The following is a 72089-nucleotide window of genomic DNA, read 5'->3' as shown; positions in this document are numbered from 1 at the left end:
GTATGAAAAGCAATAGTTTGAGTTTGGTTAAACTTACATGATTTGAAATCCTTCCTCTCAGCAAACAGACAGGGTGTGTCTGTTAGTGCAAACAGAGCCAGAGATGGGCGTTTCCTCTTAAAGAGAAGGTGGGTGTGTCTACTGTCCATCAAGCTAAGGCTGGGGGAGGAGTATCAGGTATATAAGCTTGTTTGTATAATTTGTGCACTGAGACCAACGCTGGGGAAGCTGGCTGGTCTTGAGAGAGAGCTGGTCTGTGTATAGCTAGCATTTAGGGTCTCCATAATTGCTGTGAAAGTATACGGTGTCAAAACATTTACCATCCTGACAATAAAACTGTCACGGTCGTCTGAATGTCTTGATCCGATTCGGGACCCTTGGGACTAGCTGGAGCATGAGTGAAACAGAACTTAGCAGGCTGGATGATCTTTTTGCTCATTGTAGAATATAACAGAGGAATGAGCAGTCTAGAAATGTTGACAGGAACACTGCACTTGTAATGCAGTCAGGAACAGTGCACTTTGTAATTCTGACAGGAACACTGCACTTGTAATGCAGTCAGGAACACTGCACTTGTAATGCAGTCAGGAACACTGCACTTGTAATGCAGTCAGGAACACTGAAGCCAAGAACTATCCTCTGGAGAGAAGTGTGTTGTTCTGGCAATGAACAGATCACAGCAGCAGGTTTAAATAGGATGTCCCAAACAACTATTGGCTGATCAGTTCATGTGATCACAGCTTCTGAATCTGGTTGGTTTGGAATGATCACCTGACTGCATCCAAGATGGCCGCGCCCATGCAGCAGGACAAACAGTATGTGTTTGTTTACAAATGAAGGTGTGGAGAATGGGAATGCTGCAGATGACCAGAAGGGACCCAGGTAGCTGTGATATGACAGCGGCGGATGAGGTAAGTGTGGCTAAGATCCCGATTTGTGACAGTACCCCCTCCCTTACGAGTGGCCACTGGACACTTAGATTGGGGCTTAGTTGGAAACTTGCGGTGAAATTTTTTGATGAGAGATGGAGCGTGAACATCAGAAGCTTTCATCCAGGCCCTCTCTTCTGGACCATAGCCTTTCCAGTCGACTAGATATTGTAAGGTTTTATGTCGAAACCGAGAGTCCAAGATCTCTTTAATTTCATATTCGTCACCATGTTCAGTCTGCACTTCAGGAGAAACCAGTTTGGGTGTATAAAACCGATTTAGCACCAGTGGTTTCAAGAGAGAGATATGGAAGGTGTTGGGTACCCTGAGGTAAGATGGTAGATGTAATTTGTAGGACACTGGATTGATGACTCGGGAGATGTTAAACGTTCCAATAAAGCGAGGAGCGAATTTCATAGATGGAACTCTGAGGCGTAGATTGCGAGTAGACAGCCAGACTCTGTCTCCGGGTTTCAAGCTTGGAATGGCTCGTCGCTTTTTGTCGGCCTGAATTTTGTAGCGTTGGGACGCTTTAAGTAGAGATTCCCGTACCTGGCGCCAGTGGCCTGAAAAATTCTTTAGGAAAACTTCAGAGGCAGGTACTGAGGCTGTAGGAAGTGGAGTAAACAAGGGTACCCTGGGGTGTAGGCCATAGACCGTATGAAATGGAGTGGAAGCAGAGGATTCGTGATAATGATTATTATGAGCAAATTCTGCCCAAGGAAGCAGATCTACCCAGTCGTCTTGAGGAGAGGATATGTACAAACGGAGAAATGTTTCTAGGTCTTGATTAACTCTTTCCGTTTGCCCGTTGGATTGGGGATGATAGGCCGAAGAGAAGTTTAGTTTGATCTGTAGTGCTTGGCACAAGGATCTCCAGAATTTCGCCACAAACTGAACTCCTCTATCTGAGACGATTTCTTCAGGACACCCATGCAAACGGAAGATCTCCTTTATAAATTGTTGAGCCAGGATAGGTGCTGATGGGAGTCCACGGAGAGGAACAAAATGCGCCATTTTAGAGAATCGGTCAACGATGACCCAGATGGTATTGAAATTATTAGAATTGGGCAAATCGGAAACAAAGTCCATAGAAATATGGGTCCAGGGTTTGGTGGGAATAGGCAGAGGCAAAAGTTGACCAGCTGAAGATTGTCTTAAACTTTTATGTTGGGCACAGCTGCCACATGCGGAAACAAATTGCTGAACATCCTGATGAAGCGTAGGCCACCAGTAGCTTCTCAATATGAAAGATTGAGTTTTGCGGATGCCAGCATGACCGGCAAATCTGGAACAATGTGCCCATTGGAGCAATTTTTTACGCAGATTCTCAGGAACAAAAGTTTTCCCCTGGGGAGGTGTATTGTCGGGTCTACTGACTGCGATGCTGAGTGGGCTGATAATAGGCCGTGGATCCACAATGATGGAATCTTCATCTTTTACCATAGAACGTGACAGAGCATCGGCCTTGCGATTTTTGGAACCGGGACGGAAGGTGACATGGATATCAAATCGAGAAAAGAATAGTGCCCATCGGGCCTGACGTGGATTCATGCACTGTGCAGTTTTAAGGTAGAGCAGATTCTTGTGATCCGTGTATATTGTGACAGGATAACGAGCTCCCTCAAGTAAATGTCTCCACTCTTCAAGCGCCAATTTGATGGCAAGCAGCTCTTTGTCCCCTATGGCATAATTTCGTTCAGCTGGTAAAAATTTTCGGGAGAAGAACCCGCAGGGATGCCATTGCTCATCAGCTGGTTTTTGGGAGAGAACTGCCCCTACTCCGACAGATGAGGCATCAACTTCCAAGTAGAATGGACAGGTTAAATCTGGTTGCCTCAGTATGGGAGCAGAAATAAATGCTTGTTTCAGAAGTTGAAAAGCAGATTGGGCTTCTTCAGACCACTTGGCAGGATTAGCTCCTTTTTTGGTGAGGGCGGTGAGTGGTGCTACTACAGTAGAGTAGCCCCGAATAAATTTTCGATAGTAGTTAGCAAATCCCAGAAATCGCTGTACTGCCTTTAGTGTAGATGGTTGAGGCCAGTTAAGAATAGCTTGCACCTTCTCTGGGTCCATACGGAGACCAGTACCTGAGATGATATACCCCAAGAATGGAATGGATTCAACTTCGAAGGTGCATTTTTCAAGCTTGCAATACAGTTTATTCCTTCTGAGACGGCTGAGGACCTCTTTAACATGTCTGCGATGGGACTGGATATCAGAGGAGAAAACGAGGATATCGTCCAAATATACCACAATAGTATGGTACAGTAAGTCCCGAAAGATTTCGTTTATGAAATTCTGAAAAACCGCTGGGGCATTGCTCAGACCGAATGGCATGACAAGATATTCGTAGTGCCCATCCCTGGTGTTAAAGGCGGTTTTCCATTCATCGCCACGCCTGATACGGATCAAATTGTAGGCCCCGCGGAGATCCAACTTCGTAAATATTTGCGCACCTTTGACTCTGTCAAATAACTCTGTGATGAGGGGCAGATGATACCGGTTCTTGATGGTAATGTCGTTGAGACCTCGGTAATCGATGCAGGGACGTAATCCACCATCTTTTTTTTTTACAAAAAAGAACCCGGCTCCTGCCGGTGAAGAGGATGGGCGAATAAAGCCCCTTTCCAAGTTCTCTTTTACATATTCAGACATAGATTTTGTCTCAGGGATAGAAAGAGGGTAGACTCTGCCACGCGGTGGGGTGTTACCCGGAACAAGATCAATGGGACAGTCCCAATCCCGATGAGGTGGTAGAGTTTCAGCGGCCTGCTTACTGAAAACGTCTGTGAACTCTTGGTAGGCAGAAGGAACTGGCAAAACTTCCTTATCAGAGGTGGAGCAATGTGGAAGAACACGTTGTAAACAGGACCCGAAACAAGTTGGAGCCCACGCCAGGATTTGTGGAGTCGACCAGTCAATATGGGGGTTATGCGTTTGAAGCCATGGAAACCCGAGAACCACAGGGCTAGTGGCTTCTGGGATGACCAAAAAGGTAAGAGACTCGGAATGCAGAACTCCTATTTGGAGCGTCACTGGAGAAGTCTGATGCGTAATGGTACCCCCTGGAATACGGCTACCGTCAACCGCAGAGAGAAAGATGGTCACTGGAATTTTCTCTAGTGGAATGGCTAGTTCAGCAGCTAATCTGGCAGACATGAAATTCCCAGCTGCTCCAGAATCCAGCAGGGCTGAAATGTATTGGGAGCCTTGAGCGTGTTTCAGAGTGACTGGGATAAGACAGTCCTTGTCTTGTGGGGAGCGAAGAGCCACTCCTAGGCTCACTTCCTCATCGTCAGCTAGGAGGTTGTGTTTACCCGGCTTACGAGGACAATGATGTAACAGATGTCCGGAACTGGCACAGTATAAGCAAAGTTTCTCTCTAACTCGCCGTTCTCGCTCGGTGGGTAAAAGACGTGCTTTGCCTAATTGCATGGGTCCTTCAGGGAAAGGAGACGGTACACGGACCCGTTGAATAGGGTGCAACTTGGGGTGTTTCAGCTTCCTCTTTTCTAGAGCTCTTTCTCTGAACCGAAGATCAACCCGATTGCAGGTGGTAATCAATTGGTCTAGCATTGTAGGTAAGTCCCGAGACGCTAACACATCCTTAATGTGGTCAGACAGGCCCTGCCAGAAAACCGCAACAAGAGCATTGTTATTCCAAGATAGTTCAGAGGAAAGTGTTTGAAATTGAACGGCATATTGGCCCACAGACTGCTGCCCTTGCTGAAGGCGCAGAATATCTAAAGCGGCTGACGTTGTTCTTCCAGGCTCGTCGAATATTCTGCGGAAGGTAGACAGGAAGCTATCAATATCAAATAAAATTGGGTCAGATTTTTCCCAGAGCGGTGATGCCCATGCCAGAGCTTGCCCTGATAGTAGCGAAACAATATAAGCAGTTTTGGTACGTGCAGTGGGGAAATTTCCGGGTTGTAATTCAAAGTGTATACTACACTGGTTGAGAAACCCGCGGCAATTCTTCGGATCGCCATTGTATTTAGCTGGCGTGGGAAGATGGAGTCTGGATGAAGTAAGTAGTGAAGCAGGTATTACTGGCTCAGGCGGAGTATGGGATGGTTGACTGCGGAATAACTGCAAGGTATCCATACGTGTAGAAACATCCTGCAGCAATCTCAAAATTTGCCCCTGGTTAGTTTCTTGTCTCTCAATGCGTTCAGCTAATATTTGGACAGAGTCCTCCCTCGGGGTATGTTCCCCTAGCGGATCCATTAGGCCAGAACAAACTGTCATGGTCGTCTGAATGTCTTGATCCGATTCGGGACCCTTGGGACTAGCTGGAGCATGAGTGAAACAGAACTTAGCAGCCTGGATGATCTTTTTGCTCATTGTAGAATATAACAGAGGAATGAGCAGTCTAGAAATGTTGACAGGAACACTGCACTTGTAATGCAGTCAGGAACACTGCACTTGTAATGCAGTCAGGAACACTGCACTTGTAATGCAGTCAGGAACACTGAAGCCAAGAACTATCCTCTGGAGAGAAGTGTGTTGTTCTGGCAATGAACAGATCACAGCAGCAGGTTTAAATAGGATGTCCCAAACAACTATTGGCTGATCAGTTCATGTGATCACAGCTTCTGAATCTGGTTGGTTTGGAATGATCACCTGACTGCATCCAAGATGGCCGCGCCCATGCAGCAGGACAAACAGTATGTGTTTGTTTACAAATGAAGGTGTGGAGAACGGGAATGCTGCAGATGACCAGAAGGGACCCAGGTAGCCGTGATATGACAGCGGCGGATGAGGTAAGTGCGGCTAAGATCCCGATTTGTGACAAAAACTACATAAAAAGGAAGAAGTTGTTCGCGTGTGCCTCAGCAGTATCGGGCTCTTGCCACATTATATATATATATATATATATATATATATATGTATGTATATTTGTGTATATATTCATTCAAATTTTTCTACATTATAGCACCCCCAGTCCATATCTTTTTTGCTCTTTAATTTTATTTTTTTTCCCCGTTTTGGGGCTGTTTCTTTTATTCATTCTTTTTTTGTTAATTTTTTTTATTCTTACAGTTAATGTGCTGCCCTTTGAAGACTGGATGCATGCATTATATACTGCGTGATCTGTGTTATGTACTGTGATCACTTATTAATCTGCTTATTCATATTTCATTTACCATACATTTCATTTTCCAAACAGACCCCAACATTCCAGGGTCCAGACAAGAAACCAGCAGCAGACTGTGAAAGTTGTAAGAACAGGTAGGATAGAGCAACATAGACCACCAACAGTCTTGCTCTTTTGCCCTGATAATTTTGTTTACTAACCTCTCTTACTCCCTACTTCTTTTATTACCCCTCTAACTGTCCTCTTACCTTCCTTAATACCGTTTCCATCCACTGCTGTGTTTCTATCTTCCATCTTACTCACCTCCTTCCTGCCACCTTCACTCCTGCTCATCCTCTCCAATCTTACCCTCTCATCACACTTTTCATTTTTGACTTTGTGCATCCGACCAGTTTGCCTTCAAGATTCTTGACAAGCTATGCCCCAGAGGGTGCCCTCACCCTCTGTGCCATAGCTAAAGGCTGAATTGCTGCTTTCATAAAAAATGATTGAGTTTGAGCAGTCTCCTTTCTTAACAAAATAAATTTTATGTAAAAAACGTTTTCAGTCTTCTATGGGACCATTATGAATATAGACATGAACATGGGCTCCTATATTCTCTAAAACTGTAGAGTTTGATCTGATTACATATACCCGGCCTGATTCATCTTCAAACTCAATTTTATTGCACATAACTTGTGCAAACGTGCCCCCATATTCAAGTAGAAACAGATCACAGGATATGTTTCCATTTCAATCTGGTTATAAGCTGTGCCTATGCATTACTTGCTGTATGCAGACACACACAACACAGTACAGGATACGTAAATGCATATGTGCAATATAAAGTTCAAACCGAATGGATGCAATTTTTTTTTATCAATGTTACAACTGTTAATAATATTGCACTAATTAATAAAAGTATATTTTTCAAACTTTTTTTTATATGAAATACATAAATCTGGACGTTCTCAGTGTGTTCTGTACATAAATTGCATTTTTATTGTTTGTCTTACATGAAAATACAAGCACCCATGTAGTTATCACTATTAGTCGGGACTTACCTGCCTTATAGCTTGAGCAAATCATACTGTTAAAATACATGTGCCTACAATATGCCCTGAAATTGAATTTACCGCATCTGCATAGGCATGCCCCTGGTATGCTCTTACTGTACATTTCCTACCTCTGTACATCCCTTCCGCTCTTCAAGTTGCAGGTAGTTATATTAGTTGCATTCAAGCATGAATTGCATGCAATTGCATTCATTGGTGTAAGTTCAGTTCTGGTGCATGCACAGACCTTTTTTAACGCAAGATACAGCATGCAGATGAATCAGGCCCAACTGTGTCTCTGTGTATGTATGTGCTTATATATGCAAAAAATGCTATTTCTTTCTGTCCGGGTAGAATTGAGATCCACCACCACAACGAAGAGCACAGCTCAGTGACTTCAGGGGGAACTGGTGAAACCTGGAGCGGCTTGATCTCAAAGACAAACAAGGTAAGCTGTTTTGTTATAAAGGATAAGGTATTTGTTTTGCATAGAGGTTCTCATAGAGATCCGATCCAAACCCATGACTGCTTCTTCCATTATCATGTGTTTACTGCAATTAGTTAAGATGCCATTGAGCTTCCAGGTAGCTAGCGAGGTGCATGCAAGTCTTGATGAGACAGACAGAAACTAAGCAGCAATCCCTCCTACAAACCCAATAATATATATATTCTACATATTCATTTTAGGGGAAGTTTTTCCATGGATATCTATCATCATAAATCTTTCACACAAAAACGTAAAGAAAAAAAAGCATAGAGAAAAGGACAGCTGAAAGTGTAAGAACTCTTGAAAGTGTAAGATTTACGGTTTCCTCTGATTTGTCTGAGCATGAAGGTCAGAAGGAGGGAGCTGGATCTTCAACAATAACAAGTGGACTTGAAATTGATAAAGTTAATGAAAATCTAACTCTTCTTGTTCTTGATGATGATGATGATGATGTTAGTGGTTCAAGTAGTATGCTAACATGAGCTTCTGGCACAGACACTACACTGATTTCAGAACCAATACAAGTTCTGCACACTTACCTTCTGCATGTAAAGTTGATGCCACTAAGGTTTGTTCCACATCTTACTCAAAAGGGAAATCTGATATTAAATTAGAAAGCAACAAGCAGCTACTGAAGTTTGATATAGGCCTTCCTCAACCAGGTTTCTCAGTGACCCAAGTAGAAGATTCCATTTGACAAGGACCAGAACCATATCCAACATTTTTCCCACCTGATAAAGATGGCAGCCAATTTCCTAGTTATATATTAAATTGTCACTTAATAAAACAAAGAAACAGTTCCTTGTGACTGGTTAGTTTGGAGTAAGAGTACGCAATGTCACGGGCACTAGGAGTCTTTGTCTAGGATTACACCAGATGATGGACTTACCAGAGTAATATAGCTGGTACTATGGTTCTCCGGTAGCAGGGTGACAACGGAACAGGAGACTCAGCAGATGGTGAGAGAATGCTCAAGGAAAGTCTATGACTAGCAGCAACTGGTAATGAGTAGATGTATATACACGAGGAACCAGATGGACAAGTAAACGTGAAGAAAGTCAGTGGTCTGCGTATAGCAAGTTGTACCACTGCTATAGTGAGGAGGGATGTCCAGGAGTAGCGAGGAGGTAGTGAGAGTCAGCGGTCTGCGTATAGCAAGTTGTACTGCTGTCTATAGTGAAGGAATGGAATCCAGGTGAAAGTAGGTAACGGGGAAGTCAGTGGTCTGCGTATAGCAAGTTGTACCACTGCTTATGTGAGAGGATACTTGAAAGCTGGTGTCACAGGGAACAGGAGTCAGTGGTTTGCGTGAGCAAGTTGTACCACTGCTATATATATGTGAGGAGGGGCACGAGGAGATGAATGTAAAGCAGAGTATACACGGGGCACACAGAACTTGATCCCACGATGATATCCACAATACAACAATAACTGACAAGCGCTGCTTGAAGTATACAAAGTCACAATAGCTATCCAGGCAATAGGAAACAAAGTCAATGGTAACAATAGCTTCAGTGGATAAGAGGCTCCGGAGAAGAACACAACTCAGTCCAGATGGATATGCAATACCAAAGCAAAGTCAATGGAAAGTATGCATACCGCGGTTTAGGAGAGCAGGATGTCAGAGAGACGTGCAGGGATACCTGAACGGCTGAAGGCCGGCAGGAGGTGAGACCACTGGAGGGAGGAAGCGGTAATCAGGTTGGTGCAGCGCATGACAGGTAATCCAGAATCAACGAAGCAATACTCAGGAAGCAGTAGTAAGTGAAACTGGAAACATGATGAACACGGGAGAGTTGAGGCTGTCTGGTATCCAGTAGTAGTGGTGGAGGCAGCGGAGAGCTGACACGATAAACACTGGAGAGTTGAGACGATCTGGAACTCTGTAGTAGTAACGGAGGCAGCGGAGAGATGACACGATAAACACTGGAGAGTTGAGACGATCCGGAACTCTGTAGTAGTAACGGAGGCAGTGGTGAGCAGACACGCTGAACACAGGAGAGTTGAGACGAACTGGAGTCCGGTCGTAGTAGCAGAGGAATCAGCTAAGTGTAGGCACGATGAACACAGGAGAGTTGAAATGAACTGGAGTCCGGTAGTAGTAGCAGATAGGAATCAGCTGAGTGCAGGCACGATGAACACAGGAGAGTTGAAGTTGTCTGGAAACCACAATAGCAGTAAACAGGAATCAGCAGGAGCTGAATACATGAGGAAACCCAGGAACACCTTCAGAGGCTCATGGGGAATGAGACTCCAAGATCAGGCAACCAGGTAATGATCACAGGTGGTTTAAATAGGGAGGGTTGCCTGATCATCCAATCAATTAAAAGCAACAGGTACTGAAGGTTTGATAAGGGCTGCACATGCGCAGACCCTCAGGAAGGCGGACGGCCACGGTTCCTGAACACACGGGAAATGGCACTCACAGTCCGGTGAGTGACAGTACCCCCCCTTTTAAAGGTGGGCACAGAACACCTGAAACCGGGTTTGTCCGGAAACTTGGTAAAAAACTTCTTAAGAAGAGCTGGAGCATTGAGATCTTCTGCTTTGATCCATGACCGCTCTTCAGGACCAAAGCCCTTCCAATGAACGAGGAAACGAAGAACTCCTCGCGAAATGTTTGCATCCAATATGTGAGTAATCTCAAAGTCCTCCTCTTGATGAATTTGAACTGGCCGAGGTGCTGAAGGAGGGACCAAGAAACGGTTGATGATAAGAGGTTTGAGCAAAGACACATGGAAGGCATTGGAAATACAAAGGTTCTTAGGTAGTAGAAGTTTGAAACAAACTGGATTTATCACTTGAATGATCCTATACGGACCAATAAAACGAGGAGCGAACTTCATAGATGGGACCTTCAAACGAATATTTTTGGTTGATAACCATACACGATCTCCGATTTTCAGTGGTGGAATAGCCCATCTCTTTTTATCTGCAAAAGACTTATATCTGGCAGATGTTTTCTTTAAACAGGTTTTGACCTTAGACCAAATATTTTTGAAGATCTGACAAACAGTCTCTACAGCAGGAACTTGGGTGGGAGGGAGGGCAGGAAATTCCGGAAAAGACGGATGGTGACCGTAAACCACAAAGAATGGAGTTTTGGAAGATGACTCATGATACATGTTGTTATGAGCGAATTCAGCCCATGGAAGCAAATCTACCCAGTTGTCTTGGTTGGCTGAAGAGAACATCCTTATAAAAGTCTCAAGATCTTGATTGACCCTTTTGGTTTGTCCGATTGATTGAGGATGGTAGGAGGATGAGAGTGATAATCGGATACCCAAGGTCTTACAGAGGGCCCGCCAGAATCTGAAAACGAATTGTACTCCTCTATCTGAAACAATCTCGGAAGGACATCCATGAATACGGAAGATTTCTTTGATGAAATAATCAGCCAGAGTAGATGAAGAAGGTAAACCGGTCAAAGGAACGAAATGTGCCATCTTCGAAAATCTGTCCACCACTACCCAAATAGTATTGCAGTTTTTACTAGGAGGAAGATCAGTAACAAAGTCCATACTAATATGGGTCCACGGCTTGGAAGGAATGGGTAGTGGTTGAAGCAAACCCGCTGGAGTTCTGCGGGGAGTCTTAAACTGGGAACACAATTGACACGCAGCCACAAAATCTTTGACATATTTCCTCATAGAAGGCCACCAATAACTTCGAGAAAGAATTTCAAAGGTCTTGCGTTCACCAGAGTGTCCAGAAAAACGAGAAGAGTGAAACCGCGAAAGGATTTTCTTCCTAAGAGCAGGAGGCACGAGGGTTCTCCCAAATGGTAGCACCTTAGTGGAAGAAGCAGCCAGAGAAACACATTTGGGGTCTAATATAGAGTGGTTGGGACCATCTTCAACGTCTGAGGACGTCAGAAAAGCTCGAGATAGGGCGTTTGCTTTTTTATTTTTTGCAGCTGGTTTAAGGGTTATGATTAGTTCAAAACGAGAAAAGAAAAGAGACCATCTTGCTTGACGAGGATTCAAACATTGAGCAGACTGTAAATATGACAAATTTTTATGATCAGTAAAAATTGTCACAGGATGACGAGCTCCCTCCAACAAATATCTCCATTCCTCTAATGCTACTTTTATAGGCAGCAACTCCTTGTCCCCGATGGTATAATTCTTCTCCGCAGGCAGAAGACCCCGAGAGTAAAAGGCACAAGGAGGGAATTTTTGTTGCTCCGATCTTTGGGAGAGAATGGCTCCTAAACCAACATTAGAGGCATCTACCTCTAGGAAGAAGGGAAGCGTCACATCAGGCTGTCGAAGAACAGGAGCAGAGGAGAAGGACTCTTTGAGAAACTGGAAGGCTTGAAGAGCCTCAGAGGACCATTGTTTAGTATTGGCCCCTTTACGAGTTAGGGCCACAATAGAAGATGCAATCGAGGAAAAATCTTGAATGAAGCGTCTATAGTAATTGGCAAAACCTAAAAAATGCTGAATTGCACGAAGAGTAGTTGGCTGAGGCCAATGTAACACAGCATTCACCTTTTCTGGATCCATCTGAAGACCAACTCCGGAGACAATATATCCCAGAAATGGAATCTGGGGCAACTCGAATGAACATTTTTCTAACTTGCAGAATAATAATTTTTTCCAGAGTCTGGAAAGGACCTCTGCCACATGTTGATGATGAGAAGGCAGGTCCTGCGAAAAGATCAATATGTCGTCCAGATAGACGACGACACAAACATATAACAAGTCCCGGAAGATCTCATTAATAAAACCCTGGAAAACAGCGAAGGCGTTACATAACCTGAAGGGCATTACTAAATATTCATAATGCCCGTCTCTTGTGTTGAAAGCTGTCTTCCATTCGTCACCGGACCTGATTCGAATTAAATTGTAGGCACCACGAAGATCCAACTTGGTAAAGATCCGGGCTCCCTTGATACGATCAAATAACTCAGTAATTAATGCAATGGGATACCGATTTTTGATAGTTATGGCGTTAAGTCCACGGAAATCTATGCAGGGGCGTAATGACCCATCCTTCTTTTTTACGAAGAAAAACCCTGCTCCAGCGGGGGAGGTAGAAGGTCGAATAAATCCTCGCTGGAGATTCTCTTGGATGTACTCAGATGTAGCTTGAGTTTCAGGTAACGAAAGTGGATACACACGTCCCCTGGGAGGAGTCTTGCCAGGTTGAAGATCAATCGGACAGTCCCACGAACGATGAGGAGGAAGACGTTCAGACTGAGTTTTATCAAATACATCGGCAAAAGAAGCATACTGCGGAGGAAGTCCCGGTGAACAAGGTGAAATGGAGGATTGCTGTATTTTGAGAGGAACGACTTGAGAGAGGCAACGATGATGACATTCAGGCCCGCAAGACGTAACTTAAGGAGTGTGCCAGTCAATCTGGGGAGAGTGACGTTGAAGCCATGGAAGGCCTAATACAATCGGACTGGTAGTAACAGGAAGAATTAAAAATGAAATTTCTTCCTGGTGTAATACACCAATTTGAAGGGTTACTGGAGACGTACTCTGGGTGATGAGACCATTAATAATGCGTGATTCATCGATAGCAGTCACAGTAATAGGTATTTTAAAAGTAATCACTGGTAGGGACCATTGATTCACGAGGGATTTAGAAATAAAATTTCCTGCAGCTCCAGAGTCAATAAGTGCTTGGGACTTAAACGATTTGGTAGCAAAGGAAACTGTAACATCAAAAGCACAAACTTTTAATTTCGTAGAACATGGAGAGGACTCCAGGGACCCTAACTTCACCTCTCCAGAACTGGTTAGGGCCTGGCATTTCCCAATTTTTTAGGACATGAATTGAGCATATGAGTAGAATCAGCACAATAGATACAAAGTCTATTTTTTACTCTTCGGTCCCTCTCCTCTGAAGTTAATTTGTAGCGACCTATCTCCATGGGTATCACCGGAGATGAAACTGGGTGAACTTGAGGGCTTGAGCGAAGAGGTGCTTTAAATGAAGTTGTTTTTTCAGACTCTCTTTCACGAAATCTCATGTCTACACGGTGGCAAAGAGAAATCAAATCTTCTAGAGAAGTAGGTAATTCTTGAGTAGTCAGTGCATCTTTAATTTTATCAGAAAGCCCCTGCCTGAAGGCGGCAATTAACGCTTCAGTGTTCCACTGAAGTTCAGAGGCTAATATCCGAAATTGAATGATGTACTGGCCTACAGTACGAGAACCCTGACGTAGACGGAGGATGCTGGATGCAGCGGAAATAACACGACCAGGTTCATCAAATACACTTCGAAACGTGGAAATAAATTTGGCACTATCCTGTAATAATGGATCATTTCTTTCCCACAGAGGGGAAGCCCATGCGAGAGCTTGTCCGGAAAACAAGGAAATGAGATAGGCCACTCTGGAACGATGGGTAGAGAAATTGTGAGGTTGAAGCTCAAAATGAACTGAGCATTGATTTAAAAAAACCCTGCATGTTTTGGGGTCTCCATCATATTTTGAGGGAGTAGGCAGGTGTAGCGTGGAAGCAGTAGACACCTGGGATGGCACTGGGGAAATGGAAGAAGGCACAGAAGCATCAACAGTAGCTGTGATATTTTGCACAGATGTTCTTTGGGAGGCTAACGCCTGGCAACATTGCAGAAAATGTTGTTGGCGAACATCCTGTTGTTCAATACAGGTAACCAGATACTGCAGCATCTCTTTAGCTGTAGGTTCCGCATCTGGGTCTGTCATGGCCTGATCTTACTGTCACGGGCACTAGGAGTCTTTGCCCAGGATATCACCAGATGATGGACTTACCAGAGTAATATAGCTGGTACTATGGTTCTCTGGTAGCAGGGTGACAACGGAACAGGAGACTCAGCAGATGGTGAGAGAATGCTCAAGGAAAGTCTATGTCTAGCAGCAACTGGTAATGAGTAGATGTATTATTCACGAGGAACCAGATGGACAAGTAAACGTGAAGAAAGTCAGTGGTCTGCGTATAGCAAGTTGTACCACTGCTATAGTGAGGAGGGATGTCCAGGAGTAGCGAGGAGGTAGTGAGAATCAGCGGTCTGCGTATAGCAAGTTGTACCGCTGTCTATAGTGAAGGAATGGAATCCAGGTGAAAGTAGGTAATGGGGAAGTCAGTGGCCTGCGTATAGCAAGTTGTACCATTGCTTATGTGAGAGGATACTTGAAAGCTGGTGTCACAGGGAACAGGAGTCAGTGGTCTGCATCAGCAAGTTGTACCACTGCTATATATATGTGAGGAGGGGCACGAGGAGATGAATGTAAAGCAGAGTATACACGGGGCACACAGAACTTGATCCCACGATGATATCCACAATACAACAATAACTGACAAGCGCTGCTTGAAGTATACAAAGTCACAATAGCTATCCAGGCAATAGGAAACAAAGTCAATGGTAACAATAGCTTCAGTGGATAGGAGGCTCCGGAGAAGAACACAACTCATTCCAGATGGATATGCAATACCAAAGCAAAGTCAATGGAAAGTATGCATACCGCGGTTCAGGAGAGCAGGATGTCAGAGAGACGTGCAGGGATACCTGAACGGCTGAAGGCCGGCAGGAGGTGAGACCACTGGAGGGAGGAAGCGGTAATCAGGTTGGTGCAGCGCATGACAGGTAATCCAGAATCAACGAAGCAATACTCAGGAAGCAGTAGTAAGTGAAACTGGAAACATGATGAACACGGGAGAGTTGAGGCTGTCTGGTATCCAGTAGTAGTGGTGGAGGCAGCGGAGAGCTGACACGATAAACACTGGAGAGTTGAGACGATCTGGAACTCTGTAGTAGTAATGGAGGCAGCGGAGAGATGACACGATAAACACTGGAGAGTTGAGACGATCTGGAACTCTGTAGTAGTAGTAACGGAGGCAGCGGTGAGCAGACACGCTGAACACAGGAGAGTTGAGACGAACTGGAGTCCGGTCGTAGTAGCAGAGGAATCAGCTGAGTGCAGGCACGATGAACACAGGAGAGTTGAAACGAACTGGAGTCCGGTAGTAGTAGCAGATAGGAATCAGCTGAGTGCAGGCACAATGAACACAGGAGAATTGAAGTGGTCTGGAAACCACAATAGCAGTAAACAGGAATCAGCAGGAGCTGAATACATGAGGAAACACAGGAACACCTTCAGAGGCTCATGGGGAATGAGACTCCAAGATCAGGCAACCAGGTAATGATCACAGGTGGTTTAAATAGGGAGGGTTGCCTAATCATCCAATCAATTAAAAGCAACAGGTACTGAAGGTTTGCTAAGGGCTGCACATGCGCAGACCCTCAGGAAGGTGAACGGCCACGGTTCCTGAACACACGGGAAATGGCACTCACAGTCCGGTGAGTGACACGCAACCTTTGTTCTCCTTTACATGTTTTTTTTCCGGCAAACTCCCTGTAAGACATCGTTCATTTTTGACAACAGAAATCAGTTGGGGACCTTCTAAAGGTTATAAAAAACTGTACAATAAAATACCTGACCATGAAAATAATAAAAACCATCGGACATGTTATGTAGAGTGGTGGAATTTGGAAAACGATCTTAAAAAAAACATTACAGTTCATGGTTTATTATGGGAAAAAATCAATCCAGAATAAAACAGAAGTTTGGAAAGCCTTATTGCAAAGCTTTCTGGATGTAGTTCTGTATTTTGCAGAACATGGACTGGCTTTTAGAGGATCAAGCAACCTAATCGGACATCCAAATAATGGCAATTTTTGAGGAATGTTAGAAGTTGTAAGCCACTACGACCCTTTGCTTGCAGAGCATTGAAAAAATGTAAAACAGGCGCAAATGGAGAAAAAAAGATTACAAGTACATTACTTGTCGGCCGAAATTCAAAATTAATTTATATTGTGTTGTTTAACTGCATTTTAAAGGAAAGAGAAACTGCAAATTATTTTTCTATCATTGTAGATGCAACACCAGACTCAGCACACATGGAGCAAACTACATTCATTTTGCGTTATGTTATTGTCGTAAACAATGAATATCAAGTTTTAGAACAATTTTTGGAATTTGTCATCTGCAAAACAAATCAGGGGAAACTATTGCAGATTTCTTTCTAGAAACACTTCGTAAACTTAATATTCCAATAAATGATTGTCGTGGACAAGGCTATGACAATGGTTTTAACATGAGTGGAGCTTACAAGAGTGTCCAAGGTCGAATTTTACAAGTTAATCCGCTTGCAATTTTTTTCCTTGTGCCTGTCACAGTTTGAATCTGTGTGGTGTCCATGCAGCAGAATGTTGTCTTAAGGTTGTGACAATTTTCAGCATTCTACAAAAGCTGTATAATATATTTAGTGGCAGTCCTCATAGATGGGAAATTTTGAAACAAATTATCGGTGCTTTACTCCACTCCATGTCAAATACACATTGGTCTACAAGGGTAGAGAGTGTCAAACCCTTTGCTGAAAGACTTCCAGGGATCCAAAACGCAATTAAGTCAGTGTTGGAACTGAACCTAACATCAGAAATCCGAACCGATCTAGATTCTGTAAGCTTCTTTTTGGAGTCATTTGATTGTGTCTTGATGGCATCTATTTGGCTAAAAGTCCTTACAGCTATAAATTACAGGAGCACAGTTTTGCAAGCACAAAAGACCACAATTGATAAAGAAGTTGAAAATCTTTCCATTCTGGTAGATGAATTAAAAGCAATCAGAAATAATTGGCAAGCTATCTTAAATGAATCCATACTGGTTCCTGAAAATGTAAGCATACCAACTGAGTTCAGATCTTCTCAGAAAAGTTGTCAAAGAAAAAGGAGAAGATTTTTTAATGAATCATCAACTGAAGAAGCTTTCTCTAATTCAACCCCAGAAGAGATGTTCAAGTGCAAAGTATTTCACATTCTTTTGGACAGCGTCATAGCCAATATGACAACACGTTTTGATGCAGCAAAAGCCATAAATTCTTTATTCAGTATTTTATGGCTCTTCCCTGAGGTAGAGGATGAAGAAGTTCGAGAAAAAGCAAACCAGCTTCAATAAAGATATGAAGATGATATTACCAAGCTATGTGTAATGAGCTAATACACCTTAAATCTATATATAATTTGAATTTAGAAGAAGATTCTCTTTCACCTATCAAACTCCTAAACAAATTGAAGCACCTGAAGCTTGAACCCCTGTTTCCGAATATTGTTATTGCCTTAAGGTTGTTCTGCACCATACCCGTAACAGTGGCTCAAGCTGAACGCTCTTTCAGTTGTCTCTCAAGAATAAAAGATGCTTTAAGATCAACAATGACTCAGAATCTTTTAAATGATTTAGGTTTGCTATCAATAGAGGCTAACTTGGCCAGAAGTTGCGTTTTCTTAAGTATTATCGACTTATTTGCAAGTCGTAAAGCTCCACTGTAATGGATGCAGATAGTATAATTCAGTGCTGGAAAAAGTCTGGGCACCTAGATATTAAGGGTTAAAAGGGTATTTTAGACTGTCAGCGCTCTCTCCTGGTGTGGTGTGTACTAGACAGCCCATAGGGATAGGTGGTGATTCCCACTACCTATATAATTGTAAACCCTTATACTTTTCCCTGGCACTCAAAAGTGGTGGTTATTAAATCAAAAGGTAGTATATGTAAAGTTTAATAAAGATAGAAATTAAAGTACAATTTCATTTACATATTTATTACTTTCAATTAGATCTTTATTAAACTTTACATATACTTTATACTTTTTGATGTAATAACCACCGCCTTTGAGCGCAGGTGAACAACAGCATAAACATCCAGATTTTGCTGTAGTGTGAGCCTTTTAAGCTGCAGTAATGTAAGGTATTTTTTTATGATGACTTATAACTTATTCAGAGTCTTGTTCACCTTTTGTTATTAGTATAGTTTATTGGTCATGCCCTGGGCCGATTAACCTGAGGTCTAACTGGGCTACAGCCCAGGGGCCTCGGGTATACGGGGTGCCCTTGACAGTGCTCAGCGGCATTATTGATTGGTGCGGGGGCGCTCCCCCGAACATTGCTGTTGTTTATTGTATTTATTTGTTCTTTACATTAGAAATGTATAAAATAAAGTTGTTTGGTTTATATTTGTCTGTTTCATTATAACATCTACAATTCTTACACTGATGATGTTTTTAGGTCACAGTCCCACTGTCCTGAAAGTCAGGACTGCTGGAACATATGTCATGCTCCGGCTAGCGGGCGCTGCACACTTCTGCCAATGGTGTACGCAGCAATGCAGGGTTTTATCGGTAGGAGGGTGGACTAGCTATTTTAACCTGCTAGGCACACCCCCAATGATGCACTGCCACCCAAATGATGCACAACCACGCCCCCAAATTGTATGACCACTCCTATTTGTACGGCGGCGCAATTTTTTTTACCATGCTCCACTACAAGGGGGCCACATGAAGTTGCTGTACCGGGGCCCTAAATTCCTTTTGGCAGCCCTGGTGCTTAGTCAGATATGCTGCTATCCAACCACGATAGGTGAGTGTGTAATAGCTTTACCGGATTGTGCGGATCCTGGTCTGCTTCTGAAGAGTCAACACTGTATTATCATGACCCGTTGTGTGTTGTGTACAGAAAATGCACTGTGTGCCTCATACTCACCAGAGACATATGTCATCTGTCCCTCGTTCAGAGGGTCCCCTAGCTCCCATACATCATGCTGAAAGGTGTTAGTCCTCAGCTACTACTCCATTTGATCCATTGTGAAACTTTGGTGCACTGCCTGAAATTTATCCTCACCCAGTTGAATCTGTGGTATTAAAGTGGAAAAATTGTTAGTAGCTGGCAATGCGTGCTCCTTTAAGCTGTGGTTGTCCGGTAGTAGGGGCAGGCCTTACTGTCAGAAACCAGGGATGACTGCAGATAAATGGGGGAAATTGAGAAGGGGGGCCACACCCCCAATCATGGCAGCAAATTGGAGACAAGCTTGGGGAAACCCACCCAGGTATTTCTAAATGGGGCATGTTAGGGAAGGGAAGCAGGGGAGGGGCGCCTAGCAACAGCCAAGTCACTCACATTGACAGACAAGGGGAGATTTGTGGCAGAAACCAGAGTCTGGGGAAATGAAGTGATGAGGAACTGGTCGGGTGGGGAAGGAAGCAAAGGCAAGATGAGGTGACCGGAGGATGGAGGGGAGTAGAAACAGAAGGGGAAGACATGGCAATGGCGCAAGGTATGGGGAAAAGAGACAGGGAGCATAAAAAATAAAGGGGGATTGTAAAGATGAGAATTACAGAAAGGTGAATGATGAAGAATGTTAAAGACGTGAGAAGGCAAAGAGCTGAGCAGGATGGAGACAAAGGAGGAGAGTGAAAGGTAAGAATAAGAGAAGACAAATTAAACAGTGAAGAAATAAAAGTTCGATATTGATCCTTCTTTGTGTTCCAAGTCCCCGAAATTTTGTGTAGCAAAAAGAGGCCCAGCAACCACTAGGGGAAGAATATATAGGAAAGCTCAAAGTCCTCCCCATGAATTCTATTGGCTGGAGGATGCAAGAAACTGAACCATAAATGGATAAGTGAATGACACTCGCACAAACACATGTGTTTAAGTGTGATCAGCTTTATGGCCTCTCTTAATAATATATATAGAAAAATCTATAGTCTAAGCATATGGACAGTAGATTGATAGGTCCTAGATCATGTGAAATCTGGAAGTAAATCCCCAATCTAAAGCAGAAATTATTAACTAAAGTATGACACTTTACTAGATATTTATTACTGTTGGGCATCTTTCTGGGCATTTTTGCTATTGATGATCTTTTTCGTGGACAAGCTATTCGCTTCTGTTTAGAAACTATACTATACACAGGGTAGCATAGTATTTGAGTTGATAAGCAGGTATAATGACTGAAGCACAAACTGGCATATTATATACCAATACAGGCTGTCATAGAGTATCTAGGGGCAGAGATTGACAATATTTGTTGGCATAGCCTATCATATCAGATTGCCACAATAAATCATGGCATAGGCAGAAACAGTATATGCTGCATAGACTGACATAATATGTGGTACACTGTTTGCTATATTATTTGGTCCCTTTAGGAATAATATGATGCTGCATTAAGCGCATAGATATATGTGAATGCGGAGGATTGTTGAGGTAGGGGCCCTTTTATAACGTCTGCCCTGGGGCCTTTTACTATCTTCATTCACCATTAGACATCACACTCTCTGTATATTTGATTATATTTACAAGATTTTTAGTTTAAATAAAATGTACGCAATGCATATATAATGCTGTACAATTTAATAATTACAACACATTTTCAAGCCTTTTCAAAGCCAAAACATATTTATTTAGATTGATTTGTCTGCAATGCCTGTTTTGAAAAATAGTATTCTCACTTATCTCATAAGCAGGGCATTTAATGTTTGTAACACAGCTGCAGGTTATAATCAAGAAAATGTGCTAATTTATTTAGAAAGATTTCCCATTTATAAAATGTGCTTACTGTACACTAATAGAAAGTGTCAAATAATGTTCTGCTTAATGCAGTTTTCTTTAGTAATAACACTATATAACAGTATTCAATGTAACTGAAATTTCAAACAAGTTTCCCAAGAGACACAGTCACAAACTCATTAGGAACTTGATGGTAGACTGCCTGCCAGCAGTTGGCGTGTCACAAACTCACTAGGCATTTTATGGGAGACTGCTCGCCTACAGTTGGCGGTAATCAGCAAGGAGGCGCGGAATCTAACATGCCTACAGTATTCACAAAGGAAACAGCAAAGAGGTTTGGGCTTAGCTGTGTGGGATGTGCAGGTCACAGCCCTCGATGTCAGTCCCTGGTGAGGCAGCAGGTGAAGAACAAGAGTAGTAAACAAAGCTCAGGGCAGAACCAACAAATCCAACTGAGCCAAATTAGGTGCCAAAAGGATAGTTAGAAACAGCAGAGGTCAAAGCAGGATATCAGCAGTACTAAGCAGGAGTAGGAGTAAGCAGGAACCTGTGTTATATAGGCAGCTCAATACATGGGGCAATCAGTGACACCATCAGTCACTGACTGCCGACAGTGGAAATGAATAGCGCATCTCGTTGCCCGGCAATGGGCATGCACAAACTGGCATAAAGAGATGCCAGGGTCCTTTTGGCAAATATTATCATTATCTAATAGCATTACACATAAACTTTCATGATTTGAATTTTATAATATTGATAGTTTAACAGTCAGATATTCATTGGCTACTTTGTGACAGTAAAAGCTAAACAATTTGAAACAGTTAAAAATTAAAGATAAAAAGCAGATTAGTTGTATTTCTTATACATGTCAACAATGCAGAGCACTCCAATGATGTTGACCTATCAGAGCATGGATTTTAAAGACTTTCAGGACTACTAGTATTGTTTATTTTTAGACCAAAGTTTCAGAAGTTGTTCCAGAGTACAATACACTAATAAACTAAATATACAGTTGCAAAGTGGCACAACTGTGAGCATTTCATGCCTCACAGTGCTGGTATCATGAGTTCTGTTCCCTGTTGGTGGAGTCTGTATGTTCCTCCCGTGTTTGCTTGGGTTTCCAGTCACAGTAAAAAAACATACTGGTGGGTTAATTGGCTTCTGACAAAAATGGTGTGTGTGTGTTAGAGAAATTAAATTGTAAACTTTTAAGGAGCAGGGATTGATGTCAATGACTACATATTATCTAAGAAGCATTGCATAATATGACTGGCACTATATAAATAAACAATAATAAATCAATAGACAAACTAGATGGGACTGTTCATCTTTGTCTTTCATTATCTTTAAATTGCCATTTGTGCATGCTGAACCCACAATAACAAGTTTATTTTTCTTTCCGTATGTAAGAGTAATGTACAACACAAACGAATATCTGAGTTAAGCTATATGGGCATGTGGTTGGGTAATTCTGTCTCCCCCCTTTCTGTTACACGATACACAAACTAGACAAGTCATACATTTGGTGCAGAAAAGCTTACCTTTATAAGGATGTTGGCTGTTATACTAGAGTCTGAACCTATACCTAAAAAGGTATTGTCAGAGGAGACTAATTAATGTTTACTTTGTTTTATACCCAATGGCTGACTGAGTTTGCTTTGAAGTAAAGACCTACATTATGATATATCAATATGGAGATCTACTCACTATTTAACTCATTAATGTGTTAATTAGACTTCAGTAATCTAATTAGGGTTGTTTAAAATTATCTGTGAAATTTTGGTTACTTGGTTATTTCTAGATGCAATGGCTCAAAAATGAAGAATGCCACACAGTTTAATAGTAACAAGGCATGCTGGGCCAAAAGGGATATGTGGATGTAAGCCAATCACTTCACACTCCCATCTAATTTTGGGATGCTTTCTTTGACCTGGTACAATCTACTTCTACTAAACTACAGGTATTTTGCTGTCCTAATTGTTTGCTCAGATGTACCCATTCAGCTTAGACAGCAAATAAGCAGCAATCTGGTGGCAAAAGGAGAGAAAGCTATTTTTCATCGAATTACTTTCCAGCTACATGTGATATAAAAAGATCATTCTCCTTTCACTTCATTCATGGCCACCCTTTGTTGATTTTTTCATTGTCACAGCTGCAAGCTCTTCATCTATAGACTTTCTTCAGAAACCAAACAATAATCAATGTTCCTTGAAAAGAGCAGTGAAGCAACATTGATCATGCTGTGACACAATGTAGAAGATGATATCATTTTATCCACTGGAAAAATTCTAACACACTCTCCAAAACTCAAATACTTGAAAAATATACTAGAAAAAAATCCCAGTCCTAGAGGACAATATTATAGTACGGTAACCTATGGGCTTCATTTAGACTTGCACATATAAACATTGTCATTTTTTCATGCATTGAGCATCACACAACTTTTGTCTTTATCTTAAGCTGTACTTGCGGCACCTTGCGCTTTGAGAGGCAGCAATCAAGTGCAGTATAGTAAGGATATGCAGGAGACAGTTACCCACATCCATTTGGGATATGCTTTTCAGGAGACGTATCTTGGCACATGTGTAAGCCATGTGCATGTTTAAAAATTGATACTGATGACTACTATTCCTTTGCTCCAGACACACTCTGTTAAACTGCATATTGTTATATCTCCCTTTGATTACACCCAAACCTCATTGACATGTTCAGTTTAAGCTAAATTAATAAATAACACATGGACACCAAATGTAAATTTGTCAAAAGGTCACAATTTTATTGAACAAAAATGATGGCGGAGAGAGCAATGTGAGTCAGCCAACAACTAAAAGCAAAATCAAACAGTGGAAGGTCAGATTGTCAATATACCACTGGTCCCAGGATATAATCCTTTACGATTGGCCGGTGCTAAATCTGGTGTCAGAGTGACTACACCTCTTCTGGACTCACAAAGATGTGCCCATACAAAGCAGGTCAAGGGGTCCTCCACACAAAAGGAACTAAAGTCAGGTTACTTTGAAGGGGGCAGTGACCTGCGGACAATCAGTGGTAGCACCGTATGACTTACTCACTGACTGCAATGCTCTCCTGCCTACTGTGCCTCATCTGTAAGAGGGAGAAAAACACTGACATGAATGCAATAAAACAGTTACACTTGAAGGGCTGGAGGGAGGTATTCAGTGCAGCAAACAAAGAGACCCAGCATCCACTGGGGGAAGAATATATAGAGAAGCCTAAGACTCTCTCTGTGGATATTATTGGCTGAGGAATGCAGGAGACTTAACCCCGAATGTATAAGTGAATGATACTCCCACATCACATGAGTTAAGTGTGTTCGACTTTATGGCCTCTCTTGTCATTTAGATTGTTCAAAATTAAAACATATGTCTTACTATTTAATTTGTGGGAGGCAGCTATGTACAACAATGTATACAAATTATACCTGTTATGCTTCTGCTCCAGCAGAATTTTAGCTACTGTTTGTCATGATGCTCCTTCAATGGTGGAGAGATGCCATGTTCATAATGCAGCAGCGTCTGCATTTTAGCTGACAAAAATCAAACTCATCTACTGTCCTAGTATTCTATTCATGGTGGCTGTGCATTTGTGTCTGCATAGTTATCATGGCATCTGTCAGTCAACAAAGGATCATTGTGGCAAAGAGGAGCCTGACATGAGTGTGGGAGTGCTTCTAACCATGCCTACCCTAACTGTAATATGTCCAATAGCCAGTTTAAGTGTAATGGGGTCGCCATATTTGTTAGCAAATCTTGTTGGTTTAAACTGGACAAGAAAGTCTCTGACAAAAATGGTCATTATTTGATACTAGTGGGAGCAATCTGGTTCAGAAAAGTTACACTAGTCTCTCTTTATGTCCCTAGCTCCAATCAATTTCCCTGTCTTGATATTCAAAAAGTCAAAGTTGGCGGCCTGTTTTTAATGAGTGATTTCAATTTTGCCCCTGAGTCGAAACTGGATGGAACTCAGGGTGGCTGGGCCAGGGGGCAGGGGGGTATGGTAAATGGTATCAGACATGACACATTTCCTATAACCTGAACCTTAAATAACACTGAAGTGTACATATAATCATATTATATAAACTAATAATAAACTAAATACTATCTGCTGATAAATCACTGTAGATTGGAATCAATATAAATATGAAATATATAAACAACTAAAAGTTATTAGTGCAAGTGTGTGCGTGCGTATTTTACCGCGTGATCGCTCTATGCCACGTGTAGCGTGGCATACTGAGTGCAATCGCACGATAAAACAATATTAACCAATATACTTTCGTTCATCCAATTATACGACTTCGACACATCCTACTGATTGTTTATATAGTGGTGCAGAATTAGTGGTGCTATATAAATAGCTGCTGCTAATAATGTTCAATATAACTATTTTTCCCATGTCCATAGCTCCTTTTCCTGCATTGATTTGCTACTGACAGACAAATGACACTTATGATATCTAACCTCTACTGATATCCTTCCAATTACCTGGTGTGACCACACTCCTCTTCTGTAGTGAAGGGGGGTCTTATCTAAATTGTCACCCCTGCCCTTGGAGACTGGAGGCTTCTGTATTGTTAGACCCTGAAGGTTTTCAGATTTGTCTGATGGATCGACTTCTTACATGCAAACTAAAAAACTGGAGGACATGTCTGTAGAAATAACTTATTGTAGAAATTTGTTTCAAATAGTAGCGCAGGCACCGATTTATATGATTGCAAATGTAGTGATTTTTTGATACAGTGTTATATTTCTGTATTAGAAATGTACCGATTTCTGACACAATAGACAAAAGTGGGAGGATATTTGTTTTGTAATTTCTGAAACAGGAAATCCCTAACTAGACCTTTTTCATCTGGGAGTGACCAGCAATTGAATACACAGCAGGGGGCAGCTACCTGTATCCTGTCTTGTTAAAAGATAGATGAACTACATGAATAATGTAACCGCAAGGGATTTGGGAACTCACGTAATGATATGACATTTGTAAGTTAAATTGCATTAAATTCAAGATTAGAGAATATATTGCATCCTGTTTGCTAATTATTGAATTTAATATATCAGACATTGTGGTGCCAACTAGGACAGTGGATGGCTTACCTCCTGCCAGGCTAGGGCTCCAAAACTCTATAAAAAGAGCTATGTTTTACCATGTGATGCATCATTCCATCTGAACTTCTGGATGAACACCAATACCACTAACTGGTGTGTAAAAGTTCTTGTCAAGACTCTTGAGCAGTAAACCACTGCTTAAAGATTCTGTCTGAGACTCTTACCTGTTGTGTTCTGTGCCCAACAGATAAGAGTTTATACTCTAATCAGTTCCCCAGCTGTTTTGTTTTGATCCCAACATCTCTGTGTCAATACTCTGCCTGCTACCCAGCAGTCCTGATCCATAGTAAGCACGCCCAACCCCAACTATAAATCTGCCATTATATTTTAAATTTACATCCCCCTCCAATACAACATGGTTTTGCCAAGGGGCAAAGTTATTGGTTTTTCTTGCTTTACTTTCCTTAATGAATCAGGGTTCGGTGTGTTTCCAATCTCTTAAATATTACAAATAGATTTGCCAGCTACTATGAGAAATTATATAAACTTCAAACTAATAGCTCTATTCCACAACTCACACCGAAAACCATCTGATGTTTTTTGAAATCCATAACTTCTTTTTCCCTAATCCCATACTTAGCAGATGCCTTGTCTTCCTTGTGGACTGTAGATGAGATTAAGAGGCTTATTAAATCTTTCTTGCCCGGGCCAGATGGTTTCACTAATAATGTTTTCCTCACATTACAGATAGAGTTAACTCCTTCTTTCACTGCATTGTCACTATCACTTCCTCGTTCCCCAAAGAAATGTTGTAAGCTCAAATTATCACTATTCTTAAACCAGGTGAAGACCCTATCTCCTTCCAAAATTATTGGCCTATTGCATTGTTAAACACTGATATTAAAATATTCATGAAACTCATTGCTACATGGTTAAATCTGGTCCTTCCTCAGCTACTCAAATTTGATCATGTAACCACAGATAAGGTTCAATGGGTATTTATTATAGTAGAAAAATATTCTGTTCTCCAAAAGCCCTTGTTATTATGCTCTCTGCACGCCGAGAAGAAGTTTCACTGGCTCCACTGGGGATATATGTCTAAAGTCTTATCCTAATTTTGATTGACTGGCTCATTTCTAAATGCTATATCCACACATTAGATTGAGCCCCAAGTTGAGAAAATACATCAATCTCCATCGGTGATGCGCGCAATAATTGTGTCTTTTGTCTTTCAAACTGAGTGCTTAAGCTTTTATTGACCACATTGATTTTATTGACTATACAATCTAATAGATGTCAGGAACGTATAATCTTATTATTATCTGCTCTGTCACATGACGTCAGACCCGGAAGCATAGTCATAGATGAAATGCAAGTTTCGCCTATGACTAAACCGTCATTGGCGAAACATACGTTGGGCCAGGCGGCACATCATCTAACATCAGACCCGGAAGTGGTAGGGACTGATCGCGGTGGATGCCCGCTAGCTAGCATTGTGATTACCTCCTTAGAGATACCCAAGGTAGATTACAAACCTCTTTTATTTTATTAACCAAACATAGAGTAGTGAATGTGTTTAGCCATGGGTGTGTGCTCAGTGTTACTGCTTAGAATTTCAGCAGGCAATCTGCATATTATAGTCCTCTCAGTATAAAGGGCTGGCAAGTGACATAGATTTATGACATAGAGTGATACGTAGATTTATGTCTGCTGTTTCTAATCTCTGATGGAGGAACTGTGGTGCGGTTGTGAGCTTATTACATACCTTTTGGAGCTGTCTGACCATACAAACTTTCTGGTCTGAAATGTTTGACCTAATTAATGGGGTGGTGAATATAACTGTGACCCTTTCCCCAGAAATGGCCCTTCTACATATATAATTCCCACCCCCTCCCCCTGCAAATCCCTATCACAAGCGGTATGTCGTGGACCACATCCTTATTGCTACAGGAACTGCAATTTCCCAATTTTAGAAATTTCCTCCCCCCTGCCTATTTTGGTAGTCACAGGCAAACTTCAAAAAAAGCCATTTCATAGAGATCTTCGGGTTCCCGTACTCATCATCTGCTTCACCTCCACTTATCAAATGGCTTGATTGAATCACTTAATAATTTGAGCTTCTAGCCCCTCCACCTTCCTCCTCCTCTCTCTGAAACATTTTTTTGTACTATTTACTTGTACTATGTACTTGATTAGCTATGAGTTATCTATTCACCCTTTTTTGTCATCCCCCTATTTATTTTCTTGGTTCCATTTTTGTAGTGTGTTTCTGTTTTTCGCCTGTGCGAAAAAGCAATTGCTCATGAACACAAAGCCACCACTGTGAAGGAGCACTCGCTCCAGAATGTGCCCCCCCCATGCACAAAGATGTCATCACTGGGCGGCGTCAGTTGGCAATGGTAATCCCGGAGAGTGTTAATTATGCCCACCTTCATGCACATGCATCGATCAGCACATGTGCAATATTAATGGCACAGCAATAGCACACACCTGGGGCAGGGTATCACAGTTTTACAGGGGGCCAGCAAAGCTGATGGTTCCTATGTACTCTCTGCCTATCTCCCCCACTTAACAACCAGTTTTTCTGGTTAGAAATATGATTTGCTTAGGCCATTGCTTATTTAACATTTCTTAAGATAGAATAGGCCTGGTTCATTCTGTACTGGGACTCCACCTACTTTTGGGGGTGAACTATAAAAACACTGAGAAACTAATGCATCTCTCTCTCTCTGGGCTAGATTTACTAAGCTGCGGGTTTGAAAAAGTGGGGTTGTTGCCTATAACAACCAATCACATTCTAGCTGTCATTTTGTAGAATGAAAGCTAGAATCTGATTGGTTGCTATAGGCAACATCCCCCCTTTTTCAAACCCGCAGCTTAGTAAATCTAGCCCTCTCTCTCTCTCTTGCCTGAGGATGGCTTCACTAAATAACATCTCTCTATCCTTCCTGCTGCAACACATGGAATTGCACAAACAATCCTGGCTTAAATATAAGGCTGAGCATGAGCTAATCTAACTGTTTAACATGGAATACATAGGTAATTGTGTTGTGCAAGTATGTTTTGTATGTTGTATTGTTAAGTGTTAGAAAATGGCTGTTTAGCATTGTTTGTAAGTGACTTGAGAACATAGAAAATGGTTGTATGGAAAGTGACTTGTAAGGGACTGAAAAAATAAGTAATGAGATTGTTTGGATTAGAAAGTGAAATAGACTGTTATAAGTGACATTGGGTTTTACAAAAGAAAAAAAGGAGGGGCAAACATACACATTAAAGCATCAATTAAAATGTAAATATCTGTGTAAAGCATACAATGTAAAACAAAACAGTACAACAATGGGGAAATTAAAAAGGTTGAGTAGAGTTAGAGAGAGGACAAGGAGAGAGAAATTCACTGGTTGTAGAAAAGAAAGAGTGGGTAGACTGAAGAATCAGAGCATACAGCATATGGGAATGACAGGTGAAGGCCTTAGAACGCCAAGGCGGCAGCGGACCCGTAGTTCTCAGTCCAAGGCACTCCAAACGATGTTAAATTGGCAGGGGTGTGGTAAAGGATGCTCATGATGTATTTCATGTAGTACAATGAGAACAATGTAGACAATGAGAATAATGAAGTGGCTTTCTGAACTTCGTCAATGATACCACGTCAATGGTATAAAAAAAATAAAAAATAAAAGGGTTCACATATAACACTTTAATAACACATTTGAAGTAGGCAACACATTGTATTTGATGTAAACTATGTTATGCTTTCTATACCTTGTTATTATATGTGTGAAGACTGTTACTGAAAATAGCAATAGTTAATAAGACATATTATCTTAAATAAGACATTGTGGAAAATCTGTATTGCTATAATAAGCATTATTCCCTGTATTATACTGTGTATATCAGAGTAAATTGAGCAGATATCAAAATAGTAATGGGTTTAAACTGGAGCCTACCCTTTGTTAGTAATATATTAAGATAGGTATTAAAGAGATTAGCATACAGTATATTGGCCTTGGATCTTATGTGCTAAAGGGAGCAATAAGGTACTCTAAAGAAAATAGCACTGGTTTGTTTGCATACTTTTACACCCTGCAATTTCACAAATTCAAGAAAAAACTTTATAGTCATAAAAATGCATTATACAAATACACTCAATGGGATTTTTTAATCTAAAAATTCATAAAAACCTGCTATGGTATTTTGATATTTGAACTGCAGTAATTGCTCTATTCAGTAAGAGACATCCACCTCATTATGTATTGTTTTGTATTTGTATGTATTAATCAAGTGCACTCACCTCGTTACTTAGGAAACTAAAATGTGACACCAAGGATAATTTTTGTAGCATACCTAAATAACTTTTAAAGGCTGGTCATATAACAGCCAGAACAAGTTTAGGGGGTATACTTACTAAACTGCGGGTTTAAAAAAGTGGAGATGTTGTCTATAGCAACCAATTAGATTCTAGTTATCATTTATTTAGTATATTCTACAAAATGACAGCTAGAATCTGATTGATTGCTATAGACGACATCTCCACTTTTTCAAACTCGCAGTTTAGTAAATATATTCCTAGGAATTATTAAGCAAAATAGAAAAGAAATGTGCCCTCGCTCTGTTACTTGAAATATAAACAAATAATTGTTGTGGAATGGCGTAAATCTGTTTTCACATTGAATACTGGATATTTCACTTCCTAAGCTCACAGAGCACAAGCCTCTACTAATCTCCGTTCCCTGAAACTATGTAGGGCTCAGTGTTAAACCTTGCATGATGGCACAGAAAATACTTTCATTCCAGATAGATTTTTGTCCATTGTCATATAAATCTCAAAGGATAATATGAAGACAACTTTGTGCTTTCCAGTTACGTAGGTCACTGCACGTGTAATGATTGTACAAGATGCTTTACTGAGAAGCTTTTGTATAGTTTATATATGTATAATGTTGCCATTGCTGCTTCTTGCAAGTCTCCGCATGTCAAGGTTGCTGTGAACAGTGTTGCTCTTTATAAATTCAATGGAAAAAACACTGGACTGTTTCAAAAATACCTACAGTGTAATACTTAGTACCCCAAATGCATTAAAAAATAAATGGCAGAATATAAAATACGCCAGTAAACACATGTTGGTTTCTAACCTAAAATCAAACAATAAAAAAAGGTGTCCCATCTGTTTAACCACTTGCCGATCAGCCCCTGCACTTGTACATCAACACTGGCTGCATGTTATTCTGAGACGATGTAGAAATAAAAATTTCCTAATGTGCCAACTCTTTGATATTTTTCTCCCACACACAGCTGTATCCTCATTTACTTTCCTCTAAAGTGTTAGTGTCTAGAGCATAGGTGCCAGTTCAGTGGGTGCTTAAGCTTGTGGCCATGTGCAGTTAATACATATGTAAACTTTGTCTTTGCCTAGGGGGATAACCTGTTGAGAAAAATATATATAAAAAAAAGGTTCCTGTAAAATTTGTAACATTAGTTCACTTGCTTTTAGAACAGATGGAAGACATTCATTGGATATATTGCCGGAAACAAATTGCCATCATAAAGAGGGGCACAATTTTCTAAAGTGAAATATTCACTCAGTTCTGCATTTGGATGTGAAAGTTCATGCATTTTGCCTACTCATTGACAATAAAGTCTGTAAAATGCTTATTTCAAAATACATTATGAAATGCCATTGTTGGGTATGGCAAAGTAAAAGGGCAATTGAAAGTTATATAGCCTGCATTGTGTATTACTTTTAAACTGCGTATTCCATTGAAAAATTTAATTTGCACAAACTTTCACAGTGACTTCATTCAACCCTAGTCCTGGGTAACATTGTTATCTCTTTTGTTTACATAATTTAAAAAATGAATAAATTTAAATAAGTTTATGACAAAAATATAACACTTGTTTATCTTGTGGCTGAGGGAACTTTGCTGCCATTAACAGCTCTGTTAATGATTTATTAATCAGCTATTTTGGCTTTGAGGCATGTTAAAGGGACAAGCTGTGCATCTGTTTTTTTTCTGCTTTGAAAGACCTTTGTTATAAATATGTGAAAAAATAAGCTGTGTGCCTACTATCTAGATTGTCATTTATGGCTCCAGACAGCCATAGGACCCCTCACCAGATAATGAATAAAAAGTCAAAACTTTAGGGACATAAATACCATTTATCTAATAAACTGTGAAACTATAAAGTGCAAAGAAAATGATGGCAATAAAGCAAAACTGACAAAACAACACGAATGCTGTTCCACACTGGGAATCGTGTATACAGAAAGAAGTGTTCATTAACGAAGTAAAGAAAATTGGTAGCATAAATAACCAAAATGTGTCATTTACTAAAAGTGATGACACCTGTTGTATTAATATTAAAGTAACTAAAAGATGCTTCCAAATGCAAAATGAAATATTAATATTTTTATGTTTGTTATATCATTTTTTAGGCTCCGCGCATGAAGTCACTGGAAAGAACCAATATAAACCAACTCCAACATCAGTGTTATTACTCATTGTGTAAGCTTAAACTTTACCTTTAGAGTTGAAATTAAATTTATGTATTTGTTGTTTGATACTTGCATTTCCAAACACCTAATTTTCCTAATAATGATAATAATAATAATAATTATTATTATTATTATTATCCTTTATTTAAATAACACTGATATATTATAAAGTGGTATATATACAGGGGAACTTGATACAAATAAATTACATACATGGCATTAAACAGATGGTCAAGATAACCCTGCCCAAATGAGATTACTAGCTAAGAGGTGTGGAAAACAATTGATACCTAAGGAGCGGAGAAACAATTGTAGCTATTGGTTGGGAAAGCAAGTGTGGTTACTTTAAGGCAAAAGTATTATTAGCCACCAATGTTAAATCAGCCATTGGCGACTGACGTTTTGTGCAGCTACCAGTGGTGTGGTTCGGATGGAATAAGGAGAGACAATGGAAGGTGGATACATAAAAGATGAAGTAGTCATTGTACAAATGTTAAGACAATTAGCTGCTGGCAACCATGACTGTCCTTCACCATTTATATTAATCGAACCTCCTTCCTGCTGTATATGCTTTCAAATGAAGTACCAGTAAAATGCTGTCAAAACCAAAAGCGCTCCCGTCGCCCAGATTATTCTTGAACTCAGGTCACAGTCTTGGGTTTGCAGACATATTTTTCCACCCACTCCTTGTGGTTTTCCGCCAGCTCTGAGTAACTATCAAGTTGTATTTTAATTCACATTTGCTCACAGTGCCTAGGGCAGCATCCAGTCCAACAAACAATCTAACCACATTCTATCACCATATGTTTGCCAAAAATAAAATTAAAGTCAAGAAAGATGGTATACAGAGAAAGGATCATTTAGAAAGGGGAAAGTGGCTGCTTGGCCAAGTAATTACCGCTTTGGAGTTGCTCTGTACCTTGATTTGTGCAAAAAAACAGATTTCCACCAAAATGCTTAGGTTTGCCAAGTAAAATAGGCTCATTTGTGGAGGAGCAGAAGTTTGCACAGGCAGAGGTGGCGACAGCATTGCCACTGAAGTGTGGAAGTGGTGCACATTTTGTAGCAGTAGATTATTGTAATGAGATATAGGTAGAGAGGACAATTTTTCAGGCATTGTTTGCTGTGCCCATCCTCTCCTCCTCTATAATTAGATTTGAATTCTGCACCAGCTCAAAACTGACAGATGCCATGGATGATCCTATACTTTGAATGAGACAAAACATTTTCTATGAATAGAGCCCTGTGTAATTAAAAAAACAATAATTTTAGAAAGCAGACAGCATGCATTACAAGGCAGACTCCGGGCAATGTAAAAATATGCTTCACATTACACAAAAGTAACACATGTCCAGAAGGCACCCCACACTCATGATTTATTTAAGCCAGAAATGGCACTATTATTTTAGGAAATAAATGTACTATTCAATTTAAAGGGTTTGTACTAAAGTGGTAGGAAGCTAGACTTTCATATGATATTTACAATGCAGGTCCCTACTCTCTGCAGATTTAGTTGCACTTTCAGTTAGAAGAGGGAAGCAGTGAACCTTAACCAAGATGCTTTAACTGTGGTTTGTAAATAAGACTCAGTTCATATTTAACCCACATACAATACTAATGTCAATGGAAAATAACCATACAAGATTTATGCATTACAAGTGTCAGTGATATTCCTTACGTTGGAAACCAGTACGGCAGTATATTTAGCTGTGAACAGGTGCAGACTCATAAACATATTCTATCTCTTATTTATTTTATAGCGAGCATATTTACTTTTATTGTTTTAAACTATTTTGAGGGTACAATTAACATAATTCAGACTGCCAATTAACTGCAGAACTTTTCTATTTGGTTTATATATTCAGTATGCAGATGAGAATAGTGTAGGCATGTTTGTTTGAGAGAGTGGTAAAGTGAACTTCTAACCAGGATACACTTACAGTTATTGCTTTATTCCTGTTTCAATTAAAATGACTTTCTGAACATTTCAAAAAACAGTACTAATATTCCTGATTTCACGTGACTTAGAGGTAAGGATTAGCAAAGGAGGTTTGTTTCTGCAGTGGTACAACCAAGCAGGGCCATCTTAACAACATTATGGGCCCCCGGGCAAAGCAGTGCACCGGGGCCCCTACATATATATATAATATACGTTTTTTTTTTGCAGGATTATTTATTCTAATAAAGAGCCCTGCCTATGGGGCCCCCTTGCCCGTGGGGCCCCCGGGCACCTGCCCATTGTGCCCAATGGAAAAGATGGCCCTGCAACCAAGGCGCAACAAGCAGGAATGTAACAATGTATTTGTAGGCAATAGTCTACACACAGATGGAGGGGTCTCTTTCTGTTAAACAGTGCGACAGGAACAACTGTTACCTGGCATGTTAATCCCGACACCTGCCTTAAGCCACACCATACCACATCATATATGTGAGTGGATACGGCCAGTGCAGTGCAAATATGAGTGTCACAGTGTGCCACATGTATAGACATTTTCACAGTTTATTAATGCAACAGACAAAGGTATATCTACAGAAGTAAGAATACAATTAAAATGTATTCAATATACAGGTTCAAACTTTTCAGCAAAACTCCAAGGGCTAGATTTATTAAGCTGCGGGTTTGAAAAATTAGGGATTTTGCCTATAGCAACCAATCAGATTCTAGCTTTCATTTATTTAGTACCTTCTACAAAATGACAGCTAGAATCTGATTGGCTGCTATAGGCAACATCCCCACTTTTTCAAACCCGCAGCTTAGTAAATCTAGCCCCAAGTGTATTGATAGTGTTAGCACCAAATTACATAGTATTCCTATTCTCAGGAGGAGATTAGACATGCACCATGTACACTTAAGTGGTGCCCAGCTATTTTGCAAGTTAAGATCTTTATCTAATGTTCCCTGTTACAGAAAGAGTTTGATGTATACCACCATTTCAGATCAGTTTTACAGCATGTACTGGGGTTAAACAGGACCTTTAGGGAAAATAGCACAACATAACAAATAATTCTATACAATATACAATTCACCTATACTGACATTTTGCCAGATTACTGTTCTTTATTTTCCTAATCATTATCTCCCATACATGGTTATTAAAATTTATTTTTTATTTACTTTCACTGCAATTTCATCCTTTCTTTGAAATGTGATGTGTGTGAAACATAATATTCACTTCTAAAGTCATAACAGACACCTGCTGGATAAGTGAAGTCACTCGCTCAAACAATCCAGCAACCAGAGAGGATTACAGTAGCTCGCAACCGCTGCCACTATCAGTGAAACAGCAAGTAGCAGACAGTTAATTTTACAAAAACTTAATGGAGCGCACGACTCTAGCTGTTTAATACAAGCACTGTCAAGGCATGTAAGCAAAAAGTCTCAGCTGTCACCAATGACAAGCTGAGCAGAATTATTTGTCATGCTAGAACAGATAAGACATTGGTAATATAATGCATTATCCTGCTTCCATAAGGCTCCATGATATTGCCTTAGGTATGGAACAATGCATAGTATACTTTATATTTTACTAGCTCCTGTGGCTATGATTTATACAGAATATACATACATATATTATGTAATTTTTTTTACTCCATGCTGCATTTAGGCATCTGTGCTACATTCCCTATTATAATTTGAAGCCTGTTATTAGAGACTCTTGTGGATGCAGATGGAAGGCATAGGATGGATTGCCCTCTAGTGTCTATTTCCTTTTGGTCTTTTAGGGACACTTGTCTCAAAGAAATAGAACACTGCACTGCATTGGGAAGCAGTATAGAAGAAAGGAAATTAGTTGTACTATCTAACATCTGAATTCTATTTTATGTACAATACATGTCAGTACTTAAGATATTGTATCTGGGATGTAACCTCTGTTTTCAAGTACTCCCAAAAGTCCGTGTTTTAATTATTTACCTAATTGAAAAAAAGTGGCATAATTTCTGACGCTGTCAAGCAGATAAATTCACCTCTACAACTAAGGAAATGTTCATAACGTGGGCCATTGAGTTAACTGATTTCAGAGTTGAGAACTTGCCCTAGGAGATGCTTGCTGCAAATATTTGTTTACATTTACTTTCTTCATAAACTTCTCAACATCTTAAACTTGTTTTATTTGACAAGAACATCCTGCCCATATACTTTTATTACCTCTTTTACTTACTATATTAATTTTTAATGAGTGCATCAGTATACCTTTTGATGTCAATACTGATCTCCTGCAAGTCAGTATATCACCAGCTATTAAAAAGGCAGGGATAGAATATCCAATCAGATCATCAGAATGTTCATAGCAGTACGGATTATTAAATAACATGAATACGTTAATTTAAATGGTGATCAGTCCACTTGTTTTAAGGTAGAGAAGACAGTCACAAGGGTAGTATCATGATATGAGGAAGAGATGAAGGCAACAGGAATCCACAGACTGAGAGTTATGTATTTAAAGGAGCAAGGTTTTCCAATAGTAAAGAGATGTATTCCAAGGTTCTTGTAAAAATTGCTCCTGGGAGATTGTGGGGTCAAATGACGCTCCGTATGCAACATAGTTTATAAATCTAATTTGATTTATTCTTTTTGTTTTAACCTGAATCTTGTATTAAATATCCAGGAAGATAGTAGGGCAAAAGGGATGTATTTTGTTCATATAGATACATTGTACATTGTACATACTTACATAAGTACAATGAGTGTGACTAGTTGTAAAACGTATTTTCTATGGTACACTGATATGTGCAGTATGTTCTGCATTGTGTTTTTCCCTAAGCACTGTATACCTTTGCAGTGGTAATCATCATAATGATAGTGATGCCACTGACGACGACAACACAGACAACAAAAATCCGATTTGAAAAATGACTATAACAACCGAATGCAGGCTTACCATAAAAATGACAATTTACATCGCCGACCTGCTTCTGTTACATCCCGAACCCTGGCAAAGATGGCAGTTTCTGTTCACGTCACTTTGCATAGTGACTTCCAGTTTTCTGTATTTAAAGCGGCAATGCCAGCAGCCGTGTCTAATGTAAAACTGTATAGCCTGTTAAATGACCTAGTAAAGTCTTTGGCTGTTGGCATTGCCGCTTTGAATAGAGAAAAGTGGAAATCGCTATGCAAAGTGGCGTGAATAAAAAATGCCGTCTTGGCCATGGTTCAGGATGTAACAGAAGCAGGTCGGCGATGTAGATTGTAATTTTTCACCAGACACTCTTATCCTACTGCTAAAAAAGCGGAGATGGTTTGACTCTAGCAGCACATACAGCTCCCATTTCTTCCAGCCCTCAGCACAGTGGAACCCAAGCTAAAGTAGATTCCAGTAATGGCTTATCTGTGTGGAGTTTGTATGTTCTCTCCGAGTTTGCATGGGTTTCCTCCGGGTGCTCCGGTTTCCTTCCACACTCCAAAAACATACTAGTAGGTTAATTGGCTGCTATCAAAATTGACCCTAGTCTCTCTCTCTGTCTGTCTGTGTTTGTGTGTATGTTAGGGAATTTAGACTGTAAGCTCCAATGGGGCAGGGATTGATGTGAATGAGTTCTCTGTACAGCGCTGCGGAATCAGTGGCGCTATATAAATAAATGGTGATGATAATCATGAATGACTAGGTTCCTGGTGCTCATGCAATCAAGAGGTGGTACCACAGGCATGTAAAATTGTACAATAGATTTCTCACTGTCTTTTAAATCAGATGGTAATAATAATAATGAGGGCTGTGGCATAAGGCACATTTTCAGGGTACAGATATACAGTTTATTTAGTTTGAGATGTATCTTCTGTGTGTGTAATTTAGAGCAACAAACCTTTTGCTCTTATTAAGAGATTGACTTTACAAGTTATCTCAAAATTCCCGTTGCCCTTTTATTAGGTGATTCAAATTCAAAGCTATCAAGGCAGGCAATTAGGCTCCTTCATCACAGAAATGTGAGGGTTTCATCAATAATCAGCTCTGCTCTGCTTTTAGGCCTTATAACACACCAATGAGCTATTGTTGGTAGCCTAACCTTTTGCTGACATATCAGATATCAGGGGCTGGATAGCTGGGAACCATCATATCTCAATTGGCTACATACAAAGAGTAAGCACTATACCAGTTTGCGTAGTGGTACCATAAGTGAAATCACCGATTGTGATTTAAAAGAACTGCTTGTGATTGGCTCGTTATGAAATATCTGCTGATGCTAATAGGTGCTTTCTGTATTGCTTATACACATATTATGCTTTTGGGTATGTAACCATTTTTTTATTTATTACAAAAAAAAATTACTTACACAAGATGGGAATTTGCTTTTCCTGTATTAAAGAGATTTTTCAAATGTTATTATTCCTAATATTGAATATATATTTTGCAAACAAAACAAAGATTTATAAGCATAAGTGTATGTGCCGTATGTCTGGCGGAAACCAGGAGCATAGGCTACCGGTGCAGCAGAGGCGGAACTAGCCAGCTGTGGGCCCCGGAGTAGGGACGTTGGGAGGAGAGAACCAGGGCTCACAACTCGCCAGTTCCCTATTATCTCCATGGGCCCGATACAATGCATCTGCTGCACCAATGGCAGTTCCACCACTGCAGTGCAGACCTGTACGGGTCTTGCAATAATTGCTGCTTGGCACATGCTTGCAGTTACAGCTTTTTAGTGAACGCAATTTGTACCTATGATTTGTGGTGCAATTGCGGCCAACTATGCATCAGATGCTATGTATGTATAGTTATTAAAAGTCCATTTGTAAAAAAAAAATCTAGCAGCAGTATCCAACTATTTTTCTAATAAAATGTTATATAACCGCCTAACAGTCAAATGTTCCAGTTGCTGGTCCTACCCTTTGACAGTTACAATAGACATTTTTAATGTATGTTGATGAGGAAAACACATACAGCCATGTATTATCCTTGTTAATCAACTTGGGGTGTTTAAATCACAAAATAAATCTAAATTTGACTTTTGGGATAAAAATAGATACATGGTGGCTGGACTATCACATTCATGATAGTTATGTCTACATCCAGGAGTCCTTTGAAACAAACCTTCAAGAGTACGTAGGTGATGGCTTGTCAGACGCAATCATCACTGGACCCCAGGCAGGGGTAGGCTGGGCTGGGGGGCAGGGGGACATTTGCACCCCATGCCAGTCCCACCTTGGGCTGGGTCACTGGCATTTTTTTTCCTTTAAAATGTTCCTAATAGGCAACTAAGTCGAGTCTTGCCCCCGGGTTAAAATTTGACAGTCCTCCTCTGACCCCAGGGGTTAAATGTATCAAGCTGCGAGTTTCCGGCTGGTTTGAAAAGTGGAGATGTTGCCTATAGCAACCAATCAGATTCTAGCTTTGATTTTGTAGAATGTACTAAATAAATGATAACTAAAATCTGATTGGCTGCTATAGGCAACATCTCCACTTTTTAAACCCGCCGGAAACTTGTAGCTTGATATACTTACCCCCAGATGTCAATGATAGAATGGGTAGTTCAAACCATTTGTTTCTGGGCCTGTGATCTCTACACACATCATTCAGAGTGAACACGGCCTCTTGTGTGTTTTCTGTGTTATCACACCTTTAACAGGACACCTTCAACACAACTCAAAATGTAGTTAGGTGATCTGCATCAGGGCTCCACTGCTAGGCAGCACTAATGAGGTTACACAGGCTCGCAATTTTGCAACTATCTAATCCTAATTAAACTATTTAAATACAAATGCACAGGTAAGGGATCTGTCATACAGAATGCTTAGGTGTTACAATTCTCTTTTTTTTTTTCATGCAATTTGGAGCACCATGTCTAGAATATAATAAAAAAAAATTTTTTTTTAAATGATCACTGCCTATCTCCAAGTTTTTCCTGACATGCCGGTCCTCCATAATATGTTTAGCAGTGCTCCTCAATGTGACTGTAGCAAACAATGCTCAGTTATCAAGTGTGTATGCATGAAATTGTTCCTGAACAGCAACTATTTTATTTTGTCTCATTTTTAGTTTCCTGAAAAACTCTGGCTAACAGGTTTCCAGATAAGAGATCCTTCACCTTTGCAATTTACATTGTTATGTAGTTGTGTAAAAAGTTGATGCACATATAAATTTGCCTTGCTAAGTATTCCTGCTGTAAGCTATCAGAAGACATTGTGAATGAGCATGTTTGGAATCTGCTTAGTTTCTTGTGTTCCGTGATGGTTAAGGTTCAGTCTCACTGACCCAGTCCATTAGATAATCACACTCTACATGAATACTTAATGCTCATTACACCTTCAGAGTGTACAGCACCTGGCTGCAAATATAATGTGATTGTTAAGCTACGGATATTGAAGTATGACTTAGCTTTGAATTTTAATTAAGTTAATCTGCTCTTTTAACCTTTCCCCATACATTACTTAAGTTACAAGCTGTCCTGTATTTGATCTAGTGTTCAGTATGAAATTGTGCATGCATTAGTCATTTCTTAATCTATCCAAATGAAACCCTAAAACTACTGTAGCTCAAAATTCCCAAAAGAGCAGTTATCTGATCTTTTTGCACAGATTTAACAACCCATGCTTGTAGGAAATAACATGCTATGTGTAAAGGTTCAATAGATTCTGGCTTAAGATGACACTCTTGATACTTTACTGATAAATTCCAATTTGTTCAATCAAGCTCTTTAGATGTGTTTGGAAATTAAGGTAATACATTCTGCCCATATTGAAAAAAAAAAACTGAACTCAACTGTATTGCTGAAATGAAACATTATTTACAGGTTCATAAACACGGTCGATAGTTGGATTAATCACTACAGGTAGTGTACATATTGACTACGCTGTCTCTAATTTCTAGAAATACGAAATAACATTGTCTACTATTCTATTATGACATAGCTTCCAGATCTCTGACACAGAATATAAAACTTCCTTCCTAGATTAAGCGTACCAGGCTGTACTATTTTGCAGTACCTAATACAATTTGTTGTCATGAAATAGAAGACAGCATCGCGAAGAACTGAAAACATAATTATTTTTTACTTTACTTCAGATGGGGAACAAACTATCGCTTAAGCCTTACCACAGATATATTACACATAACAAGTTCTCTTGAGAGACATGGCAGGAAAGCTGTTAAGCTTTCAGACCTAATGCTGAATGGCTAAACTCCCATGAGCATTCTTAAATTTTAAAATAGATGTGCACTGTAAAGAAATCTTGTGTAACCTTCCAAGAAAACAGAATCAGAATATTCTATAGAATTGTATGTATATATGAAAACACATATTAATAGGCACAGCAAGCATACTCAGTATTACCACAAAGACAGGATTGATGATAAATGGTTTGTGGAAGAAGATTGAAGTTCCTGATATGGGGCAAATAACCAGAGTTATCTTTATATTAACATAGCAGTTGTTGTGAGATCTCAGTGTGCTGACCAGGTTAAAATGTCAGCATTGGGACAGTTGAAAGGCAGTAAAGTCAACAGTCACAAGTTCGACATTCTAACGCCAATGTCAGTGACAATGATGGCACAATGACTGTCAAATTAAACACGTGTACATTAACATATATATAAACAACAACAACACAGCCAGCCCCACCAAACAGATTAAACCTGATGCCAGCCTAGGCTGGTACTAGCAAAATCTGGTAGACAAAAAGCACGGAGTCACCCAGATTTTACTAGTACCAGCTCCGGGGTTGTTGACACTATAGCAGGGGAACCCGAAGCGTGGGGTTTCCTTACCTTAATGACAGCCAACAGGGGAGGGCTGGCAAATTTTAGCCCGAGGGCTAGATTCAATTGAACAGCCTATTAGGAACATTTTAAGGGAAAAAAATTGCAGATGGCCCCATGACCCAGCCCAAGGTAGCCCACTATGGGATCAACACGGGGGGACAGGAGCTCCCCTGCCACCCAGCTAAGCCTGCCTCTGACAACCAATCCCACTGTGGTCAGCACAGGCCTGGATTTCTTAGGGAGTTGTGGTCTTCCCCACAAAAAATGGATCCCCCCTTGGGGCACCCAGCCATATGCTGAATGCACTAGCGCTCTTCCTACACCCCTGGGCGGTGTGTGAGGTAATAAAATATATTTTAAAGTAAACACAGCATTTTGGCTTGATGCACTATAGGTCATGAACAGTTTGGGCATGCTGGTGTTTGCAGTTCTACAAGCACCAGCATATCCATAACTACCAGAGAATGCTGGCACAATGCTGGACCATAAGTGTCAGCATGACTGACACCCAGATCCCACTATTTACATTTTGCCTTTGTGCACTACAGGTCCAAGCAGGTCTTTGGTGTCAATGGCAGCTTGGGCATGCTGGGACCTGTAGTGCACCAAGCCAAAATGGTGCATTTACTCTAAAGATACATTTTATTACCCCACACTCACCACCCAGGAGTGTGGGAAGAACCCTAGTGTTATCACGGACAGGGCTAAATATCCCTAGGGGTGGAGTTCTGATCAGCATGCATGCTGATCAGCTTAGGGTTGGTTGACATTATGGCAGGGGGTCCCCATGCTTTGTGTTCCGCTGCTATAGTGCCACCAGCCTCAGCTGGCACTGCCTAGTGCTGGTACTAGTAAAATTGGGGGGGCTGCGCTTTTTGTCACACCATTTTTGTTAGTACCAGGCAAGGCTGGCAGCACTAGGATTAATTTGTTTGGGGAGGACAATAGTGCTGGCAAGTCTGCTCCCTGTATTGGTTATCCAGCTGTATTGGTCTGCTGGCAATAATAGCGGTACACTAGAGTTAATCTGTTTGGAAGGACTGACTGTGTTTTTATTGTTTAGTTATATGTTAATATACGAGTATTTAATTTGACAGTAATTGTGCTAGCAGTTTGATAGGTAGGAAGTGAACCAGGAAAGAACTGTGTCATGAAGGCCAGAGGAGTGAAAAGTGTGGAAAGGTGTGTAAGAAAAGAGGGTGATCAACAGTGTCAAAAGCTGCAGAGAGGTCCAGGAGGATAAGTATGTAGAAATGACCCTTAGAATTTACAAAGAGCAGAAAATCGACCTACTAGAGGGCTTTTCGCTGAATATTACTATTAATGGATATCTTATCAGGCATTATCACTACTGAGTACTTTAGTAGAGAACCAAGCCCTTTTTACCTTCCTGTTCGCACACCAAAATTGTAGCCCGTAGTAAGTGCCCGTTGCATTTGCAAACGTGGAGGATCTGCACTGGCTGGCGGCCAAGGGTCCCTGTTGTCAGCATGCACAAAAGGATTTTGCGTTCAAATTGCACAAAGAACAGATGACTCAGGCCCCCAATATTTACATATAATATGCATCATACAGTTATGCCAGCTTGTAACGTACATTATGGAAATAAATATGAAACGGACATCCATCAGTTATTAAATAATTTAAGAAAACATTTGTACATATAAACATTATAGTGTGTACTGCATTGTCCATGCAGTTTTTTAGTTTGTTAAAACAACATGTGATGTTCATTTATGTGTGATCTGATATGCAAAAGATAAAGAACAAAGAAAACTAGTAAATCTAACAACATCAGATTGGTTTCACACTTGCTGAAATGGTAAGGTGCAGCTGTATCCAAACCAAAATTTTGTTAACATTGCAACTTTTGCTATTGTACAAATGTATTGTAAATTAAATTAATTCCCAATTAGTGTAAGATATGATCTTACCACATCTATGGTTATTCAGCACGATAATTGCATGGGTGCATGGGATACCAATCACTGTGCTACTAGTATTAAATAGATATCCCCTATATTTGTTGCGAGTATAAAATACAGATCCCCTTCATGGTGGCTAGTGCACAATAAAGATATCATTCTCTGTGGTTAGTGTACAATACCCCCTTCTTGGTGGTTAGTGTACACAATAGACATCCTCCTTAAGGAATAGTGTAGAAAATACACTTCATCCTTTTTGTCATTAACGCCCAGACTGTCTCAAATACAGCAATCTGAACAGCTGGCTGTGACTGGAGTACTCGTGAAGTACTTAGTCACTTACCAATGAATACACCTTTTCTGCCACCACAAAGGACTTAATATGGCGTCCTTGCGTTCACCAAAACAACTTATCAATGTTTCACACTTAAATCACATACACATGTAGCATGAGCTTTACTTGGCTTCAAAAGTTCACAAAGAATCATGGAGAATATTCTTGATTAAATTTATTTAATCCGAAAAATGTTTTCAAGGCTTAATTACAAAACAGTTAATAACAAGACATACAAATAAGTTTCAGAAGTAAAATAACCTACTAGATTTAAGACTTGGCGTGAGAGAAGTACGCTTTGAGAAGGATGTCACACTTCAACCTAGATACTGTAGGTCTCCTCTTTAGAAATGCACACGTTATTGTCTAAGGTTGAAGATTTTAAACCTTTTTCACATAGCTCTCACCCCCACCTGAGGAATTACATTTTCAATTAAGACAGATTAAGTCCCAAGATGACACAGGGCATTCGAAGTGAGTTAAGCATGTCCTGAGATCTGCAATGTTCACAGGGCCTGAGTTCTCACCTCTGCTCGCTCTGCTTGGCCTGTCAGGGCCACATCCTCTGCATACAAAAAAAACTCCCTAGAGATGCTTATCTGTCCCTGGGCCTGACTAATTTCAAAAGACTATTGACACTTGCATAGTTCCAGACTCATGTATTTTTGGTAAGCACACGTTGAGATTACATTACAAGGTTACATACAATGTATATTGCCATACCTGAGTATTAAGGGAAATCACAATAATTCATAATCGTCACACTTTTATACAATACAGATACCATTTATAATAATTGTTTATTTATTAATTTTCTTTACATACGAAATTGAATTACTTCACTTGTATAATTTCAATAACTTGTACTGCAAGTGAATAATAGATTGCACATATTTAATTAAATTTCCATAAAGGGAACTTGCTATTATGAATTGACATTTTCTAAATTAGTAGTACACCACAACCTACCTGCCGTCTGTGAAACTCATTTGTTGTAGAAATGTTTACAGCTTTACATGTTTCTATATTCCTTTTAGCTCTGTCATCATAAAATATGTTTTACTGTGTCATATTGCAGTATTAGAATGGACACGTGGAAAGGTTACTAATATTGCATTTAGGTGGAACATTTGCATTAAATTAGAGCAAATAATCAGACATTTACTGTCATTGTCTAATTTACACTAGACAGATACGAGCAAATTGCTGATTGATCCTCACAATAGGCCCATATTTTTCACGGTTCTGAATAATATGCAAATACATTTTATATATGTGCTACTGGTAACATTAAGTGTAATTCCCGACACAATCTTTTAAGCTTTCTTAATGATCCAGCTCACATTATTACTAGAGATGAGCAGTTCGGATTGGTTGAAATCTGACAAGATCCGATGTTGGGAATCCGAGTCATTCGCGCCCCGAATTTGGACCTCAAAAAAAGGCAAAACATAATTTCTGAGTAAAAATCTTTTCAAAACTCTTGCGAGTTGGGAACGTCTGGCTGGCGAGCCAGCAAAATCATTTGACCTGGCCCTGCCAAAGCAACCGCAAGCGGGGCTTGAAATTCAATAAATCTATATGATTTCGAGTGGCGTCAGTTCTACAGCTGCCCCATCCATCAGTAGCTACAGCCGCACTCAGACACTGGACATGGAGACTCACAAGAGCAGGAAAGTCCCTTGGCAACACTCCCCCAACAGGATACCCTGTGCTTCTATCTGACCGCCACACTGCCGTTACCTCTCTGCACTGAGTATAACTGCCCTTGGCAGCAGGGCATCTCCAGAGTCAAGAGCAGCACTAATCATACCCCAGGCCTGCCAGGTAACACAGTTTAAGGTGCGGCCATTGAGTCTTCCCCTCCAGAAGGTGTCTGGACTTAGTCCTTTTCCCTGGGATCACCACTGACTCTGCAGCACAAGAAAACCTGCTATGAAGCTGACCCAACAGGTTACGGCGGCAATACTCCTTCTTTTGCCATCTAGGACATCACAGCCCCATAATACCTCTAGTACCGCAGAGTCTGTTACCTTATTTGCTAATTAGACCAGTATAGGTTCTGCCCAGTTATCAGGAAACCACAACTTCAAACTATTATGGGAATTCTGAGGTCAAATCCACTAAGGAAATTGAGTCTGAACCCATCAAAGTAGACAACTTCACAAACGTAGTTCCAATGAGAGAAGGGAGCAACAATGTCAAGTAGTGCTTTTAATATTAATATTAAATTATTAACTGCCTTCCATCCCCCAATCCAATGGACAGACAGAATGCACCAACCAGACACTGGAACAATACCTACAGTGCTACATTTGCCATCTGCAAGATGACTGGATTAATGTTTTCATGCAACAACTCGCAACACTCATCCACAAGACAAAGTCCTTTTTATGCCAATTTGGGTTACCATCCAAAACTACTACCCAATTTTCCACAGGATTCTTTCATTCCTGCTGTTACATCTAGATTAGAATCGCTACTAAATAATTTTGATGTATTACGAGAGACATTGCAACATACTCAGGACAGTTATAAAAAGAATTGCAGACAGGCATCGTAAAGCTGCACCAGTTTTAAACATTGGAGATGATGTTTGGCTTTCCACACGAAATCTAAAAGCAAGCGTGCCTACATCTAAACTAGGACCAAAATATGTAGGTCCCTTCAAGATTTTGGCACAAGTTAGTTCATCTGCCTTTCGACTTGAACTCCCAGGATCTATGAAGGTTCATCCTGTCTTCTATGTTTCTTTACTGAAGCCAGTAATTCTAAATCCTTTTCCTGGTCACACCTTGCCTCCTCCGGATCCTGTTCAAATTGATTAACATGAAGAATTTCTAATACAGAAAATACTAGATTTGCAAATATTTAGAAATAAACTTTGATATTTGATACAAAGGCAAGGATATGATCCAGAAGACAATTCATGGGAACCAGAATGGAATGTCCATGCACCTCAATTGTTGCATGAATTTAATCAAAGATACCCAGAGAAATCCAGCAAATAACCGTCCAGAGGACGTTATTGAATGGGGGGAATATTGTAGGGAATTACTTTCATATTTGCATCTCCGACCACTAGAGGTCTCTGCATTTGTTAACTTGCTCTCAGATTTGCCCTTATTCAAGATGGCCAGAATGGCATCAACGAGAAACCATCTTGGATCCTGTTTCCTGTTTGGGCCTATGATAGGCGCTTTCTGGATCAGACATGTGCTTGAGTATTCTGCCTGCTTAGCTCCTGTCGCTTGCTGCACTTCCTTGCATTCATGACTACCCTCTTGTGTACTGACCCGGCACACGTCTGACTACCCTGCTTGTGTACCGACCCAGCAAACGATTGACTAGTCTGTTTGTGTACCGACCCGGCAAACGTCTGTCTACCCTCTTGTGTTCCGTCCCGGCAAACGTCTGACTTCTCACTGTATATCCTCTCGGCTATTGGGCTTCACATAATACCACCAGTTTCGTTACACAAGCAGTTCATGGAGATGAAGGGAAAACTTGTCAGAGAACTCAACACCATCATTAATCTCCTCATTATTAGTACGTAGTCCAGCAAACAATTATCAAATTCCGAATAACTCCCCTAATGCAATATATGATTCCTAAGACGCATCATTGCAAGTAGAGCTGCCAAGATGAATTCAGGGCCCCGATACAACAACTTCATGGGGCCCCCCTCATAGTTGAGCATGGTAAAAACAAAAATTGCGGTGACGCTGCGCGGCGACACAAAACTAGTGGTGGGTGTGTTCATACAATTGGCTAGCAGGTGAAAAACGCTAGGCCACCCTCCATTGTTGTGCACTCCTGACTTTCAGGATATCTAGCACCATAGTGTAGTAAATAAACAATGCAGTGTGTATATGAACAGTTAACAGTCTTGGCCTGTCCCTGCATTGGGCAGAACACTCACCAAAAATTGTGATTGTTTCACTAGAATCACAACATTTCACAGACTCTCCTACTCTCTCCTACCTGTTTTTCTCACTTTCACCACCTGTGGCTGCTGGTTTCTTTAGTTGTGGCTTGTCTGGATCCGGGAATGTTGGGGGCACTATTTGAAAAAAATGGCTATATTTAGAAAATAACAACCAGCCCCGGCGTTAAATCAATAGCACCCACAAGTCATAATTAGGCCATTCAAAAACCCTCAAACCTCCCCATCATAATTAATAGTACCCACTATTAAATTGCCCCACCATTGCCCCACAAACAAAATAGAACCCATTAATTAGCCACCACCTACCTCACACACACACTACATTTCCACAAGGCCCCTGTGCCATCACATACACATTACTGTGCCCCTTCATCATCACCAGGCTGTGCCTCCTTATGATCACTCTGTGCCCCCTTATGATTACACTGCACCCTCCATGCTGCTTTTCCCCCCTTCACCTGGCACCCCTTCATCACACTATGTCTTTCCCACCCCCTTTTTCATCACACTGTGCCTTTCTCTACCCCCCTTTTTTTATCACAATGTGCCTTTCTCCCCCACTCCTTTTTTCATTACACTGTGCCTTTCTCTCTTTCCCCCCCCCCTTTTTCATCACACTGTGCCTTTCTTCCCCCCTCCTTTTTCATCCCACTGTGCCTTTCCCCCGCCCCTTTTTATCACCCTGTGCCTTTCTCTACCACCCTTTTTCATCACAATGTGCCTTTCTCCCCCTCTCCCCCTGCCTTTGTTCCTTTACTTACCTCTGTATTAGCTTCTTCAACTCTTTTCTTTTCTTCTGTCTTCTGTCTTCTTGCTTCTGTCTGGGTCCACCCTGCGTCACGCCCGACATTCAGAGGGAACAGAGCAGAGGGGAAGGAGGGGAGATGACCTGGCCGCAATCACATGAGTATATGATTTTTTTTAAAAAAAACCCTGCTCCCCCACCAATGAACAGGGTGGAGCACCCCCCAGCCCCCCCCCTGAAAAAAAATTAAATAAAAAATGAAAAATTACCCATGCCTGGGTCTGGGTAATTAGTACCCACCCCCCCTCTCGGGTGCCCTGCTTGCAAACTACTGCTGCTGTTGCTGGTGGAGAGAAAGCTATGCAGAAGGGGAGCAAGTCGAGAAAGTATTTTACACAATTGTCTGTGAAGCAAGCATTTGCAAAAGGAAACAAGTATGACAGTCAGCATGCTGTTGCAGAGCAGATCACTAAAGCCATGACAACTATGTTAGCATTGGATGTGCGTCCAATTTCTGCCATTAATGCATCAGGTTTTAGATGATTATTAGGGACTGGTGGAGGAAGACATCAGAGATAGAATGGCGGGAGAGAAAAATTAGTCAGGCAGCAACATTGAGGATAAACTTAAGAGGGGCAAGGTTAAAGTCAGGTAGGCCTGAGAGATGGAGGTTACAGTAGTCATGGCGAGAGATTACGAGAGAGTGAATAAGAGTTTTGATGGCTACTATGGTGAGAAAGGGCCATATCTTGGATATATTCATGTGCTGGAAGCAACAGGATTTTGAGAGGGACAGAATGTGTGGTTTGAAGGAGAGGGAAGTATACAAATAAAGAGAAGTTTGCTTCTTTCGGCGCTTATTACGACCATGGCCACAAGTCACTAAATGCAAGAGGTTTGCTACCTTCAAAAAGCAAATAAATATTACAAGAAAAATATTTGCAAATAGTGTAGCCACAAACAAATGTGAACTGTGAATAATTAAGAAAAAACTATTTATTTATGTAAAATTCATTGAAAATACATTAAAAACATCATAAACAATAAGCCTTCAGACAGTTCATCATCATCATCATCATCATTATCATTTATTTATATAGCGCCAACATATTCCGTAGTGCTTTACAATTGGAGACAAACACAGTAAACTAATAAACAAACTGGGTAAAACGGACAAAGAGGCGAGAAGGCCCTGCTCGCAAGCTTACAATCTATGGGACAATGGAAGTTTGATACATGAGGTTAAGTCTACATTTTGCATTTCGGCCCAGCTAGACTACAAAGGTAAAAGTGACTCATAAGCTAAATGATCCTGTCACACAACAATGTTGGTCAGGGGGTAGTTGTCTTGTGTGAAATTGTGTAACGGGTGATAATAGGGTAATGTAGTGAGGTTAAGAGGGGGGTTGAGGAATATTATAAGCTTGTCTGAAGAGGTGGGTTTTCAGAGAACGCTTGAAATGTTATAGACCAGTGGAGAATCTTATTGTGCGAGGGAGAGAATTCCATAGAGCGGGTGCAGCCCGAGAAAAGTCCTGTAACCTGGAATGGGAGGATGTAATGAGGGTGGATGAGAGACGCAAATCTTCTGCAGAACAAAGCCGAGTTGGAAGATATTTTGAGACAAGAGAGGAGATGTATGTTGGTACAGCTTTGTTGATGGCCTTGTAGGTTAGTAAAAGTATTTTATATTGGACTCGGTAGAAAACAGGCAGCCAGTGTAGACACATACAGAATGATTCAGCAGAAGAATAACGATTTGCATGGAAAATCAATCTTGCCGCTGCATGCAAAATAGATTGTAAGGGTTTGAGTCTGTTTTGGGGAAGACCAGTAAGGAGGGAATTGCAATAGTCAATGCGGGAGATGTTAAGTGCATGAATTAAAGTTTTTGCAGTGTCTTGTGTGAGATATTTACAAATTCTGGAAATGTTTTTTAGATGTATGTAACATGATTTTGATATAGAGTCAATGTGGGGAACAAAAGATAGGTGTGAGTCAAGGATTACACCTAGGCAGCGAGCTTGTGGGGTGGGATTTATGGTCATGTTATCAACAGAGATAGAAATGACAGGTATGCTCTTGTTGGTGGGTAGGAATATTATTAACTCTGTTGTAAATCACATATATATTTCATGTGATATTCAATATATATCTAAAGGTAACCTTCAAAAAAATTACAAGGAAATGTTGGTACACCAATAACTTATCACTTTGATTAATTTGATTATAAAATAATTAAATAGGTATCCATTTAGAATTCGAACACTGCAATCTTGTCGAGCTATGTTATTATTAATCTACAACTTCTGGTAGTCCCGTTGAGGTCCCATATCCAGGACTCTTCATATCAACCTATATGTGGGGGACTTTGAAAAGTTCCGCGTGTGGGTTGGCGAGTTCGGAACGAACCTTGTTCTATATGGCCGTTACATAGATGATTTATTTTTCATTTGGAATGGGGGTGAACAACGTGCACTGGAATTTATTCATTCTTTAAATGTTAATGATTACAATCTTAAGTTCACTTATAAATATCACGCCACACAAATGGAGTTCCTTGATTTACCTCTCTCGGCCACGGATGGCAATATACTGCAATAATTATTTACACTATTCAAGTGTGCATTATCCAAAGTGAAGAAAAATATTCCAAAAGTGCAGTTTATGCGTTTGCGTCTAATCTAATCCAGTGGTGGGGTGTTCCTAAAACAAGCTCAAATAATTAAGAAAAACTTTCTAGAATGAGAATACCCACCACACCTTGTGTGTCAAGCACTTGGAAAGGTTAAAATGATGGACAGAGAGACCCTGTTAATTTCAAATACAGAAAAGAACATGAGTATTAGTATAGCATGAAATGAAAAGAAGATTAATACTAACATCGAGTGAACATTTATTTCAAAATATAACAAACTATCCTTTAATATCAAAAGGATCTTTAGATCCAACTATTCTATCTTAAAACAAGATTCAATTTTAAAGTCATTGTTACCTAAACACCTGGTAATGGTTTTTAAAAAAGCTAGCAACTTAAAAAATATATTAGCCCCAAACTTTTTGAAGCCCCAAAACAATGTTGAAGTGAATAAGAATAGGGCTAAAATTGACTGGTTCCCCTTCATCCCTGATGGTTGCTTCCGCTGTGGTGAACAGCGGTGTATTACGTGGAAGCATATTGAAAAGAAAGTACAATCTTAAAAGACTGCATCCGGTGACAAAGATTATAATTTCGCAGGGTTCATTAATTGTAATTTCACGTTTTTGATTTATTTACTTAAATGTAGCTGTAATTTATATTATATTGGAAGGACAACTAGAACACTAAATACAAGATTTAATGAACACAGGTGAAATACCGTATTTGCCAGCATATAAGACGTCTTTTTTGACCTGAAAAACATGCCTCCAAGTGGGGGGGTCGTCTTATACGCCGGGTGCCAAATTCAGGGGTCTCAGGGGTGCCGCGGGCCAGCCATAAAAAAAACCAAACAGAAACACTTACCAATCTGCGCGGCGCTGGGACCCAGCATCCTCCTCTCTCACGCAGCCTGTCATATATCAGTGACAGGCTGCTGCGTGAGAGAGGAGGATGCTGGGTCCCGGCGCCGCGTGGATTGGTAAGTGTTTCTGGTTTTTTTTTATGGCTGGGGCGCGGCAGAGGGGGCAAAGTGAGAGAGGGAGAGAGGGACAGATAAGAGTGACAGGAGGGGGACAGAGGAGAGTGACAGCAGAAGAAGGTAAGTGTTATTAGTATGTGTTATGTTATGTTTGTTTTATGTTATGTCATGTCAATGCAGAGTGTGTGATCAGCATATATGAGTGTGCGTGTGATCAGCATATATGAGTGTGTGTGTGTGTGTGTGTGTGTGTGTGTGTGGGCCAGTGACTTCATGCAGTGTGTGTGTGGGGGCCAGTGACTTAATGCAGTGTGTGTGGGGGCCAGTGACTTCATGCAGTGTGTGTGTGGGGGCCAGTGACTTAATGCAGTGTGTGTGGGGGCCAGTGACTTCATGCAGTGTGTGTGTGTGGGGGCCAGTGACTTAATGCAGTGTGTGTGGGGGCCAGTGATTTAATACAGCGTGTGTGGGGGCCAGTGATTTAATACAGTGTGAGTGGGGGCCAGTGATTTAATACAGTGTGTGTGTGGAAGGTGTGCGGAAGAGGGGGTAGTCTTATACGGCGAGTATATAACAAACGCTATAATTTTGAGTGGAAATGTTGGGGGTCGTCTTATACGCCCAGTCGTCTTATACGCCGGCAAATACGGTATATTAAATGGTTTAAACGTACATAGTTGTCCAGACATTATGCTGGAGAACACAACTGTAAGGCGGATTGTCTCTCCATCTCTGGGGCAGAGTTAGTAAAAGCTACTCCCAGGGGTGGTGATAGATACAGGAGGCTTGGCAAAAAAGAAGCCATCTGGATCTATCAGTTGAATACCCTGTTGCCTATGTATCTCAATGAATCCCTTGAGCTGAATGAGATTTTCTGAATGAAAAGAAATATTGAAAGAGAGGGTTTTTTTGCATGCCTCCTGTACATATTTTATTATTATTATGGCAGAAATTTTAGAATGTATCCTTTTGTCTAATGATAATTTTTTTGTTATCCTGCTGCTGTGTTTTGTCTCCTAAGGGAGACTGATGAAGCAGAAAATTAGAAGATTAATACTGTTCTTAAGTTATTAATTTCTGTAATTATGACATTATATATTTATACATAATTTATTTTAATAATCTTTGTTGAAGCTTTTCACTCTTGCAAGATATATATATATATATATATATATATATATATATATATATATATATATATTAGATGGTGATACTGGACCTGATTCATTAAGGAGCTTAGTCAAAAACTTTAGTAACTTTTCTTACTTAAGTTTTCTGGACATAACCATGTTGCAATGCAAAGGGTGTAAATTAGTTTATTATTTTGCACATAAGTTAAATATTGGCTGTTAAATATTGGCTGTTTTTTCATGTAGCAGACAAGTATCAACTTTAAATTACAGTGTACAAATGAGCTTTCAAGTATTTGTGTACTACATGAAAAAACAACCAGTATTTGACTTATGTGCAAAATAAACTAATTTACACCCCTTGCATTGCAACATGGTTTTGTCAAGAAAACTTAAGTAAGAAAACTTACTCAATTTATTGCCTAAGTTCCTTAATGAATCAGGCCCACTATGGCTATTATGGCTAAATATGTAAGAAATGGTTGTGTACTGCAGATAAACAATTGTTAAATTACATCAGGTGAAAAATATTGTACTGAACATCTTGCTGGGTATTTGGCAAAGCATATGGATGAAACGCATTTGTCCATTTGGACAGACTAAACTATTGGCTGGAAAACGCTAATTTTCATTTGGGGAGTATTGCTACCTCTGTTGGCAACCTGTTTATTTCCATTAAAAATGACTGCTATTACAAGAGTGGGATGCTGGAAGTATGGAGTCAGGGGTAGCGAGGTCCTAAGAAGAATGCATGCAGAAGGTTTATGAGGGGGAACACTTTCAGGGTGGCCAGTAAAACTGCAGATATTCTAAGGATGGTGTAAATTGAACAAACATCTTCCAGAGATCTGGTAAGACAGGAAAGATTTTCCTGTGACTATAGTCCGATTATACCTCCGATAATAACTTTGACTACTAACTGCATGCAGATAGCCTGGGACAGTGTATATCTTTACTATTTCATTACTAACTTTGGCGACTAATTATATCTAAGTATTCCAGGATAAACTATTAACAACAGGATTAATTTGCATATACAGTGGAACTAATTGTTTATATTCACCGACAATACTATTCCTTGTGGAAAATTAAGAGGAACTCTACATTGGTACCCATTTGAAGAGTCCTGGATATGGGACCTCAACGGGACTGTTGCAGTGTTCGAACTCTAAATGTGATAGGTAGTTGGTGCACCAACATTTCCTTGTCATTTTTTGAAGGTTACCTTCAGATCTATAGTGAACATCTGATAGAATATATGTGTGATTTACCAGCTCTCTGAAGTAGAGATGCTCAGGCTCGGTTCCCCGAGAACCGAACACACCCGAACTTAGCAGATCCGAATACCGAGCTGAGCCGCTCTGTACTTTCGCTCGCACTCAGAATTGAAAATGAGGCAAAACAAGGTCATTGTTACATCGTCGGATCTCGGATCTCGCGAGCTTTGGATTCCGTAAGTACTGCCCTCCAAGGAGATCCAGTGCTATTTCACAGAGGGACACAGAAGGGATAGCACAGTTCTTGGCAGTCTCTAGTGAAGTTGGGCAGCGTCATAAGTAGAAAAGAAAAAGGAGGGGTTCTATAAAGTATCCAGTGACATTCAGGAGAGCTCCATTGCTCCATTGCTAATTGTCATTGCTGAAATAGAAATAATAGGTCTAGCAGGCTTGGTCTTCTAAATCTGCAGTCACATTGTACTGTGTTATATAGGTAACATACAAAGAGGAAAGCTCCATTGCTCTATTGCTAACTGTCATTGCTGAAATACAAATAATACAAATAATAGGTCTGGCAGGCTTGGTCTTCTAAAACTGCAGTCTTTGTTTGAGAGTGCATAAAAATAATATTGTGACCTGTGAAGTGGTCAAAATTGACTGCAAATGACTTGAAATAAGTGTTGTTGAGGTTAATAATAATGTAGGGGAAAAAAAAGCAAAAATATGCGATTTTAGCAAAAAAAATAGGGATTTTAGAACAAAATAGGGATCCAAAACCAAAACCAAAACACGCAAGGGCGGTTTTGCCAAAACCAATTCAAAACACGAAGTTAATCCAGATCCAAAGCCAAAACCAGAACACGGGGTCTGTGAACATCTCTAGTCTGAAGGGTTATTGTTTATGATTTTTTAATGTATTTTTAATGAATTTTACATAAATAGTATTTTTGAACTACCGACAGTTCACATTTCTTTGTGGCTACAGTTACACTATTTGCAAATATTTTCTTGAAGGAGAGGGATGAGTCTAGGATGACCTCAAGGCATTGGACTTTAGGGACAGAAAGGATGGTAGTATTATTAACAGAAATAAAGAGGGGGGGGGAGAGCCCAGGAAGGGAGGAAAATTGCTAGTTCAGTCTTGGAAATATTGAGTTTAAGAAAGTGCTTGGACATCCAAAATGAGATGGCCGAGAGACAGCAGGAGACATGAGACATAAAGGAAGGGTGAGAGGTCAGGGGATGAAATATTAATTTGGGTATTATCAGTGTAGAGGTGGTACTTGAGACCAAAGGAGTGGATGAGATCACCAAAGGAGGAAGTGTAGAGGAAGAACAGCAGGGGGCCAAGAATGAAACTCTGGGGAACTCCGACAGGTAAGGGAAGAGGGGAGATGTGGAGTCATCTATAGAGACACATGTGTATTTTCTTTTTAGTCAGATCTACCTTACTCGTACCATAACAAGCACTTGTAGTAAAACAAGGTGTTTGAAAGCTCTGCACTTGGCTCCCAGTGACTACCCTACCCAACAATAACTGCATATAAAAGTCTGGGGGATGATATTCATTTTGACAGCATTGATACGGCCTATCCAGGAGATATAGAGATTTGACAACATAGTAAGGTCCAATTACTATTATGAGAGCAAATAAGAGTGGTGAGAGGGGGAAATCTTGTCGAGTGTCATTAGAACTCCAAAAGGGTGGCAACCATTTGCCGAAATTGTGCCAGGCGGGGTGTGGTACAGAGCCGAAACAACTCTCTAAAAATTATCAGAGAATCCCATTGATTTGAGCACCCCATCCACAAATGACCAATACATGACATATTTTATACATGAAATATTTATATACTTGCAAATATATATGAGTGACGCTTCCCCTTCTTTGATTCACAAGGGCAGCATTACTGCACATACTACTAGTATTCAGTCAGATCTACCTTAGTCATTCCATAGAAAGCACTTATAGTACTACAAGGTGTTTGAAAGCTCTGCTCTCTGTTCCCAGTGTATACTCTGCCAAACGATAAGTGCATAGTAAATGAATAGTACATGAATGTTCAGGCCACCTTTGTCTATTTATTTTTATCAATGTCTAACTGTATTAATTCTAGCACTGTCCATCCAATGAATGCTGCCTGCTTCTGTAGCAGAAGTGTCTATGATGGATGCTCTGTTATGTCCTTTTTTGATTATGAAGTAGATCAGAAAGTAGTGAGGTATCATAAAAGTAATGCCCTTGTTCTTTCTTGGCTCCTCTTTCCACTTTGAAGCAATTATACAATTGAGAAAATGCAGTGTTTCATATATCATTGCTAATTTGATGTATGCTTCCACAGCTTCAGTCTTTAAAAGTGTAGTGAGTGGATCCCGTCTTTGAGTGACTTCTAGAACATTACACTCTCTGATTATGACTTCATCTTCATCACACTCCTGTAAGATTTGGAAGCATTTTATCTTGGACTCTAATTGCTGTTTGCAGTCCTGAATCATCTGTTTCAACAGATCAAGTTTTGCAGACCGAGCTTGGTCTATGATGTTGTCAACAAAGTATGCATCCTATGAGAATTTAAGCTTTCATGTCACAAGTCACCTTGCTATTCAATAAACGTAGTTTCTTCACTGGGGAAGCAATACACTTCATACAACTTTGATAGAGCAAAGCTGATTTTTGGGGCCATGATTTCTTTTGTCAGAGTTATCTTTTTGTGTTCACTATATTTTTTTTCTTTCCATGTAAGGCATAATTTTAGCTGCATTAAAGAGTTAGTGCTCAATGCCAAAGAGTGGCAGTTGCATACTTACAGTCTCAGGGGTCTTAATGAAATACATTTTGTGTCTAGTTGATTTCTGAAAGACATAATGAATGTTTATTCGTTCCTGAATCGCACTTCAGAAGATTAATGAAGGTACTTAAGATCTCTAAAGTTCATTTTTTTCACGGCTGCCAGATCATCTCTTGTGTCCCCTAGTCTAGGGATTGTATCTTTAATTAACTTGCCATGTCTGTGGGCCATATATTTGTGCCACTGCTATGCCACTAATTTAAGCCAGTCAGATCGCTGCAGACTTTGGTCAAAATTGGGACAGTTGTGAAGGGATCATTAGAAAATAGACTGGAAATGACTGGAAATGAATGCTAATGCCTGAAATAGTAATACAGGAGCAAAAACAGCTCAAAATGACATTATTTTACCTATTTTCCACAATTTTTAATTAAATCCACCAACCAAACCAATACCTTTTGCGACTTTATGGCAAAACCAGTATCAAAGCCGAAACACGAACGCATTTTAGAACCGACACCTTTTCCCAAAACCAAGGGTCAGTGCACATCTCTAATTATTACACATTGCCACCTTCGTAGTTATGTTCGTTTTAACTTTTTAAAGACTGTACACACTTTGTATTGGTTATTATAAAATAAATCAAGCAAATTACGACTGAATAATATAGATAATTTCCACTGTAAGCTATATTATATGGACCATAAATGATACAGTACAGATAAACACAATGATTACGTAAATGGATTTTGATATAAACAAGCAGAGGTATCTGCCTGCTGACCTCAATTTATCTTAAAAGCTCATTCAAACTCAAGTGTACAGATTGCAAGTTTTTTAAAAAAAAAAAAAAAAAATATGAGTCACACCAGGGTGAGTGTGCAGAAGTAAAATGATAACTAATAGTGACATGTTATCTATGACTCAAAACACTTCACAAATCCCTGTAGGCCATTTAAAACAAAATTCAGCTCTCTTATCATCTCAGGTCGTAATTGCACTGACTAGATATCAGGTGAACAAGTTGGTTTCTAGAGATTGGAATATCTGCTTTAAAGGGACATTATCTCCAAAGTCAATAAATAGGCATAACTTAGTATTTCACTTGGCACTATCTATTTCCTATATCTGCAGGCCAGTTTTAATATAAATGTGTTTAATGAAATAGTCATTGTATAGCTCCTTACATGTGATAGTTGGCAATAACTGTTTTTGTCCCAATGCACATTTCAGAGGAGTTCACTACACAGTTCTAAATTATGTAAAATAATCACGATAAGACCACCCTGTAGTTTAGTCCAAGTTATAGCTGGGTTGTTGCTGTCAGTGTTAACAATGGGTGACACAGGGTGTCAGTGCCAGGCAGGGGAGTCAGAGGAGCAGTGCAACCAAAATGTGTGCTGAGGACAGAGATAATTGGGCCTGGCAAGAATAGGGGAGCAGACTATAGTGACACCATAACATCACTACATCCCGCCTTCCTATTCACTATATGTTTTCTCATTACTAGTTTAATTATTAGTTTACTACATGTAAAATCAAGCACATCAGTAATTTTACTTGTAAACTGTTTACTATAAAGCTAGTAAAACTGCTTTTTAACATAGTCACTCATCACACAACACGAGCCAACATTGCAAAACATAGTAAAGTAAATTTAAGTCAAGTTCATTGTAATAATCAGTGAAACCCTCACGCCAAGTTTGCTTTTAGCACTGACCCAGGTAATACTTTCATCAGTGGGTATCAGTAGGCAATAGACCCCTTATTTAGGTCCACTACTGACATGTAAATTCTGTGTGTGCCTGCAAAGTGACAATCTTCATGCCAATAAGCAGATGCAACTCATTTGCCCATAAATGGGCAAAAGCGGCTGTTCTACTGTGCTGCACTCTGTTTTCTCATCATAAATGGTCCCCAACTTCTGCTAAAATAAGCAATAAGCCACTCAGACCCAATCAGAATGATTAATATATGAACTGGATACAAATCATTACATACAAGCATTATATATTGGTTAATAGGTTGGAAAATGTTATGAATCTGTGAAGGTCATTTAAGCATGCTGATAACAATTGGACAATGTCAGAAACTAAAATCAAATGAAAATACATGGGACATCTCCAATATTTGCTAAATTGTCAGCTGCAAAAGGTCATCTTAAGGAGAATGTGGAAAAGTAATTATGCAAGTAATTCATTTGTTACAGAATTAAGAACCTTGCTGACCCTTGAAATTAATGCTGATTTTGTGATAACTTACATTTCTGCTAGTATATATATAGCACTCACAATTTTTTACTATTTTTGTTTTTACACTTTTGATCTCACAGTTTCTTATTTATGAAACCATTTTGGTTATATTTCATGACCCAGAGAAATCAAGTAGATCTCTCATTTTTAAAGTATCAGTAATTATATTGTAAGTTTGGCTGCACAAGAAAAATATGCAAATATTAATAAGTATAAATAATCTAGTCCTATATTTAAACATTTCAATATTTATTACATTTATTACAGTTTGTTGTTAGCCATTTCTTACTCATTATGGTTTCTATAAGGTCAGTGGCTATGGCAAATATTGATTAATTCATCAAAAACATCACAAGATGTTTTCATTGTGCCTGAACATAGTGTGAATTTAAAGTTTTAACACAACTTCCCTTTATATACCGATAAACCACTCATAAAACCTTTTAACTAGGGTTCATTTTCATACTGACATTGATGCTCATTAAAAATCTATGAAATATCAAATAATAATGTAGTTCCAACATCATGATTGTATGTTGCTCGGGCAAACAATAAAGTGAACTCTATCATAGTTGTCATATGGCAATGGAAAAATACAGATGAGGGAACCATGCCAGTCTGTTTAGCATAGGGTCCCAAGGTATTCCGCTTCTGTCTGGATAGTTCCCTTTTTGCACCCAAAATATTGAGTGCACCATGCATATTTCCAAACCTAAACTCCTGATGATTTAAAATTAGCAGGACAAGTTGTTATAAGTTCCTAGAACTGTTTGATCTTATTTGAGACTTAAAATTCACACGGACGTCCTGTTTTCTATTCAAACCTACGGGAGCACTAATTTCTGATTTTGTATGAATATTGTCTGTTTGCATGTACAGAAAGCTGTTTTCTTTAAACATGCTCTGGAAAAGAAAGTATTAAAAGCTTAATTGAATGAGAATGACAGATTTTAAGACTCTATTGGAAAACTGCTGTTCAGGGCAATCTTGAACGATAGAGTTTTCTTAACAAATTCAGTACATCGGTACTATCGAGATTGGCGGTCCTGAAAAAAATTGCATGGTGGAATGCATCTCATTATAAAGTTTGCCATCTTCTTTCTCATCTATAATTGGACAGTTAGACAAGAAAGTTACATGTAAAAATTCTTTGACTGTTTAAATTCATTTTGGCTCGCCATAGATTTGTTCTTCCCGAGACATGACTTTATAACTGTAATGTATTTGGCTTATTTTCCTGTTTTATATGATTTATGTGATTAAGTGTTGCAAACATTGTTTTAAAATGCAACAATTTGTATCTCAGACCCTCCCCAGTAGATTGCAAGTTCTCATGAGCAGGGTCCTCTCCCATCCTGTCTCCTCCAATCTCATCTGCCTGTATGTCCTCACCCACCTGTGCCTCTTGTATGTTCTGTACAACACTTGTTTATAATATATCATTCATTGTCTTATGTACAATATCATGCTGATTTTCCCTTACCTATTATGTCTTATGTACAGCATTATGCTCAGTTACCCTTACCTATTATGTCCTATGCACAGCATTATGCTCAGTTGCCCTTACCTATTATGTCTTATGCACATATTATGCTCAATTCCAGCTATTCTTGAATTAATGCTTCTTAAATATCTTGTATTTTGCCAGTTACTTCTTTGTTATTTGCTGTATTTCCCCATTCTACAGCGCTTTTGTGGTGTCTTATAAATAATCTATTATAATAAAAAAAAAAAATAATAATGCCCTACAATACTCAATACAAACAAATGATAAGGCACTGATCGGATCGTACTTTATATGAAACTGTGGTTGCAAAGTGCTGATGTCACACAAGTGGTTTGAACTGCTACTTGGATACATTCTGTACAAACAGACAGACCAGGCAAGATCAATAGGTCTTTGTAGCCTGTAGACAAAAGTATAAAGAGGTGTATATCTCACCTATTATTTATTAGTAATTCACTGATAAAGGTCTTCTGTTTTGTAAACCTAAATCCATGTAAAAATGTGAAGCTACATCAGATGAGCGCGCCATGCTGAGCTGCACTGCGGAATAACTATTAGGCCTCCACATGCTAAGAGAGCACAGTCATAGATTCACATTACCATCTGAATTCCCAAGTATGCATCTCCAGTTTAATGTCTATTTGATGCTTTTTGTCAGTTTTGAAGAAAATCGTATTCCCCTAGATTTCTAGCCAGAAGCTAAAACAGCTAATCTTTCCCTTATCTAATAGATTGTTATTGTTTCATTTACTTAAAACCCTTCTCTGCGGATTTGTTTCTGCTTCTTTTTATTCGACTGTTTGAATGAAATATCTTTTTTTATGAACAGTCAAGTTGCTTTTTAAATCATTTAATTTTATTTATTCATTTGAATTAGCAACTGAATTTAGCCTTTATAAATAGTAAGGGCAATGTTTCCTGTGTATATTTTTGTGATTGAACAATTATGCAGTTTCTCACTTTATCTATTATGCATGTCTGTGTGACTCAAAGTCATTAAATGTGTTGTGTAAACTTGTACAAGCTAGTATAAAACCAAGCAAACACAAGAATCTTGAATGCAAAAGATTCCGTCTTGCACATAGGCTGCAGCTGTGCCCAACTAGGTGCAGTGTCATCAAACATTGGCTTGTGTGAGCTAATGTGTGTGCTGCTCTTTATAAATTATTTAATATAGATTGATATATGATAGGGCTGGATAGGTTTACAAGCACTTCAGTAATTCAGTCTGATGCCTGCAGTAATTTGGATTGCAATGCAGATGCAGACGGCTGGCTTCATTATTATTTTTGTTATTCAGAATTTTATGTAATAAAATGTATAAACATTAATATAAAATACTTTGTATGTGTGTGTGTGATAAGTAGAAAGTGTAGGATATGGTGACATGTCCTGGTTGCTTATATGATTCTTTGGACAGCAGCTGACATTAGATTTACTATTGGTCCAATACCATTATTGCTAAGGGATTCCCTATAAAATTATTTTGCATTGATGTAAGAAAACTGTACTACTTTCCAAAAATGACGTTAGAAATTATTGTGGAGTATGTGGTATTCCAAAAGTTCCCTGGCAAAGAATATGACACTCATAATAGCTGAGGACTTCAAATTAGAGATTCCGATAACATTATATCTAAAACAATGTTTGTATACAGAGCACACACTTCCAAGCTGACTGTTAATAGCTTTATAACACATCTATGGACAATCTCCATTGATGTTTTTGTAAATATCTGTATAAACAGCGTGTTCTGCTGGTTAGAGAGTAATGTGATGGTTCCTCTGGTCGTGAGGGAACAATGCACGTGATCTAGGAGCAAATCTTCCTTACAGATTCCGGTTGAATCTGTTGGAATAAAATTTCTAGATATGCTGACAGGGCTGCAATTTCAACATACTGAGAGATCAGCTTTACCCAAATGTTATTGCATCTCACCCTCTTTTCAAGATCCTCTAATTTTTCTTTTAACTAGCCCATGTCCAATTTCAGAGTAGATATTTTCAGCTTTATTAAAATGTCATACTTCATCCATTTAGTTTCTAGTGTTACAGTTGCCAAGGGATACAACCTCTGATTTGAAGCCTGGAATGGCTGATTGTAATTCTGATTGAAAAGTGGATCTAATCTCTTAGGCTTGTGAGGTCACCATGAGGTTTATGCATGCAAGGGAGATCTCTTCCAAGGGTGGTTTAAGGCTTGACGGACAACTCTTGGCTTGTCCAAAGAATGGAAGTGAGGAATTTTGTTGACCTGTTTTCTTGAAAAATTGCTATAGGTTAGCTTTCTGTGTTTGTTCCATTTGTGACTGAAATATATTGGATGAATAAGGGTAAGACAAATGCTGTCTCCTGGGTCTGGAAGATTGTGTACAGAGGCCATGGAGCACGTGTGTTAAATTACATACAAATGAACATCAGAAAACACTTTAACAGATTGGTTTAATCATGATGTAGCCCCTAAGGATAGATCCATATGTTTAGCAGCTAAAGGACCAAATAATATAAATGTTTACATTCAGGCAAAAATAAAGAAAATGTCTTGCTAGAAAACAGTTAGGACTCATTTAGATACTTGATATCTATATATTTATAGCATAAGTACAACTTTTATGAGTGACATATTTCTATATAAGCAGGGCATCATATACCAAATTAAAGGTCTTGGTCTATAGATTTGCAGAAAATTATACGCGTTGTAATTGGTTGCATCGTTTTGATCCACCTTCCATTAACAGGAAACTATGACAGTTACTGTGTAACTGCTGGGTGATCTGGGACCTGCTGGGTGGTTTGGAAACTGTGACAGTTATTTGCAGCCCTGCTGAGTGGCCTGGAATATGTGACCTTGTGGGCGGTCTAGAAACTGTGACATTTACTTGCAGCCACATATATCAGCATGTCTTGTGGGGACCATGCCCAGCAATGTAACTTTGATGAAGTTAGACATATATTGTAGTGTATAAAAAATTCTTTAGATCATTTAATATATTGATTGATAATATAGTTAGTTATTCATTATACTCCATTGTTAAAATATCTACATATAATGTAGTGTATAAAGAAGTTATTGAATTCTGTTAATAAAGTAATTTAGTCATTACATTTCAGTTTAATTTAAGGCAGTTACCACAGGGATTCTCTAGTTTATATGTAATATTAGTACATTTAGATAAATCATTTAAGGTGGGATATTATTACCTAAAGTGTACAGCTAACTTAAGTGCAATACAGTAATATGGTGAGTTTTAGGTATGACCATGAGGGATTTCAAGCATTGGATCTGTAAATCTGGACAAAAGGGTCTTAAGCTACAGATTTTTCACCCAATTATCAGGCCAATCACATGATAAACGACTGTTCGGCCCAATATTGCATTAGTTTGCACTTTCCAACGACGAATGATTATCGTTTCAAAGCACATTGTATCATTTGATTTGATTTTATAAACAGACTAAAAATCTTGTTCAACAATGGAACAATATCCTTCCAATTCTGAAGTGTGCATGCACCAGCACTGTAGGCAGATCTCCATAGAATTTACAGTCACGATCTTTTCAGCCAATGGTTATGACAGATGAAGAGCACAGATTTGAAGGTAAAGCTTGAAAAACATGTATACTGTGTACACAGGAATCGGCATGCTGATCAGGACTTTCAGTCATTGGTAAAATCGTTAATGATTTCAGATCAGGAGAAATTTTCTGTAGTGTGTACCCAGCCTTACTGTGATAATGAGTGTATTGTGAAGGATATGTATATTGTATGACTCTCACAAGTTTAGGACCCGGGTTATACTGTGAGTGGAGAGTGAGTAAGTGAGAGGTTACGAAGCTGAAGATATAACACTGTATATAAAAAATTACTGTGAAAGACTTGGAGGCTCAGCAATGGTAAATCCCAGGATTTCAGGTATAAAATAAAACAGCAGTATAATTATATGCTCTAGGCAGTGAATGCACATAATTGCAATATGCACAATAAGTAATACAGTAAACAAATATTGGAAAACAAATTAAATCAGTATTTGGAACATTTAATTAAGTTTTTAATTAAAACTTGTATATTATAATGAATAATGTAACTCCTGCTTTTTAATTTAATTTTATTTTTACAGATATTATAAATTATTTTGGAATTCCTAGATCAATATGAAAGCATTCAACCTGTGACCTTGCACTTTTTATATGGCAATGAGACTCAGCAAACTTTATTATCCAAATAATTTATAGTAGGGGGTACATTGCCCCATATATAATACCTACTATTCAGTCATATGCCTATAATTATTTGTACCACATAACATTAAAATCAGTGAGGTATTACATTTCACATTGAAGAATCATAGGGGTTGACTCCAATTCTGTGAGGGATTTTTGTTGGCAAGGAATATTAAAAACTACAATAGAAACTGACAGAATATCTGTGACCTCTCCACAACTCAGGATGAATAGTGCAGACACTTGGTGAATTTGAGTCCCATAACAGAGTTGATTCTGCTTTACACACTTATGTACCCTCTAATTTGCTCTCTACATTACATTAAAACTGAAGGTTGATATATGCAATGTATGAAAATTAACCCCATGTTGACCCCATTGACAAGTTACAATAAAATATAATATAGTATTTGTGAGGAACAATTATTTTCAATAATAATCTGTAATTTAGAGAACAATGAGGACCTAATAGGGGATATTTTCTTTTCCTCTTTTTAACCCTTTTCACACAAATTCTATATCTTTATCGCTAATATTTTATTACTCTATATTTCACGGCAAAAACATTACCACACTATATGAATATATAATTTTAATAAGTCGTAATAAAAATACAATTTGTTTTATTATAGAAATTGGATTATAAATAAATTGTACTATAGTCTTTGTACTGTTATTAATAACAACAGTGATTCCAGTACCAGAACCTCCTTTTTCTTTCTTTTTGTCTATGATACTTTGTGGTGTTCTGGAAATGCACCCCTATAATTGAATGTGAGGGACTAATTATAGTAGTAATTAAAGATACTTTGAGACAGATCTGGTGCGGATATCTCTGTTTATTTGAATTCACAAACCTGTTAACCCAGCCATAATGATCATAATGTTTCTATTGCATCACTGCAATTTTTAAGTTTTAAATTAACTGTAATGGAAAAAAAAGTATCTGACATCAGGGGCGCACGTAAGATTTTTAAGGGGGGTTTCCCCTCCACCGAAAAAAAAAAAAGCGAGAGCTGCTACGCATGCGCCCGCGCATGCGCAGCAGCTCCATTTAGGCAGCACTGTACTATACAGCAGCCGCGGCGCTGTCAAAGAAGTGTCCGCGGCGGTGCTGTATACAATACAGCACCGCAGTGGACGCTTCTTTGACAGCGCCGCGGCTGCTGTATAGTACAGTGCCGCTATGTAGGGCACTTTTTTATCGGAGGGGAAGGGTTTCTGGAGACCCAGAAACCCCCCCTGCGTGCGCCACTGGACATCTTGAAGCAGTCAACATACAGATAATGTAGACCACTGTGTCTACCGAGCCTGTCACATTGAACATACTTATAGGGTTAAATGGTGAATACTGTACATGTTAAGGTTACTGGTGCCAAGATTAAATCATTCCACTGTTTCATGTAATTTTCTGTGATGTCTAATTGTTTGAGTGCAGAACCACACGTAACTTTCTGATCAGAAGAATATAAAACTAGCAGTGAATAAATGTTATTGAAAGAGTAAAAAAAGATCACAGTGGATGAGCTGTCCTTAGGTCAAGGGATAGGTTCTGGATCATCAAAGCTGTTTTCAATGTCCAGAAACAAAATGTGAAAAGCAGAATAATACAGACAGTTTGTGACAAAGCTGACACCCAATACTCCAAAAGGAATAGAATCAATTGTGACATTTTTCATTTATTTGTAAATGCCTCTTTGGCAGTACACTCACTCAAAACGACAATTGCCTCTTGCAGAATAAGGGAGGTGATAGCAAAATAGAGGAATCCTGACAGTTGTTTTAATGAGATTCTGCATTAGGGCCACTTTCTTACACTTTCCCCGACAAGGAGCATGCCCTTCACTTTCAATCTCATATCCTAGTAATTTAAAAAACGTTAACCCTATGAAAAACTAAACTAACCTCTCTTTAATCTGCATGACTGGTTCATTTTTTCATTACTTCATGCAATTATATGTGAAAGTAAGGAATCCCAATGTGTTATTTGTGCCTTTGTTTGCATAGCTAGAAATGTTACACTATTTCCTGCAGATCTTATATTGTGCAAACTTGGATTCTCCCATGGATTTCGGGGGAAAACAACAATGCTTTTGACTGTGACAAAGACACGGGAATAGTATTTCAGGGCAGATATGTTAGTCCCAGGTTTCTGAACTACATGTTTAATAACTCCAGGTAGATTGCTTTGTGTGGAAAGGAGCTACACTAGGAGTATGTTTAGTTTTAGCAAAAACCTAAAAAGAGTCCTTAGGGTGTAAATGGAGATAAAATTGTGGGCTCCATTTATAAGGCCCAGGCTGGGTCTTCTGTTTTGCCAGTCTGACAGCAGACTGTTTAATGGTTGCACACGTGAGATTTGTTTAAAAGGATGTCAGTTTGGTCAGTCTGACTCTCTGTTTTGTCTGGTGAAAGGAACTTCAGGTTCTCTGTCTCTGTAGATAGGTGATAGCGTGATATCTAATTTGAGTAATCCTTATTATGCTTTTGCTTAGTTTGATAGTCAGGAGTGACATGTGTTAATTAGTGCTGGACATTGAACGTTTTTATTTTGATGTTTTCTTTACTTTTTCTGTTTCATAAAACTGTATGAGGACAGTTGTACCAAAACCTTGGACTTGTGTGACTTCTCTGCTGCTGAACACTACCATCTACCCCAGGATTTAGCATCTGTTTCCCTAACCCCATAGATTGTAAGCTTGCGAGCAGGTGCTTCTCACCTCTTTGTCTGTTTTACCCAGTTTGTTTATTAGTTTATTATGTTTGTCCCCAATTGTAAAGAGCTACGGAATATATTGGCGCTATATAAATAAATGATGATGATGATGATGATGATAACCCCGTTACATCACTTAGCTTCTGCTATGGATTTTCTTGGAAAGCAACCACGTTTGCTCTATTTCGGAGGTTGTATAAATAACATATACAAGCAAAAGTCACAATAGGACCAGCTACCAATGAATGAATATTAAGTTAACAAAGAGTGGTGGAGATGGGCCCCATAATTTAGGAACTGTTGTGGATGCACTGATTGCATTGCACTGAGCTTAGTGAACATCTCCTGTACACTTTTCATAGTTCCTGGTATCAAATAGTTAGTCTACAAGTTCTACTTTATGGTGCAGGTGTCAATTGCTTAAGTTTGAATTTAGGCCCCCTAAATATTTAATATGTAGAAAACAACAGTTTGGTTGACAGATGAGGGTGATTGCAGATTGGTTGTAATTTACATGTACAGTACTTCATTAATCCTAAAAACTGGCCACACATATTTCTGTTATGGAGCATTGACAATTAACAATTTAAGATTTTGGAATGGTTCCCCATATTTTCTTAAAAGTATAAACTGTCAAGACAAATCATTGTTGTTAATAAGCGTAAATTTGAATTTTGTTGCTTCTTTGCAAAACAAACAAAGAATTTCTAGGTAAATCACTATCTGCCTAGAAAGGGTTTTTACCTGAAAGCATAAAGTTGGTATCGGATAAAGGTCACAGGTTCCCTAAATCAATTCAAACATAGATTAGTTGTCCTTTAAGCCAAGAAATGGTCGCTGAACTATAACTGGTATACTATAACACAATTGGTGTAATAGGTCCCAGAAAATAATCGGATTGTCATTCATGGAATCCAAAAATAATATTTCACCACATGAGGATGCTGCCTTGGTTGGGTTTTATTTTTAAATCGTTTAGATGAAATATTCAACATGATGTCCTATTTTTAATTTTTAACATTTTAACTGCAGTCCCAAATCAACATTCTAAAGCAAAGTTACCTACAGCATAACTAATACAGCTAAACAAATAAATAAATAGACACTAAGGGGGGTATTCAATTGTCCGTGGGATTGCCGAAAATCCCGCGGTCCGCGCAGGATTACCGTTATTACGGTAATCCTGCGCAGAAAAACCGTTAATACGGTAATTTACTCGCTAGATTTCAGCTCGCAGCTCAGGGAGCTGCGAGCTGAAATCCAGCGAGAGATTACCGTATTAACAGTATTAGTTTTTCCGCGCTCGAACCCACGGACAATTGAATAACCCCCTAAGGGGCCGATTCAATTTGGCAATGTTATTAAAGGAATAATGCTGCTCTAATAGTATTACCATTAATACAGTAATTTTAACCCGCATTTTTTCTCGCGGCCTTGAGGACTGCAAGCAAAAATCAGTGTTAAAATTACTCTACTTACCGGTAATACTGTGCACAATTACTGTTACTGCTTATTCCTTGAATAACACAACCGAAATCAATTGGCCCCTAAAAGACCAGAGGAAAAAAATCTATATGTAGCCAAATCTATCTAAACAATAAACATATCTGGTAAGATGGCATAAACTAAAATTCACAGCAACAGTAAGTGTCAGATCCAACAATCCATCCTAAAAACAGAAACTACTGTTTCTAAGAAGAGGCTACTATACACCTCAGAAACTAATTAAATTGTTATGTTAGGAAAAAATGTTCTTTAATATTCTTAACATTTATTTATATAGAGCCAGCATATTCTATAGCACTTTACAATTGAGAACAAACACAGTAATAAAATGATACTGGGTATTACAGACAGAGAGGTAAGAGGGACCTGCTCGCTAGCTTACAATCTATAGGACAATAGGAGTTTGTTACATGAGGTTAAGCGCTATATATTGCATATTGGTCCAGCCAGATTGCACAAGTACAAAGTGCATAGTGAGCTCTATGATTCAGGCCACAGTTTGTCAGGGGGTCAGGAGGTCAGAGGGTTATTTAGGTATAAAAAGAACACATGTAAGTCTTGTGCGAACTGTGCAAAAGGGGTGGTAGTAGGGTAGCCTAAGGAGGATAAGATGGTAGTTGAGAAATTTAATAAGCTTGCCTGAAGGGGTGGGCTGGTCTGCAAATGCTTGAAGGTTTGAAGACTAGAGTTAAATCTTGCTGTACAAGAGAGGGCATTTTCGCAAAGTTGGTCAGCCTAAAAAAAGTCCTGTAACCAGGAATGGAAGAAGGAAATGTGAAAGTATTTTATAGTTGATTTGGTAAAAAGCAGGCAACTGATGTAGAGACTGAGAGAGCAGAGCAACAGTGGAAGAACGGTTTGCAAGGAAAATTAATCTAGCCGCTGCATACAAAATAGATTGTAAGATTGAGAGTCTGGTTTGGGGAAGACCAGTAAGGAGGGTATTGCAAAAGTCAATGCAGGAGATGATGAGTGTATGAATTAAAGCTTTTGCAGTGTCTTGTGTGAGATATGTGCATGTTTTGGAAATGTTTCTTAGATGTATGTAAAGAATTTAGATATTGACTGTGGGGTATATAGGATCACACCTAGACAGCACGTCAGCATGTGAACTTATGCCCTCTCTTGGCTGTAGACTTGGTCAGTGCACTAGCATACTCCCTCCACAGGGGGACCCTGTCTCTGTGTTTACTGTTGTCTCAGCAGAGCATTAATTAAATCACTCTGCTGCATTCATTGGTCTTAAAGATCTGCACATGCACTTGGCTTTTAGTGCTGCTATTTCATTGCCAGTTTATTCAAATCGCTTAACAGTTCCTTGTGGGCTGGTTATTTCCTGATTTTAAGACCCTGACCCTAGACCTGTTCCCAAGGTTTCTTGCTGTGGATATTTCTTGCTTTTAAGTTACCATTTGTGCATATGGATATTCACTGTATTATTGCTAAATGTGCTAATCACCTGCTTATTGATATAGACCATGCCTGACCAACCTGTGGCTCCCCAGGTGTTGTAAAACTACAATGCCCAGCAGGCCCCATCAGCTCTTAGCTAGCTATCTACTGGCAAAGAATGCTGGGGGTTGTAGTTTCACAACACCTGGAGAGCCACAGGTTGGCCAGGTCTGATATAGACAGTTACTTTTGGATATTCACTGTGCATCAGTTATAAAGGTGCTGAGTACCTGCATATAGCTATAGACTGTTACTTTTAGATGCTCACTGAGCATCATTGCTGGACGAATTGGCCCCCTGAACACTGATACCAACTGGTCAGCTGGGATATTACAGACAAGAATTACTGACATTACTATCCTCTTTAAAGTGGCGCGTAACAAGGTTTTATGATGTCAAAACATGGTTCTCCCCGAAACTTGTTCACTCATGAAAGAGCATTTTGTTCACTGCAATCCTTTGATTCCTAAGCAGGCTTTCTCCAACAAAAAGAGCTGTGTGGTGTATTTGAAGTTGGCTATAGCCAGAGCATAATGCAGTCTGGAATCATCATGTGGAATTAAAGTATGGCGGCCGGGAAAGGGTTTT

Source organism: Mixophyes fleayi, chromosome 3 (genome assembly GCF_038048845.1).
Source record: "Mixophyes fleayi isolate aMixFle1 chromosome 3, aMixFle1.hap1, whole genome shotgun sequence".
Classification (NCBI taxonomy): domain Eukaryota; kingdom Metazoa; phylum Chordata; class Amphibia; order Anura; family Limnodynastidae; genus Mixophyes; species Mixophyes fleayi.
Note: the sequence above shows the minus strand (reverse complement) of the source record.